At 37.6% G+C, this 72089-nt stretch overlaps 1 protein-coding gene, 2 long non-coding RNA genes and 2 other non-coding genes across 19 annotated transcripts; 2 read left to right on the top strand and 3 right to left on the bottom strand.

Annotated features, from left to right (window-relative positions):
- Positions 1–11573: 11573 nt before the first annotated feature.
- Positions 11574–11681, top strand: LOC148564661 (small nucleolar RNA R71). The gene has a single exon (XR_015884186.1). It is a non-coding gene; the product is annotated as a small nucleolar RNA R71 (small nucleolar RNA).
- Positions 11682–36583: 24902 nt separating this feature from the next.
- Positions 36584–56987, bottom strand: LOC148564659 (uncharacterized). Its single transcript, XM_088487070.1, has 4 exons — positions 56949–56987; positions 56742–56849; positions 56258–56629; positions 36584–36622 (listed from the first exon to the last, which is right to left on the bottom strand). Exons 1-4 carry the CDS (start codon positions 56985–56987, stop codon positions 36584–36586), a joined length of 558 nt encoding a protein of 185 aa, XP_088343196.1.
- LOC148564660 (small nucleolar RNA R71) lies at positions 41450–41557 on the bottom strand. Its single transcript, XR_015884329.1, has one exon. It is a non-coding gene; the product is annotated as a small nucleolar RNA R71 (small nucleolar RNA).
- A 1393-nt stretch (positions 56988–58380) lies between the features above and the next one.
- Positions 58381–61762, bottom strand: LOC110272123 (uncharacterized). The gene is made up of 3 exons (XR_002363020.2): positions 61491–61762; positions 59780–60307; positions 58381–58539 (listed from the first exon to the last, which is right to left on the bottom strand). It is a non-coding gene; the product is annotated as an uncharacterized LOC110272123 (long non-coding RNA).
- A 649-nt stretch (positions 61763–62411) lies between these two features.
- On the top strand, positions 62412–67978 carry LOC107643672 (uncharacterized). 15 transcript variants are annotated; one of them, XR_015883492.1, is made up of 12 exons: positions 62544–63021; positions 63896–63926; positions 64100–64197; positions 64481–64610; positions 64753–64815; positions 64901–65032; positions 65117–65422; positions 65948–66001; positions 66127–66198; positions 66531–66632; positions 67481–67643; positions 67736–67978. It is a non-coding gene; the product is annotated as an uncharacterized LOC107643672 (long non-coding RNA). The 15 variants fall into 15 exon arrangements; XR_002363027.2 differs by adding an exon at positions 67271–67328 and having other exon boundaries at positions 63896–64197; positions 64511–64610; XR_015883490.1 differs by having other exon boundaries at positions 62547–63021; positions 63896–63929; positions 64511–64610.
- Positions 67979–72089: the final 4111 nt, after the last annotated feature.

The raw sequence follows: 72089 nt of genomic DNA, 5'->3' as shown, positions 1-72089 counted from the left end.
TCCGCTTGCAAGTTTCTAAATCCTTTGAAAATTGATGGTTTAACAATCAAATATTCAAAACCTTTTCAAAAGAAATCAGTTAATTAACCATAAATCCAAACTTCTTTTCCAGATATAAGAATCTGAAAAGTTTCCTAATGGTATGAATGACCAACTTGTCCCAAGCATAGGTTCAATTAAGTCTATGCTGTAAGAGTTTGATTTTTTATACTTTACTAGACTATAAACATAAAAGAAGTTACCTACGCGGTATAAATGATCATCTTGTTCCAAGCATAGGTTCATTAAGTCTATGCTGAATCAGTCAGATACTTTATACAAAGCTAGACCTCAAACAAACCAACCACAGCCTTAGGCCCAAACAATTCAATCAACATCCAATCACCACAATCCAAACAATCAGTTACAAACACAAGTAATGAGGTTCAAACACAATCAAGAGCAGTTACGTCAAGTATAGCAGTTAGCAATTAAACAGAGTTGTTCACATAGGCAAACCAATTAAAATATGCACAAACAAGTATGATGCATGTCTGATCCTACTGCAGGTAATGAGCTCATTTGTCGGTTTCGACTCGCACCGACGCAATCCGACCCTCCAGGTCAGATAAGGCCTTCCCAGAACTTAATCCCAGATTAATTACCGCATACCCTCTACCAAGTACTCTCGACTTGCAGGGCTGGTATTTGCTCAAATCTCAATATACCGCAGGTATGCGAGTCAGGCCTCTACCAAGCATTCAGCTTGCAGGGCTGGTACTACTCTACCGCAGCCTGTCTGGGAAGCAACATCACAATACGGGTGTCCCCGCACAACATTCACAAACATTGCCCGAAGGCTCATAATTCACATATAACCATACTCTCCATCACTTAGCAATCATCATAAATCAAGCATTAGAACATCACAAAAAGCTCATTTTACAATTCTCTGTTTACTCTGTAAGGTCAGGTACACAGCTATATCACTTTTAACTCCTTTTCTTTTTAACTTCAACACAGGTTTCAAAATCTTGTTTTTTTTTACCTCATATACCTCTATATCTTCTCTTATACCTCTTCTTAGGTGTTTAGTAAAGGAAATTAGAGAATTCTGGACTCAAAATCTGCCTTCCTGAGGCTTTCAGGGAAAACTGTCTTTTTATCAATATTTTATTATTATTAATAAAATAATATACTAATATTTTATTATTAAAATAATAATATTTTATTTAACTTTCAAAAATTGCATTTTGACCCCCCGACTTCTTGGAAATTGCACTTTGACCCCTATAACTTTTAATATTTGCACTTTAGCCCCTCAACTTTTGATTAATTAATTTTCAACCCCAAACTTTTTAATAATTGCATTTTGACCCCAAAACTCCTTGAATACACGTTTTCATGTTCTTCCAAAAACCAAAAACATTTTTTTTTTCAAAAGTTCATCAGATTTCTGCTTGATTTTCAGCTAGTTTTTCAATCTTTTCGGAAATCGATTTGAACCCGATTTTTATCAAACCAAAGAGAAACTTTTTAGCCATCAAATACACATCAAATAAGCATCAAAAATCATGATTTTCATGGCTGGAATGTCACGTTTTCCAGCAGCACCAACAGCCACTTCAAAACCATCATAAACATGATTTTCAAGCATTAAACAACAAGTTTCCATGATCAAACCCTCACACATACACCCAAAATCAAATCTCAAGCAACAAGATCTAGTTTAACACTTCAAGAACACATCCAATCATTGATTAATTTACCAAACCTTACCTCCTTTGCAGCTGCCAAGAATTGAACCAAGAACAAGCTTCCAAAAGCACTTTTACGCCTATTTTAACATCAAAAACAACTTTAGAACCATATGAACCATGAAGGCTGAAGCTTCATGATGGTGAAAAGTAGGTTTTCCTCACCTCAAGGCAGCTAGAAATCACGTTTTCTTAGAGCCTGTGGTGATTGAACAAGAGATCTTAAGAGAAAACATGAAGAAAACATCATCAGCTTGAGTTCCCAGCATGGATGAAACTTCAAGGAGGAGGAGCAGCCATCGTGCCTTGATTTACTCCATGAAAATTGATATAGAAATGAAGAGGAGGAAGAGGTGATGATTTTGGTCGGATTAGATTTTTGATAGGGGTTTTAGTTTGAAAAAGAACGGAGAAAGAAGCTTAGGTGTTCATGGAAGTTTTCATGGAAGTTCTTCCATTTCTCTCTCAAGAATTTCGAATTCTAACTTGTTTAGAAAGTAAAAATGATAGTAATGATGATACGTGAGAGAACGTGGGGTTTGGATAAGCATTATCCTAAATTTTGGTGTAAAAATATCTCAAGAAAGGATAATTACGGAAGCTAGATGTATTAGAACACAAGTATTTCTTACTTCCTCCTTAAGAAAGCTTTGCTTGGAGAGCAAGAAAGGAAACATGTGGTGGCTAACTCTGGGAGAGCCACGTGTCACTGGGTGCTGACTCATCAGAGTTTAATAATAAAATATCATTCTGAAGATAATTACGAAAATTAGATACATCAGATTATACTACTTAAGGATAAGCATGAGCTTTACTAGTATAAATAATACTAGTAACATGATAGTCATGAGAATAAAAGATATATGATGAAGCATTAGCATTGCTAAGTTCATCTAAGAATGCCGGTATTATCCATTACCGGTAGATTTCTAGCTCAGTTATTATATTACCAAACATAGATCAACATTAACCACATTAGAGAAAATAATAATATAATATTCCAAATAAAATAATAATATATGAATATTATATTAATATAATTTTTCTCTCGAAATTCGAGACCGGCTCGTCACATAGAGACAAACTACGGAAATCAGAATTTTGAAATTCGGACCCGAAGTGGTTCAAAAACGCAACTTTTTGCGACGTGCCTGCTTAGATTAGGAGAGGTGTCTGGTGCAGTCAAGCTGCTGACTCAGCAGCTTGATGACATAGCACCTGTGTAGTGGAGGTGCTTATATGCACTAAAATTCCTAAAAATTCCATAAAAATTCCGGTTGATCCCGAAAAAGCGCCGTTTCTTCGAGGCTAAAGGCTAGGCCGTTACATTCTACCCTCCTAAAAGAAAATTTTGCCCTCAAAATTTTAATTATCTCTAAAGAGAAACAAATAGTCTTTCCTCATTTTGTCTTCTTGTTCCCATTTGTACTCTTCAATACTAGTTTGTTCCCACACCACCTTAACCAATGGTACTGTTTTCCTTTTCAGCTGTTTGTCACTTCGTTCCACAATTCTGGCTGGTAAAGTTTGATATGTTAAGTTGGCTCGTAGCTGAGCTATCTTTGGTTGTAAAATGTGGCTTTTGTAGGGATTATATTTCTTGAATTGTGTAACAGGAAAAATATCGTGAAGGTTTGACAAATAAGAAAGGAGGGCTATTTGGTATGCTACTGGATCGACTCTTTTAAGAACTTGAAAAGTACCTAAGTATCGTGGACACGATTTCTTAGTTCTAAGAGCTCTACCTATCCCAATTGTAGGTGTTACTCTTAAGAAAATATGGTCACCGTTACTAAACCCTAAGGTCCTATGCCTAATATCTGCATAGCTCTTCTGTCGACTTTGAGCAGTTTGATTCTCTTCTCGAATGTGCTTAATCCATTCAGCAGTCTCTTGTACTAATTCTGGCCCCAAAATCCTACCTTCATCCTTGTCATATCAGCATAATGGTGACTGACACTTTCTTTCATAGAAGGTTTCATACGGTGCCATTTTGATGCTTTGTTGATAACTATTATAATAAGCAAACTCAACCAACAGCAAATATTTGTCCCTGTTACCTTGTTGATCTTTCACCCAAGATTTCAACATATCTTCCAAAGTACGAATCGTTCGTTCTATCTACTCATCAGTCTATATGTGATATGTTGTACTAAAATGCAGCTTTGTCTCTCTTATTCCTAATTTTAAGCTTTCAAAGACTAAGATCATCTCTTCTTCCTTGATCATCATCAGGGATATGCCCAAACTCTTTCGACTCAAAGCATCTGCGACTACATTTTCCTTTCCAGGATGATAGCTTAACTTAAAGTCATAATATTTTAGGAATTCCATCCATCGTCTCTGCCTCATGTTAAGGTCTTTATGATCAAAGATATACTTCAAACTCTTATGATCAGAGAAAACTTTCAATTGAGCTCCATGCAAATAGTGTCTCCAGATCTTGAGTGCAAAAACCACTGCCACTAATTCTAGATTATGTGTCGGATAATTCTTTTCATGAGGTCTCAGCTGTCTCAAAGCATATGCCACTATATTCCTATGCTGCATCAGTACACATCCAAATCTCTTAAAAGAATCATTATACTACACCTCAAAAGGTTCCTGTGGGTCTGGTAACACCAAAACTGATGCCGTCGTCAACTTTTCCTTTAAAGTTTCAAAACTTTCTTCGCACTCTTTTGTCCATTCAAACGGAACTTCCTTCCTTGTGAGGTAAGTCAAGGGTAAAGTTATCTGTGAAAAACCTTCAATAAACCACAAATAATATCCTGCTACCCCAAGAAACTATGAACTTTTTTAACTGTTGTAGGTTGTTTCCATTGTATCATTGCATCATTCTTTGAAGGATCTACCATTATACTGTCTTGTGTGATCACATGTCCCATGAATGCCACTTTTGCTGAACAAAGTTCACACTTTAACAGTTTCATATACAGCTTCTATCCTCTTAGTATCTAGTTTGAAAGGCAGTCTTAACCATCCGAGTCCTTCACTCAAATTTGATGGTAACTCGACCGCAAAGAAATCTTAGAGAATACTGTCGCACCTCTCAGCTGGTCCATTAGATCATCTATCCTCAGTAGTGAATACTTATTCTTGATTGTAATCTTGTTCAGTTGCAGATAATCTACACACAATCTCGTCCCACTATCTTTCTTCTATACCAGTAACACTGGAGCTCCCCATAGTGATACACTCAGACGAATAAAATTCATTCTCAATAACTCATCTAACTGTTTCTTCCACTCTGCCAGTTCCAATGATGATATCCAATACAATGCTATAAAAATTGGTCTGGTTCCAAGCACCAAGTCAATACTGAATTCTATCTCTCTCTGGGGTGGAAGTTCAGGTATATCATCAGGGAAAACATCAGAAAACTCCTTTACCACTCAAATTTGCTCCAAAGCTTGTTCATCACTCTTTGAGCTAGCAGATAATAGAAGATAACCCTCTAATCCACTACTACCAAAGGTAACTCTTAGGGAATTCGAATAGAACATACAAGACTCAACTCACTCAATATGCATGCCAAATGTTTGGGAATATAGCATTTCGTTTAGAACAATCAAGGAAAACATGATGATTAGACAACCAATCTAGACCTAAGATAATATCTATACCACATAAAGGCAAGTCGACCAGGTCATGTATGAAAGTCCTAACCTCAATAACAAAAGGTACCTGTTGACACACTCGTCTAGTCAAGGCATTATGAAATATAGTTGTATGGACAATCAGATCATAATTTAACACAGTAGAATCTAATCCCTACTCATGCGCAACAGTCACAGAAATAAAAGAATGTGACGCACCAGAGTCATACAATACAGTTAAGAGTCGAGATTTGACATAACACTGACCTTGGATTAGGGAGTCTGATTTCATTGCATCATCAGCAATCATGGCAAACACACGTCCCTGCTGTCGCGGCCTATCTATTCCTTGTATTAGCTTCTTCGGACAGTCCTTAGCCATATGTCCAGGTTGACCATAAGAAAATAGATAATGCCTGCAAGTTGACAAGGTCTACCTCCATGCTCCTTTCCACACTGCCTACACACTGGTCGCACCTGTGCTTGCTGAGATTGCTTACCCATATCCTATCTCATTCTTCCTCTATTACCACTATTACGCTTTCCCAAACGATCAACTACTGAAGTAGTATCAGTCGCCGTTTCACGCACAGCCTCATCCATAACGTGAATCGCAGTAAATAGGTTATCATCGTTTCATATGGAATTTTAGCGGTAGTCTCTCCCCAAGCGCTGCGTCTCTGTGAACTCATCCTAATCTTGTTCACACCAAACAATCGATACCAAGGTGATCAATCTCAATACCTCAAGTTAGGCGTGAACATTCTCAGAATGAAGGCACAAAGACAATTGGTGCACGAAATTGTAATCTCCAGGCTCGAACAAATCCTGGTAATGGCTCCAAAGCTTGGTGCTCTGATCTTAATTCATAATTGTCACAACTTCGATACAACTAACCAGCAAGTGCACTGGGTCGTCCAAGTAATACCTTACGTGAGTAAGGGTCGAATCCCACGGAGATTGTTGGTATGAAGCAAGCTATGGTCACCTTGTAAATCTCAGTCAGGCAGATATAAAGTGATAATGGTGTTTTCGAATATTATATAATAAAATAGGGATAGAGGTACTTATGTAAATCATTGGTGAGAATTTCAGATAAGCGAATGGAGATGCTTTTCGTTCCTCTGAACCTCTGCTTTCCTGCTATCTTCATCCAATCTGTCTTACTCCTTTCCATGGCTGGCTGTATGCAAGGGCATCACCGTTGTCAGTGGCTACATCCCCTCCTCTCAGTGAATAATATGCTCACGCACCCTGTCACGGCACGGCTATTCATCTGTCGGTTCTCGATCATGCTGGAATAGGATTCACCCTCCTTTTGCGTCTGTCACTAACGCCCAGCACTCGCGAGTTTGAAGCTCGTCACAGTCATTCAATCATTGAATCCTACTCGGAATACCACAGACAAGGTTTAGACTTTCCGGATTCTCTTGAATGCCGCCATCATTCTAGCTTACGCCACGAAGATTCTGGTTAGGAGATCTAAGAGATACTCATTCTAGCTTATTTCATGTAGAACAGAAGTGTTTGTCAGGCACGTGTTCATAAGGGAGAAGGATGATGAGCGTCACACATAATCATCACCTTCATCACGTTCTTGGGTGCGAATGGATATCTTAGAAGCGAAATAAGAAGAATTGAATAGAAAACAGTAGTACTTGCATTAATCTTTGAAGAACAGCAGAGCTCCACACCTTAATCTATGGAGTGTAGAAACTCTACCGTTGAAAATACATAAGTGAAGGTCCAGGCATGGCCGAGATGGCCAGCCCCCTAAAACGTGATCAAAGGATCATAAGGTAATCCAAAGATGCCTAATACAATAGTAATAGGTCCTATTTATAATAAACTAGCTACTAGGGTTTACATGAGTAAGTAATTGATGCATAAATCCACTTCCGGGGCCCACTTGGTGTGTGTTTGGGCTGAGCTTAAGTGTAGCACGTGCAGAGGCCATTTGTGGAGTTGAACGCCAGTTTTTGTGCCAGTTTGGGCGTTCAACTCTGGTTTTGGATCCTTTTCTGGCGCTGGACGCCAGATTTGGGCAGAGAGCTGGCATTGAACGCCGGTTTACGTCGTCCATTCTTTGCCATAGTATGGATTATTATATATTGCTGGAAAGCCCTGGATGTCTACTTTCCAACGCAATTGGAAGCGCGCCATTTCGAGTTCTGTAGCTCCAGAAAATCCACTTTGAGTGCAGGGAGGTCAGAATCCAACAGCATCAGCAGTCCTTCTTCAACCTCTGAATCTGATTTTTGCTCAAGTCCCTCAATTTCAGCCAGAAAATACCTGAAATCACAGAAAAACACACAAACTCATAGTAAAGTCCAGAAATGTGAATTTAACATAAAATCTATTAAAAACATCCCTAAAAGTAACTAGATTCTACTAAAAATATACTAAAAACAATGCCAAAAAGCGTATAAATTATCCGCTCATCACAACACCAAACTTAAATTGTTGCTTGTCCCCAAGCAACTGAAAATCAAAATAGGATAGAAAAGAATAGAATATACTATAAATTCCAAACTATCAATGAAACATAGCTCCAATCAAATGAGCGGGACTTATAGCTTTTTGCCTCTTGAATAGTTTTGGCATCTCACTTTATCCATTGAGGTTCAGAATGATTGGCATCTATAGGAACTCAGAGTTCAGATAGTGTTATTGATTCTCCTAGTTCAGTATGATGATTCTTGAACACAGCTATTTTATGAGTCTTGGCCGTGGCCCTAAGCACTTTGTTTTCCAGTATTACCACCGGATACATAAATGCCACAGACACATAATTGGGTGAACCTTTTCAGATTGTGACTCAGCTTTGCTAAAGTCCCCAATTAGAGGTGTCCAGGGTTCTTAAGCACACTCTTCTTTCTTTTTTTTTTTTGCTTTGGACCTTGACTTTAACCGCTCAGTCTCAAGTTTTCACTTGACACCTACACGCCACAAGCACATGGTTAGGGACAGCTTGGTTTAGCCGCTTAGACCAGGATTTTATTCCTTTAGGCCCTCCTATCCACTGATGCTCAAAGCCTTGGGATCCTTTTTATTGCCCTTGCCTTTTGGTTTTAAGGGTTATTGGCTTTTTGCTCTTGCCTCTTGGTTTTAAGAGCTTTTGGCTTTTACTGCTTGCTTTTTCTTTCTATATTTTTTTTTTCGCCTATTTTTTTTTTCTGCAAGCTTTGTTTTTTTGCTGCTTTTTCTTGCTTCAAGAATCATTTTTATGATTTTTCAGATTATCAAATAACATGTCTCCTAGTCATCATTCTTTCAAGAGCCAACATATTTAACATTCTTAAACAACAACTTCAAAAGACATATGCACTGTTCAAGCATACATTCAGAAAACAAGAAGCATTGTCACCACATCAATATAATTAAGCTAAGTTCAAGGATAAATTCGAAACTCATGTACTTCTTGCTCTTTTGAGTTAAAACAGTTTTTTATTTTAAGAGAGGTGATGGATTCATAGGACATTCATAACTTTAAGACATAGTTACTAACTGCTAATGATCATGTAATGAAGACACAAACATAGATAAGCACCATAACATAGAAAACGAAAAACAGAGAAAGTAAGAACAAGGAATGAGTCCACCTTAGTGATGTCCTTGAGCTCTTCTATGTCTCTTCCTTGCCTTTGCTGCTCCTCCTTCATTGCTTTTAGATCTTCTCTGATTTCATGAAGGATGATGGAGTGCTCTTGATGTTCCACCCTTAGTTGCTTCCAATAATTGTGTGGAAGAAAATGTATCCCCTGAGGTGTCTCAGGGATCTCTTGATTTGCAGTCAAATGTTCTACCACTGAGCTATAGACCCTTGATGGAAGCTTTTGTCTTCCCTTTTCTCTTTCTAGAGGCCTCTCTGGCCTTAGGTGCCATCAATGGTTATGGAAAAAACAAAAAAAAGCTATGCTTTTACCACACCAAACTTAGAATGTTGCTCGCCCTCGAGCAAAAGAAGAAAGAATAGAAGAAGAAGAAGAAGATATGGAGGAGATGGAGGGATGTGTGTATGGATGTGAATGGTGGATGAAAAACAGAAAGGATGGTCATGAATGGAGAGATAGAGGGTGAGGTGGGTGGGGATCCTGTGGGATTCACAGATCCTGAGATGATCCTGTGGGGTCCACAGATCTTGAGGTGTCAAGGCATTTACATCCCTGCACCACTTTAGGCATGCAAAATGCCCTTGCACACAACTCTGGGCGTTCAGCGCCAGGTTGGTGCCCATTTTGGGCGTTCAACGCCCCTTTGATGCCATTTCTGGCATTGAACGCCAGAACCATGCTTGTTCTGGGCGTTCAGCGCCAGAACTATGCTCTGTTCTGGCGTTTGAACGCCAGACAGACGCTCCTCCAGGGTGTGATTTTTCTTCTGCTGTTTTTTATTCCGTTTTTGATTTTTTTGTTTATTTTGTGACTCCACATGATCATGAACCTAAGAAAACATGAAAAACAATAAAAATAAGAATTAGATAAACATTGGGTTGCCTCCCAACAAGCGCTTCTTTAATGTCAATAGCTTGACAGTGGGCTCTCATGGAGCCTCACAGATGTGCAGAGCTTTGTTGAGACTCTCCAACACCAAACTTAGAATTTGGATATGGGAGTTCAACACCAAACTTAGAGTTTGGTTGTGGCCTCCCAACACCAAACTTAGAGTTTGACTGTGGGGGCTCTGGTTGACTCTGCTTTGAGAGAAGCTTTTTCGGCTTCCTCTCCATGGTTGCAGAGGGAGATCCTTGAGTTTTAAACACAAAGGAGTCCTCATTCCATTGAAGGAATATGTCACCTCTGTCAACATCAATCACAGCTCTTGCTGTGGCCAGGAAAGGTCTTCCTAGGATGATGGATTCATCCTCTTCCTTTCCAGTATCCAGGACTATGAAATCAGCAGATATGTAAAGGCCCTCAACCTTTACTAATACATCTTCTACTTGTCCATAGGCCTGTTTTCTTGAGCTGTCTGCCATCTCTAATGAGATTTTAGCAGCTTGCACCCCATAGATTCCCAGTTTCTCTATTACAGAGAGGGGCATGAGGTTTATTCCTGAACCAAGGTCACACAGAGCCTTAAAGATCATGGTGCCTATGGTACAAGGTATTATGAACTTTCCAGGATCTTGTCTCTTCTGAGGCAATGCCAGTTGATCCAGATCACTTAGTTCATTGATGAATAAGGGAGGTTCAACTTCCCAAGTACCAATGCCAAATAATTTGGCATTCAGCTTCATGATTGCACCAAGAAACTTGGCAGTTTGCTCTTCAGTAACATCCTCATTCTCTTCAGAAGAGGAATACTCATCAGAGCTCATGAAGGGCATAAGGAGGTTCAATGGGATCTCTATGGTCTCTAGATGAGCCCCAGAGTCCTTTGGTTCCTCAGAGGGAAGCTCCTTATTGATCACTGGACTTCCCAGTAGGTCTTCCTCCTTGGGATTCACGTCCTCTCCTCTCCTCACAGGTTCGGCCATGGCGCTTATGTCAATGGCCTTGCACTCTCCTTTTGGGTTCTCTTCTGTATTGCTTGGGAGAGTACTAGGAGGGATTTCAGTGATCCTTTTACTCAGCTGGCCCACTTGTGCTTCCAGATTTCTAATGGAAGACCTTGTTTCATTCATGAAACTTACAGTGGCCTTAGATAGATCAGAGACTAGATTTGCTAAATTAGAAGTATTTTGTTCAGAGTTCTCTGTCTGTTGCTGAGTTGATGATGGAAAAGGCTTGCTATTGCTAAACCTGTTTCTTCCACCATTATTAAAGCCTTGTTGGGGCTTTTGATCCTTCCATGAGAAATTTGGATGATTTCTCCATGTTGAGTTATAGGTGTTTCCATAAGGTTCACCTAAGTAATTTACCTCTGCTATTGCAGGGTTCTCAGGATCATAAGCTTCTTCTTCAGGAGAAGCCTCTTGAGTACTGTTGGATGCAGCTTGCATTCCATTCAGACTCTGAGAAATCATATTGACTTGCTGAGTCAATATTTTATTCTGAGCCAATATGGCATTCAGAGTATCAACTTCAAGAACTCCCTTCTTCATAGGCGTCCCATTGCTCACAGGATTCCTTTCAGAAGTGTACATGAACTGGTTATTAGCAACCATGTCAATGAGTTCTTGAGCTTCTGCAGGTGTTTTCTTTAGGTGAATGGATCCACCTGCAGAAGTGTCCAGTGACATCTTTGATAGCTCAGATAAACCATCATAGAATATATCCAGGATGGTCCATTCTGAAAGCATGTCAGAAGGACACTTTTTGGTCAACTGTTTGTATCTTTCCCAAGCTTCATAGAGGGATTCACCTTCTTTCTGTCTGAAGGTTTGAACATCAGCTCTAAGCTTGCTCAGCTTTTGAGGAGGAAAGTACTTGGCTAAGAAAGCCGTGACCAGCTTATCCCAAGAGTTCAGGCTGTCTTTTGGTTGAGAGTCCAACCATAATCTAGCTCTGTCTCTTACAGCAAAAGGGAAAAGCATGAGCCTGTAGACTTCAGGATCTACTCCATTAGTATTAACAGTATCACATATCTACAAGAATTCAGTTAAGAACTGAAAAGGATCTTCAGATGGAAGTCCATGAAACTTGCAGTTCTGCTGCATCAGAGAAACTAATTGAGGTTTCAGCTCAAAGTTGTTTGCTCCAATGGCAAGAATGGAGATGCTTCTTCCATGTAAATTGGAATTAGGTGCAGTAAAGTCACCAAGCATCTTCCTTACATTATTATTATTTTCGGCTGCCATCTCCTTTTCCTGTTCGAAAATTTCTGAAAGGTTATCTCTGGATCGTTGTATTTTAGCTTCTCTTAATTTTCTCTTCAGAGTCCTTTCAGGTTTTGGATCTGCTTCCACAAGAATGTTCTTATCCTTGCTCCTGCTCATATGACAAAGAAGAAGGCACAGAAAAATAATAATAATAACGGAGATCCTTTATACCACAATATAGGGATCCCTTTGTAAGTGGAAGAAAAGGGGGAGATAAAGAATGTAATATAATGGAAGAAACACAACTGTAAGGAGGCTAGAGATGTGAGATGAGATGTTAGGATATGAATGAATAAATAGAATAAGATGGGAGAGAGAGAATTTTCGAAAATATTTTTGAAAAAGAGTTAGTGATTTTCGAAAATGGTTTTTGAAAAATGTTAGTAATTTTCGAAAAAATAAAAAATAAAATTAATTAGTTAATTAAAAAGAAATTTTTGAAAAAGAGGGAAGATATTTTCGAAAATTAGAGAGAGAGAGTTAGTTAGGTAGTTTTGAAAAAGTTAAGAAACAAACAAAAAGTTAGTTAGTTAGTTAAAACAAATTTTTAAAAGATAAGAGGTTAGGAAGTTAGAAAAGATATTTTGAAAAGATATGATAGAAATTAGTTTTGAAAAAGATTTGATTTTTAAAATCACAATTAATGACTTGATTCATAAGAAATCACAAGATATGATTCTAGAACTCAAAGTTTGAATCTTTCTTAACAAGCAAGTAACAAACTTCAAATTTTTGAATCAAAACATTAATTGATTATGTTATTTTCGAAAATTTGATTTAAAAATAAGAAAAAGATTTTTGAAAAATATTTTTAGAATTTTCGAAAATAACTAAGAAATTTGAAAAAGATTTGATTTTTGAAAAAGATTTTGAAAAAGATAAGATTTTCAAATTGAAAATTTGATTTGACTCATGAGAAACAACTTGATTTTAAAAATTTTTGAAAAAGTCAACTCAAATTTTCGAATTTGATGAGAGAAAAAGGGAAAGATATTTTTTTGATTTTTTGAATTTTTATGAAAACATGAAAAATATGCAATGCATGAAATTTTTAGATCAAAACAATGAATGCATGCAAGAATGCTATGAATGTCAAGATGAACACCAAGAACACTTTGAATGTCATGATGAACATCAAGAACATATTTTTGAAAAATTTTTAATGCAAAGAAAACATGCAAGACACCAAACTTAGAATTCTTTAATGCTTAGACACTAAGAATTCAAGAATGCATATGATAAACATGAAAAGACACAAAACAAAAATTCATCAAGATCAAACAAGAAGACTTACCAAGAACAACTTGAAGATCATGAAGAACACTATGAATGCATGATATTTTCGAAAAAATGCAAGATGCATATGCAAGTGACACCAAACTTATGATATGACTCAAGACTCAAACAAGAAACAGAAAATATTTTTTATTTTTATGATTTTCTAAATTTTTTGTATTTTTATTTATTTTTTTTTTCGAAAATTATTGTGAAAAATAAAAATAAAGATTTCAAAATTTTTAATGTGAATTCCAGGAATCTTGCCATGTTAGTCTTAAAGCTCCAATCAAAGGGTCAGGCATGGCTTAATAGCCAGCCAAGCTTTAGCATATAATTACATGGACTGGAGTGATTAGTTGGATGCCAATCCCAAAGTAGTTTGGGTATGGCTTTACAGCCAGATAGGCTTCAACATGCTTCATGAAACACTAGAATTCATTCTTAAAAATTCTGAAGAAAAATAATATTTTTGAAAACATTTTTTTTTTTCGAAAACAAGTGAGAAAATTTTGAAATATTTTTGAAAAATTTTTGAAAAGAAAACAAAAAGAAAATTACCTAATCTGAGCAACAAGATGAACCGTCAGTTGTCCAAACTCAAACAATCCCCGGCAACGGCGCCAAAAACTTGGTGCACGAAATTGTGATCTCCAGGCTCGAACAAATCCTGGTAATGGCTCCAAAGCTTGGTGCTCTGATCTTAATTCATAATTGTCACAACTTCGATACAACTAACCAGCAAGTGCAATGGGTCGTCCAAGTAATACCTTACGTGAGTAAGGGTCGAATCCCACGGAGATTGTTGGTATGAAGCAAGCTATGGTCACCTTGTAAATCTCAGTCAGGCAGATATAAAGTGATAATGGTGTTTTCGAATATTATATAATAAAATAGGGATAGAGGTACTTATGTAAATCATTGGTGAGAATTTCAGATAAGCGAATGGAGATGCTTTTCGTTCCTCTGAACCTCTGCTTTCCTGCTATCTTCATCCAATCTGTCTTACTCATTTCCATGGCTGGCTGTATGCAAGGGCATCACCGTTGTCAGTGGCTACATCCCCTCCTCTCAGTGAATAATATGCTCACGCACCCTGTCACAGCACGGCTATTCATCTGTCGGTTCTCGATCATGCTGGAATAGGATTCACCCTCCTTTTGCGTCTGTCACTAACGCCCAGCACTCGCGAGTTTGAAGCTCGTCACAGTCATTCAATCATTGAATCCTACTCGGAATACCACAGACAAGGTTTAGACTTTCCGGATTCTCTTGAATGCCGCCATCATTCTAGCTTACGCCACGAAGATTCTGGTTAGGAGATCTAAGAGATACTCATTCTAGCTTATTTCATGTAGAACAGAAGTGTTTGTCAGGCACGTGTTCATAAGGGAGAAGGATGATGAGCGTCACACATAATCATCACCTTCATCACGTTCTTGGGTGCGAATGGATATCTTAGAAGCGAAATAAGAAGAATTGAATAGAAAACAGTAGTACTTACATTAATCTTTGAAGAACAGCAGAGCTCCACACCTTAATCTATGGAGTGTAGAAACTCTACCGTTGAAAATACATAAGTGAAGGTCCAGGCATGGCCGAGATGGCCAGCCCCCTAAAACGTGATCAAAGGATCATAAGGTAATCCAAAGATGCCTAATACAATAGTAATAGGTCCTATTTATAATAAACTAGCTACTAGGGTTTACATGAGTAAGTAATTGATGCATAAATCCACTTCCGGGGCCCACTTGGTGTGTGTTTGGGCTGAGCTTAAGTGTAGCACGTGCAGAGGCCATTTGTGGAGTTGAACGCCAGTTTTTGTGCCAGTTTGGGCGTTCAACTCTGGTTTTGGATCCTTTTCTGGCGCTGGACGCCAGATTTGGGCAGAGAGCTGGCGTTGAACGCCAGTTTACGTCGTCTATTCTTGGCCAAAGTATGGACTATTATAAATTTCTGGAAAGCCCTGGATGTCTACTTTCCAACGCAATTGGAAGCGCGCCATTTCGAGTTCTGTAGCTCCAGAAAATCCACTTTGAGTGCAGGGAGGTCAGAATCCAACAGCATCAGCAGTCCTTCTTCAACCTCTGAATCTGATTTTTGCTCAAGTCCCTCAATTTCAACCAGAAAATACCTGAAATCACAGAAAAACACACAAACTCATAGTAAAGTCCAGAAATGTGAATTTAACATAAAATCTATTAAAAATATCCCTAAAAGTAACTAGATTCTACTAAAAATATACTAAAAACAATGCCAAAAAGCGTATAAATTATCCGCTTATCAACAATCATGCAATACATATCACATGGATATCCTATAAGCATGAGACGCACAACAGAGCATACAATGAAGCATGATCCAGTCCATTCCTCAGGCTCTAACAGGAAGGACAGCTCTGATACCAAATTGTAACGGCCCAACTTCCAGCATGTCATGATCATACTAAAAGATGAACGTTACCAACTTGTTTCCCCAACTTAAGTAATATTTAATAAATATAAGCCTGTTCGTTGTTAACACCTCACAATTTTCGAGTAATTTTTTTTTAAAAAAACAATAGTAGTTTAGAGTCGCATACATAGAGTATAACAACGAAACATGAGTACACACATTCAAGGAATTGTAGAAGGCAATACATAGAATATCACACCACAATATACATCATAATGCAGAAGCAGCTCAGTTATACTAGTAAGGAATTATAACACAGCATCCTTCAGTTAGTGACTCATATAATATATACACATATATACATAAGACGTCCCGGGGCTAGGCTAACTCTATGACATGCCTATTCCCTCTGAGCATGCTAGTACAAGTGAGGGAAACACTCTAAGGTACCGTGGTTAGAATGGACGCCTCAAAAGTCTCCTCGTCTCTGATCCAAAAGCCCCTCACAAAAAATCGTTGGGTAGGTGATGATGCCTGCTCGCTGGTTCCCCATCTGGCTCATTGCTACCAGAAGAGATATCCTCGATCTCAGGGTCACGTACTATATAATTACGTACACAAGGTGCCGCACATCGGATGTAATACTCGTAGCTGCGCACTGGGTCGTCGTGGATGTACGAATGATTAATCTCGTAGGGCAGGACTCCCGTGTCCATCTGAAGAGGTGTAAGGGGTAAGAACTGGGGAGTTCTTAGTAAGGTCGGGGTTCATAGTTAAGTCCATTTATAATGTCCGCTTGCAAGTTTCTAAATCCTTTGAAAATTGATGGTTTAACAATCAAATATTCAAAACCTTTTCAAAAGAAATCAGTTAATTAACCATAAATCCAAACTTCTTTTCCAGATATAAGAATCTGAAAAGTTTCCTAATGGTATGAATGACCAACTTGTCCCAAGCATAGGTTCAATTAAGTCTATGCTGTAAGAGTTTGATTTTTTATACTTTACTAGACTATAAACATAAAAGAAGTTACCTATGCGGTATAAATGATCATCTTGTTCCAAGCATAGGTTCATTAAGTCTATGCTGAATCAGTCAGATACTTTATACAAAGCTAGACCTCAAACAAACCAACCACAGCCTTAGGCCCAAACAATTCAATCAACATCCAATCACCACAATCCAAACAATCAGTTACAAACACAAGTAATGAGGTTCAAACACAATCAAGAGCAGTTACGTCAAGTATAGCAGTTAGCAATTAAACAGAGTTGTTCACATAGGCAAACCAATTAAAATATGCACAAACAAGTATGATGCATGTCTGATCCTACTGCAGGTAATGAGCTCATTTGTCGGTTTCGACTCGCACCCGACGCAATCCGACCCTCCAGGTCAGATAAGGCCTTCCCAGAACTTAATCCCAGATTAATTACCGCATACCCTCTACCAAGTACTCTCGACTTGCAGGGCTGGTATTTGCTCAAATCTCAATATACCGCAGGTATGCGAGTCAGGCCTCTACCAAGCATTCAGCTTGCAGGGCTGGTACTACTCTACCGCAGCCTGTCTGGGAAGCAACATCACAATACGGGTGTCCCCGCACAACATTCACAAACATTGCCCGAAGGCTCATAATTCACATATAACCATACTCTCCATCACTTAGCAATCATCATAAATCAAGCATTAGAACATCACAAAAAGCTCATTTTACAATTCTCTGTTTACTCTGTAAGGTCAGGTACACAGCTATATCACTTTTAACTCCTTTTCTTTTTAACTTAAACACAGGTTTCAAAATCTTGTTTTTTTTTTACCTCATATACCTCTATATCTTCTCTTATACCTCTTCTTAGGTGTTTAGTAAAGGAAATTAGAGAATTCTGGACTCAAAATCTGCCTTCCTGAGACTTTCAGGGAAAACTGTCTTTTTATCAATATTTTATTATTAATAATAAAATAAAATTATTATTAAAATAATATTATTAATAAAATAATATACTAATATTTTATTATTAAAATAATAATATTTTATTTAACTTTCAAAAATTGCATTTTGACCCCCCGACTTCTTGGAAATTGCACTTTGACCCCTATAACTTTTAATATTTGCACTTTAGCCCCTCAACTTTTGATTAATTAATTTTCAACCCCAAACTTTTTAATAATTGCATTTTGACCCCAAAACTCCTTGAATACACGTTTTCATGTTCTTCCAAAAACCAAAAACATTTTTTTTTTCAAAAGTTCATCAGATTTCTGCTTGATTTTCAGCTAGTTTTTCAATCTTTTCGGAAATCGATTTGAACCCGATTTTTATCAAACCAAAGAGAAACTTTTTAGCCATCAAATACACATCAAATAAGCATCAAAAATCATGATTTTCATGGCTGGAATGTCACGTTTTCCAGCAGCACCAACAGCCACTTCAAAACCATCATAAACATGATTTTCAAGCATTAAACAACAAGTTTCCATGATCAAACCCTCACACATACACCCAAAATCAAATCTCAAGCAACAAGATCTGGTTTAACACTTCAAGAACACAGCCAATCATTGATTAATTTACCAAACCTTACCTCCTTTGCAGCTGCCAAGAATTGAACCAAGAACAAGCTTCCAAAAGCACTTTTACGCCTATTTTAACATCAAAAACAACTTTAGAACCATATGAACCATGAAGGCTGAAGCTTCATGATGGTGAAAAGTAGGTTTTCCTCACCTCAAGGCAGCTAGAAATCACGTTTTCTTAGAGCCTGTGGTGATTGAACAAGAGATCTTAAGAGAAAACATGAAGAAAACATCATCAGCTTGAGTTCCCACCATGGATGAAACTTCAAGGAGGAGGAGCAGCCATCGTGCCTTGATTTACTCCATGAAAATTGATATAGAAATGAAGAGGAGGAAGAGGTGATGATTTTGGTCGGATTAGATTTTTGATAGGGGTTTTAGTTTGAAAAAGAACGGAGAAAGAAGCTTAGGTGTTCATGGAAGTTTTCATGGAAGTTCTTCCATTTCTCTCTCAAGAATTTCGAATTCTAACTTGTTTAGAATGTAAAAATGATAGTAATGATGATACGTGGGAGAACGTGGGGTTTGGATAAGCATTATCCTAAATTTTGGTGTAAAAATATCTCAAGAAAGGATAATTACGGAAGCTAGATGTATTAGAACACAAGTATTTCTTACTTCCTCCTTAAGAAAGCTTTTCTTGGAGAGCAAGAAAGGAAACATGTGGTGGCTAACTCTGGGAGAGCCACGTGTCACTGGGTGCTGACTCATCAGAGTTTAATAATAAAATATCATTCTGAAGATAATTACGAAAATTAGATACATCAGATTATACTACTTAAGGATAAGCATGAGCTTTACTAGTATAAATAATACTAGTAACATGATAGTCATGAGAATAAAAGATATATGATGAAGCACGCATTAGCATTGCTAAGTTCATCTAAGAATGCCGGTATTATCCATTACCGGTAGATTTCTAGCTCAGTTATTATATTACCAAACATAGATCAACATTAACCACATTAGAGAAAATAATAATATAATATTCCAAATAAAATAATAATATATGAATATTATATTAATATAATTTTTCTCTCGAAATTCGAGACCGGCTCGTCACATAGAGACAAACTACGGAAATCAGAATTTTGAAATTCGGACCCGAAGTGGTTCAAAAACGCAACTTTTTGCGACGTGCCTGCTTAGATTAGGAGAGGTGTCTGGTGCAGTCAAGCTGCTGACTCAGCAGCTTGATGACATAGCACCTGTGTAGTGGAGGTGCTTATATGCACTAAAATTCCTAAAAATTCCATAAAAATTCCGGTTGATCCCGAAAAAGCGCCGTTTCTTCGAGGCTAAAGGCTAGGCCGTTACATAACAAATGAGTACCGAGGCTTTGCGAGACTGAGTAGAAGATCTTGAAAGGAAAAACCAGTTTCGAAAGAGAGTGAAGTTTGAAAGAAAATGGAAGTTTTTCATACGAGAAGATGAAAAGAAGAAGAAAAAGAAGAAAGAGGGATCAAGTATATATACGGACAAATATAGGGAAAAAATAGTAACTTTACCCACTTTAAATGATGGTGCACTGACATGGGAAAATCGTCGGTTTGAAATTTTCACAAAATAATTTCGTTGAAGTATAGATCCAAACCAACAGATAACTCTCAATCAAAGTTTAATTTGTTTGTCACTTAAGTCAAACCAATAAAAACCGACAGTATTTAAACCCCGGGTCGCCTCTCAAAGAAATTGCAGGGACGTATACATGTTATTGGTTATGAGAATTTTGGAGGTTTTTAGTATGATGAACAAGAAATTAAAGCTACAACTAAGGAGCTATAAATGCTAAAAGACACTCATAGCAAGGATTAAGAGTCTAGGTTTCCTATCCTAGATCATTGACCACAGCATGATAATTACAAAGGGTTAATTCCACTTAGTTATCCTATAACATCGGAGGGTGAGTCAAGTGGACATAATTGATCCTAAATTACTAATCACACTGGATATCAATGACATCAAGGAATCTAAGTCCTCAATCTCAAGCCAAGAGTGCTAAAATCTACTCTAAAGCCAAACCAAGCATTTTATCAAACACTTGGAAGGCATAAAATGAAAGCATGGTAAAATTGCAATAATAATAAAATCTAAAACAGCCAAATGCAAGATAACAATAATAGCAACTCAATTAAACATCAATAAGCATAAGAACATCAAATTGCATTAAATATAAATCAAAACTACAAGAGTTCATAAGCATAGAAGCAGCCAAATAAAGGAAATAACAAGTGAAACTAAGAGAACAAAGATGTAATAATAAGAATTGCAAGAAAAACTAAATCAAGACAAGATCTGTAACACCCTAATATTCAAATCCTTATGTTCGAGCCATAAGTCAACGATAGTAAGGTGATACGACTCACAAGGTGGATTAAAATACATATATATCTATATGATTGAAAGGAGTTATTTAACGAGAATGCTAAAAGGGAGCAAGATAAAATCGCACCCGGAAACACTCTCATATTGAAAAAAAGAAGATAAAACATATTCGGATAGCGAATCAAGATAAGGTATAACAATAAGGAAGAAAAGAATAAAGACAAGGTACATATATGTATATAGACATGAATATAATAGCCACTAGTCACGACCTGCGAAGTTTAGGCCGACTAGGGTACAGTAATAAAATCAGTTGACAACGGTAATTTTCCTATCTCTCCCAGAATATACATCAAAGCCTCTATAGGCAAGTTTTCAAAAGAAATTAAATACATAATAAAAGATTTCAAAATAAGTTTGGAGAGATTCTAAACAAAAGTAAAATAGAGTGATGCACCACTATTTCGTGGTACATTTTGTGCGCAATTAAGAGGATTTTATCAACATTCTATCACACTTATCCATATAAAATGCATGGTTTTGTGTTTCCTTCCCAATTTTGCTTAATGGTTGAAAACATGCTTTTTAGGCCCTAAATAAGCCATATTTTTATCTCCCTTTATTATCATTCGATGCTGTGATTTGTTTGTTAAGTGATTTCAGAGCTTATAGGGGGCAAAAATGGTCTACAAGAGGGAAAGAAAGCATGCATAAGTGGAAGAAGCATAAAAATGGAGCTTTGGAGCATTGGCACCGACGCGCACGCGCAGCCGACGCGCACGCGTGGGAGCTGGATCTTGGATTGGCGTGCGAAAAGGGACGCATATGCATGGCTGGCCAGAATTCTCATCGACGCGTACGCACGCTTGACGCGTACGCGTGGATCGTAAATCTCATCGACGCATACGCGTGACGCGCGCACGTGACCTCTTTAATGAAAACGTGACTGGCAATTTCAGGGGAGCTCTAGACCCAGTTTTGAGTAGAATTCTGGTGGGAAAATACATAAAGGACCAAGGATTGAAGGGAACTAGGATCTTTTACACATTTTTTAGTGAGTTTGGGAAGTTACATTTTTTTAGAGAGAGAAACTCCAACTTCTCTCTAGGTTTTTGGCTTTCTCAATTCCAATTGCACTTGGATCCTTTGGTGAGATCTGAATTTGATTCAATTTTACATTGCTCTAGATTGTAGAACTTCTTTTTCTACTCTCAATTTAGTGTTCTTGTTGCTCTAGCATTGTAGATCTTGGATCTAGACCTTGTTAATTTGATTTCTATTAAAGCATTGAGGAATTTCATGTTCATTGTTGTTAATGGTTTGATTGTTGTTGATTTTTTGCAATAGAAAGCTTTAATTCAATTACTTTTCTCAATTTCATGATGTCTTCCATTATTCCTCACCAAATGTTTGAGAAAATGTCAACTACAGCTATGGAGTAGAATTTTACTCTTGGCTTAGGGGTTAGATAATTGGAGATACTTGAATTGTCTAGGTCATTTGTTGATTAATAATTGGAAATTGCTAATTGATTTGAATGACACTAACTCTAGTCTCTCTCTAGGATTTGACTAGGACTTGTGGACTCAAATTGATTATCTTTACTTGACTTTCTTTCATAGTTAGAGGTTAACTAAGTAGAGCAATAAGTAATTGATATCACAATTGATGGAGATAATGATGATAGGAATTCCAATTCCCAACCCTAGCCAAGGCTTTTATATTGATTGATTGTCATTCACTCTTGTTTAGTTCAATCTCTTGTGTCCCTTAGCCTACTTGATTATTTGTTCATTACTTTTGTGCAAGCTTGTTTACATTTCTCGTATTTAACTTCAAACACCAAGAGACTTCTAACCAATGATGTGCATCCTAAGGCAACTCTTAGGGAGAACGACTCGAGACTAATACTCTCGGTTATTGATTTGAATTGTGGACACACATTTTCTTTGTTTGATGCATTATAGCTTTTTGGTTTAGACTATACTCACAACGAACTTATTTGGTAAATTCTATACCGACAAAATATAGCTCATCAAAATGGCGTCGTTGTCGGGGAGTTGCATATGTGTGCCATGTTGTTGGTTAGTGTAAATATGTTAATATGTGAATACTTGCATTTTCATTGATTGATTGTTAGTTTGATTGTTAGTTAGGATTAATCTTTGTTTAGTGCATTTTCTTATCATGAGCTCTATGCCTCTTTCATTGAATGACGCGTTCACTACCGGATCCGAGCTTAGCCACTTTTGATCCCGAAATTGAGAGAACTTTATTCCATATTAGGCAAGCATGAAGAAGGTTAGCCTTTGGAGGTGGTGAAAGGGTTCCTACCAATTCACCAACCTTATCTGAGGTTGAATCGGAATCGTCATTCGAAGAAGGAACGATATACTCTTCTATCGATACTACTAATTCTTCTTCTATTGATCTAGGTGCCAAAACAATGGCCGCTCCAAGGAGAGTCACTCTTAAGCAAGCCGGTGCTCCGGATTTGTTCTTCAACCGCTTCAAGTGCGGCATCCGGAGTTAAATGCTAATTTTGAGCTCAAGACCGCCTTGATTAATCTTCTACCCAAGTTTCATGGACTTCCTGCCCAAGATCCTATTAGACACCTTAGAGACTTTCAAGGTGTATGTTCAACAACAAGGTGGGAGGGTTCCGATGAGGTTGCTATTCGGTTGTTTGCCTTCCTATTCTCTCTAGAGGAAAGAGCCAAAGAGTGGTTCTACACTTTGCCCGATGAGATTGTTTGTGATTGGAATTTGCTTAGAAGGGAGTTCTTAGATAAATTCTTTCCTCCGGAAGTGACGGACAAATTGAGGAAGGAAATTTCATGCATTGTCCAAGGTGAAATGGAAACTCTATATGAGTATTGGGAAAGGTTTTGAAGACTTCTTGACTTATGTCCTCACTATATGATTGACACTTTAGTGTTGATTAGCTATTTTTGCCAAGAAATGAAACCACAAGACAAGATCCTCTTGGTTGCCTCAAGGAATGGTTCCTTGACAAAGTATAGAACGGCAGAAGAGGCATGGCAATTAATCACCGATTTGGCCGAGTCCACCCAACACGCCAGACAAAGAAACAACCATTCAAGAGCTATAAATGAAGTTTCTACTAGCTGTGAGACCGCTGCCCTTACCAAAATCTTGGGAGAAATGACAAACATTCTCAAGCAACTCCAACTAAATCAACAACAACCTCCACCTCCTCAACCACAACAAAGTCAACAATTGGTCCCCCAAAGAGTGTGCAGAATTTGCTCTTGTTACACCCATTACACCGATGAATGCCCAAACCTCCAAGAAGATAATACATTGGCGGCTACTAATGCCTACTACAATCGTCCAAACCAGGGTTAGCATCAACAAGGAGGAAACTATAACCAAGGGGGCAATTTTAATCAAGGGTGGCCAGATAGCTCCAACCAAGGATGGAGGGACAACTCCAACCAAGGATGGAGGGACAATTATAATCAAGGAGGAAAGGACAATAGTGGGAACCAAAGATGGAACAACAACAACAACCAACAAAACCGATACCAACAAAATCCTCCATACCCAAACCAAAACCAAGGAAGAGCCTACCAAACTTACCAATCACCGTATCAAAGGCAAGCACCTCCACCCAACCAACCACAAGCCCCCCCAAATCACTTATCCTTCTCTTTCTTCCAACCAAGATGAGACACTCCGCTCCATCCTCCAAGGACAAAAGGAACTTCAAACAATACTTGCCTCAAGCCTTACTGGTCTTACTTCTACGCTCTAAGCCCTTATTTCCCGAATGGAACCCCCCTCAACCTCTACCTCCACCACTCAAGCCTCAAGCTCTAGTTCCTTACTCTCTCAACCTCTACCCAACCCCAAGGGTGGCATCAATGCCATCACCTTGAGGTCCGGAACCAAATTGCAAGAGAGGAGTGAGCCAAGTCCAATAGAGGTCACTCAAGATGAGGATGTGGTTGAGATAGAAGAGGTCGAAGAGGAGGATGAAGCCCAAGAGGTAGTTGAAGAAGTGATTGCTCAACCAAGGGGTGGAATACCTAAGGATAGGGATGTCTTGCAAGAAGCTACTCCAATTCCATTTCCCACATTGGCAAGGAAGACCAAGAAGCAAGTTGAGTTAGACCCTAAAATGGTGGAGATGTTCAAGAAAGTTGAGGTAACCATTCCTCTCTTTGATGCTATCCGCCAAGTGCCTAAATATGCAAAGTTTCAAAAGGACTTATGTATGAACAAGGAGAAAATTTGTGAATTAGAAACTATTCCATTGGGGAGCTCTATTTCCACTTTAATAGATGGTATGCCGGAGAAGTGTGGTGACCTCGGCCCTTGCTTAGTAACTTGCACCATAGATGGGGTCCAATTTGTTTATTGTATGTGCGATCTTAGCGCTTGTGTGAGTATTATGCCCTTGTCCATCTATGAGGTCTTAAAGCTTCCACCGTTAAAACGGTCGGCCGCCCACTTTGTTTTGGCGGACAAAAGCATAATTTCCGTGGTTGGTATAGCAGAGGATGTTCTAGTGAGTATAAAGGGGTTGGTCTTCCCTATTGACTTTCATATTCTCAAGATGCCCCCTAGTGTCTCCAGTAGGACTTCATCTATTTTGCTTGGGAGGCTATTCTTGAAGCCCTCCCGGTTCAAATTGGATGCGTTTTCGGGCACCTACTCGTTTGAGATTGATAAACCACTATTTTATGGTTTATCTTGTGCTCAATTGAGTAGATTTTATCAACTCTTTACCCACTTATTCATACTATTTGCATGGTTTTACAACTCCTTCCTGATTTTGTGCTATGATTGAAAACATGCTTCTTTGATCTTATATTTGCTTATTATTAATCCTCTCTTATTACCATTAGATGCCTTGATATGTGTGTTAAGTGCTTTCAGAGATTATAGGGCAGGAATGGCTTGGAGGATGAAAAAGAAGCATGCAAAAGTGGAAGGAGTACAAGAAGTTGAAGAAACTGCAAAGCTGTCAGCCTGACCTCTTCGCATTCAAACAGTCACAACTTGAGCTACAGAGATCCAAACGATGCGGTTTCAGTTGCGTTGGAAAGCTAACATCTGGGGCTTCGATTTGATATATAATTTGTCATAGTTGCCCCGATTCCAAGCGACGCAAATGCGTGACCTGGCCAACACCCAATCCGCGCGGCCGCATGGACGACGCAGCCGTGTCACCTTTCCATGACCTGAACGTAACAAAAATCGCAGGGGGCAATTTCTGGGCTGTTTTTGACCCAGTTTGCGGCCCGGAAAACACATATTAGAGGCTATAAAGTGGAGAAATCCATTCAGTCATAGAGAGAGCTCGCCAATTTTCACTTTCCATGATTTAGATTTAGTTTGAGAGAGGTTCTCTCCTCTCTCTCTTAGGATTAGGATTAGGATTTAGGACTTCTCTTAGTTTGTAAGAGTGACTCTCGATCCAGGTTTAATATTTACTTCAATGCTTTTATTCGTACCTATAAATGTTGCCAACTTGACTTATGAAACCTTTCCATGTTATGATTTGAATTAATGATTATTTGAGGTATTTCAGTTATTGATTGCTTTCTCCTTAATTTGTGTTACCATTGCTTTCTATCTAAGGATATTTTTATTCCAACAATTTTACTTTTTCCCTTTTGGTCTTGGTTAAGAAATCAGTAACTCAACATTATTAAACTCAGCATAATTGATAATCGTTATCTTGCTAATTGAACTGAACTTCAATAATCCCAACTTTTTCTTAGGAAATAAATAGGATTTGAAGGTCAAACTAATTAGTTCCTTGACTTTCCTTTACTTTAGTAAAGGTTAACTAAGTGGAATTTAGATTCAACTTTCATTATTGTTGAGAGAGATAACAAAGTTGGACTTCCAATTTCTCTTATCTTGCCAGAAGTTTACTTTAGAGTATTTATTTACTTTAAGTGCCATATACTTCACTTGTCATTTAAATCACTTACCTCTCACCTTCTAAACCCCGATTACAACCTTTATAGCCAATAATAAGAACATACTTCCTTGCAGTTCCTTGAGAAGACGACCCGAGGTTTAAATACTCGGTTATCAATTTTAAGGGGTTTGTTACTTGTGACAACCACAACTTTTTTAAGAAAGGTTGATTGCTTGGTTTAGTAACTATACTTACAACGAGAGTTTCTATAACCTCTAAACCATCAATCCTCAGTTCTTCAAAATGGCGCCGTTGCCGGGGAACTGCTAACGTGTGCCTTATTATTGGTTATTGTAAATATTTTTCTTTTGCTTGTTTCTCTATTTTTGTTCTTCCTTATCAAAGATGGGAGGAGCCACAAGGATTTGATCAACCCTTATGGCAACAACCACCTCCAATGGACTATCAACAACCACCACCATATGCCTATGAACCCTTTCCTCAACACAACTTTGAACCACCACACTCACAAGCCAACTACCGTCATTCACCTCCATATGACCCTAACCCACATCCACCATACCAACCACCCTATGAACCGAATGAGCCATACATAGATCCACCCCAACCTCCATTGGATAACAATACACTCATCTCTAACATCGTTGGTCTCACCTCTACACTCCAAAATCTTATATCCCGCATGAACCAACCCTCTACCTCCAAAATCCAACCCTCAAGCTCTGGTGCACTTCCTTTTCAACCATATAATGATCTTTTCATCCCATCACCACCCTCTATGGAAGAGCACCCACATCTATCAATCCAAGAGCAAGATGATCCCAATTATGCTATTGATATGGAACAGGAAAAAAGGAATCATCTTCGCGAATCCATACTTCATAAGGAGCTAGAGGAGGCCTTACGGGTAAAGGTAGGAGAGACTCTTGAAGATAAAGGAGTAGTTGAAAGGAGTTGTCATGGAAAGGAAATCATCGAGGATGAGTACGATTTTATCCTTAAACAACTGGACAAAGCAGCAATTATTAAAAAGGAAGAAGTGGTTGCAGACTTAAGAGATGCTGTACCTCCATTGGAAAGTCTAGTCACAGAGTCTCCTTCCATGGTGTTTGATGTTGATGTTGAAGAGAGCGTACAACCTCCAAGGCAGATCATGGTTGAAGACTTTGTAGAGGTTGATCAAAAGATGGAGATTAAAGAAGAAGAAGCACAACCTCCCATGCCCTTGGTGAGCAATGAAGAAGAGATTGAATTGGAAGAAAGCTACCAAGAGGAAGAGGTTGAAATTGAAGAAGCTTGCAAAGAGGTGGAAGTAGTCAAAGAGCACAAGGGAGTGGAGCTTGAAATCACCTTGCCAAAGTTATTGGAGACCCCTCCCCCTAAGTTGCCATCATCCGTCACAACATTCAAGTGGGTAAAATTCATATCCCTTAGCTTCTAATCCCACTTGAATATGGGCTACTGGAGACGGATGGTCAACTTAGAGCTCTTTGTAACATTAAGAGTAAGAGGAAGATGGCCAGTGATAAGAATTGTCCTGCAAGGTTCATCAGGGTTGGAAGCTTTAAGTTTAAACGCAAAGGTTGGTGTAAAGCTCAACTGAATGGGTCTAGGAAGCTGTTTGGTAGCTACAGTGCGAATTCAAATTACTTATCACCCAGTTGGAAAAATACAGATCCCAACAGAGATGGGTGTAAAAGCAAGATTTGGGATCCTGAAATCTGCTCTGACATCTATTACCCCGGGAGCCTAAGAATCTGTTTGAAGCTTCTTAAGGGCTTTACATGCTTAGTTTGGGACCCCGGTGGTTACTGGAAGTACAAACACTGGTGGGGATTCCTGGATGAATACAAGCATAAGCCACCATAACAGGGAGCTCACCAAATGTCCAACTTAAGGACTTTAACTAAAAGTGCTAGGTGGGAGACAACCTACCATGGTATAATCATTCCTTTCTCAATTTTAATTTTATTTAGTTTTGTTTATTTTTGAAATTTTATTTTATTTTATTATATTGAACCTGGAGTTTTGCATCACATTCATATTAACACTGCATTCTGCATCTTTTCAGATTAAAAAAAAAAAGCGAGCACGCGACGCGACCGCATCAGCGACGCGTCCGCGTCGCAAGGAGATGGGAGACAATATTAATATGAACAGAGAGTTTCGCAGGAGCAGCGCTGGAGGCGTGCCAATGGCACAAATCACCCCACGCGACCGCATCACCCACGCGGTCGCGTGACCTGAAATTGGCGTAAAAAGGGTGTATGGCAGAAAATTGAGCTAGAGTTGGGCTGGACTCGTGCTGGAAGCCCAAGCCCTACCACGCGAACGCGTGCCCCACGTGTCCGCGTCATTTTTAAAAAGAAAGGCCACTCACGCGATCACGTCACCCACGCGATCGCGTCACCCAGATTTTTGGCAAAAAAAGAGTTTTGAACAGAGAGTTGTGCGACCGCGAGGCTGCACTCGCGCCACTAGCACAAATCGAGTCACGCGATCGCGTGCCCCACGCGTCCGCGTCACTTGACCTTATCGCGCACCACGCGACCGCGTCACTCACGCGTCCGCGTCGCCAGCGTCGCACAACCTATCCAGATTAGTGCCAATTATCTTATTTTTCTTTCCCAATCCTAATTTCTTCTATCTTTTCTTCTTTCTTCTTTCTTTTTTACTTTATTTCTCTCCCTTCTCATTCTTCTTATCTTTTATTTTATTTTATTTATTTGCATACTTTCATTCATTGCATTTTAATTTTGTGCATATTTTTATTTTTCTAAAATTATTGGTGTTCAAATGTTCTTATTCAACTGTTATATCTTTTCTGGTATTATCTTGGTGCTTATGACTTGTTTTATTCTAATTGGGTAATATTATTTAAATCAATGCTAATTTTTATGATACTTGTACTCCTCTTGCATTGACATATACTTATATTGATATTTTCATTACCCACACTCTTCCCCATTGTTGCAAATTTTGCACCACTGGCATGCCATGGCTTCTATTGTTTTCTCACTTACATGTTGAAGCTTCCACGTAAATGAGACCCTTATCATTTGGCATTAACCCACCCATACTTCTTTTATTTTCTTATCTCTATTTCCGGGTTACTCTTCTTCCCTTTTCTCTTTCAGGATGGCCACCCGGAAGGGAACTGGAAGACGTTTACATGGGGAGACAAACAAGTCCATCAGCACAATCCTTGAAGAAAAGCATCAGTTGGAACATCCCGTCCACCTGCACATCTTAGCATGCACCGAGGACGGTGCAATCTTTAAGTGTGGGGAGGTCGATACCGACTTCCATGGGTTAGTCACTTCATATTTTAGCACCAATGTTTAATTTTCTTTGTTAAATTAGTTGTTGCATTTGCATATTTGTTTGATTTTATGCATCTAGTTACTACTTGGTTAAAGTAATTGGTGACGCTTGAGCTGTCAAATAAAACAGTGGTTGAAATTGGCAGATTCTGATTGAACTAGGATTGCTCTAAAGCTAGTCTCTCCACAGGAGTTGACTAGGACTTGAGAATCAAGCCAATCAGCCCACTTAACTTTCCTTTGTTTAGTAAAGGCTGACCAAGTGGGATTAAAATCCAATTCTCATCACAATTGATAAGGATAGGACTTCCAGTTCTTATACTTTGCCAAGAGTTTATTTTATAGTTATTTATTTATCTTATTCTTCTTGTGCAACATACTGCTCCCTTACTTTCTAAAACCCCTAATTTACAAGACTCATAACCAATAATAAGAACATACCTCCCTGCAATTCCTTGAGAAGACAACCCGAGGTTTAAATACTCGGTTATCAATTTTAAGGGGTTTGTTACTTGTGACAACCAAAACGTTTGTACGAAGGGATTTCTGTCGGTTTAGAGACTATATCTACAACGCGACTATTTTTATGAACTTCTTTACTGGCAAAAATCCTAACGTCAGAGATCGATGGAAGAGAAGTGAACTTTAATCTTGATGAAGCCATGAGACACCCACCGGAGGATCACTCTATCTTCCGGTGTGATTTGATTGATAATGTTGTGGCCGAAGTCCATCAAGATGGCTTTGATGGAAAGAGTATGAATCAAGACCCAAGTGTGGAGAGTCCCCATGTATGTGAAGAAGAGGTCTTATCACCTCCGATGATACCAGAAGACAAAGTGCCAAGTCATGAACAAAATGCGGGTTTGAAGCCACTCCCAACCCACCTAAAATATGCCTTTCTTGAGGAGAACCAAAAGTTCTCGGTAATAATTGCAAGGGAACTCACCTCCCACCAAGAAGAGAAGTTGATTCATGTCTTGAGGAGGAATAAGAAGGCCATTGGGTAGAGCTTGGAAGACTTAGTTGGAATTAGCCCCCAAGTATGTGAACACCGATTTTCTTAAAAGAAAGAGCCAAATCCGTTAGACAACCTCAAAGGCATCTAAATCCGACCATTCTAGAGGTTGTGAAGAAGGAGGTCACCCAGTTATTAGAAGCGGACATTATCTATCCGATTTCGGATAGTGAGTGGGTGAGCCCCGTCCAAATGGTTCCAAAGAACTCCGGTGTTACTATAATCAAGAATGAACATGGGGAGCTTATAGCCACAAGAGTCTAAAACTCATGGAGGGTATGTATTGACTATCGGCGCTTAAACTTGGCCACTAGGAAGGATCACTTTCCGTTGCCCTTCATCAATCAAATGCTTGATCGCCTATGTGGTAAATCTCATTACTGTTTCTTAGATGGATATTCCGGTTATTTTCAAATCCATATTGCTCCCCAAGACTAAGAAAAAACAACCTTCACATGCCCCTTCGGAACGTATGCGTATAAGAGAATGCCATTTGGCTTGTGCAACGCACCGGCTACGTTCCAAAGGTATATGATGAGTATATTTCCGGATCTTTTGGAGCAATGCATGGAGGTGTTCATGGACGATTTTAGTGTTTACGGGGACTCCTTTGATCTTTGCCTAAATAATCTTGCAAAAGTATTAGAGAGGTGTACTAAATCAAACCTTGTATTAAATTTTGAGAAATGCCATTTTATGGTTAGACAAGGTATTGTCTTAGGGCACATTGTCTCTAATGATGGGATCTCTGTTGATCCGGCAAAGGTCAATGTTATTTCTAGTTTGCCTTATCCCTCTTCTGTGAGGGAAGTCCGTGCATTTCTTGGACATGCAGGTTTATACCGGTGATTTATTAAGGACTTTAGTAAGGTGGCACTACCTCTCTCTCGATTGCTGCAAAAGGATGTGAAATTTGATTTGAGTGAAGAGTGCATGGAGGCATTTGATAAGCTCAAAATTGCTTTGACCCAAGCTCTGATAGTGCGAGGACCGGATTGGACTAGACCTTTCAAAATCACGTGTGACGCCTCAAACTATATGGTGGGAGCAGCGCTAGGTCAATGCAAGGGTAAAATTCCTTATGTCCTTGCCTACGCCTCTAAGACTTTAGATGGAGCGTAATCCAATTATACTACCACCGAGAAAGAATTGTTAGCTGTTGTCTTTGCCTTGGATAAATTCCGGGCTTATTTACTTGGCTCCAAGGTGGTAGTATACTCGGATCATGCGACATTGAAATATTTGTTAGCCAAAAAGGAATCCAAACCAAGGTTGATACGATGGGTGTTGCTATTGCAAGAATTTGACCTTGAAATCAAAGATAGGAGTGGTTCGCAAAACTTAGTGACGGATCACTTGAGTCGCCTTGAGCATACAAAGGGCGATTCTACTCCTATTAATGATACCTTCCCTCTTGAGGGCTTGTGACAACAAAAATTGTTGTGGGTAAGGAATTTCACAAAATATTTACGTTGCAAGTATAGCTCCAAACCAACAAAAAACTCTCGCATCAAATTAAATTTTGGTTATCACATATACAAACCCCAAATAAGAATTAACCGAAGTATTTGAACTCCAGGTCGTCTCACGAGGAATTACAATGAAGTGTATGATTATTTGCTATGAAGGGGCAAGGGGGTTTTGGTTGATAAAGGGGCAAGTAAGAATAAATGACAAGAAAAGTAAATTAAGCAAGTAATTAAAGAGGGCAAGTAAATAAGAGAAAGCAAGTAATAAAGAGAGAGACATTCATGGCAAGGGTTGAGAACATAGGCTTTCTATCCTAGTCATGCAATGATTAATTCATCTTATCTAGTCAACTCCAACAAACGGAAGAAGGTATCATATCATCTTCACATAGGGAGAAAGTCAAACAAGACTAATTAATCATGTCACAAATATAAACAAGAATTTATCTCATTACGTCATCTCCAACATTGGAAGAAGGTATCATATTATCTTCCATGAGAGAAAGTCTAATAAGACTAGCTAATCTCAATCCAAAGGTCCTAATCAACTCAGTAATTGGATTAGCAAAAGATTAGAGTTAATGGAAACAATACTAGCTAACAACTCTAGATCACCAACATAAGTTGGGTTTTCATGACTCAAGATTGCCTAATTACTCTTTCCAAGCCAAGAATGCTCAAGATCTACTCTAAAGCCCAACCAAGCATTGTGTCAAACATTTGGTGGGTACAAATGGAAAGCATGGTAAATGTGCAAGAATAGTAAAATCTACAAACTACAAATTGCAAGGAAACAAGATCAACAACTCAAATCAACAATAAAGAAACATCAAACATTAAATTGCATTAAAAGTAAATCAAATCCAACAAGAGCATCCATGAACATAAAAGAGAAATTAACATTACAAATCATGAGAATGAAAGAGTAGAAGCAAGAATTCATAAAGGAAACAAGATGAAAACATGAAATTGGACTTAAATCTAGAAGAGATTAACCTAACCTAATTCTAGAGAGAAGAGGGAGCTTCTCTCTCTAGAAACTAACCTACATGATGCTATACTACGAAACGATTGCTCCCCCCTTGCCCAAGCTTGAATTCTGCATGAAATAGCATTAGAAATGAATTGGGTTGGACCCAAAGTACTTCAAAAATCGTTGGGGGCGATTTTACTTTAGTCGGGCACGAGCAGCATCGGCGCGCATGCGTACATGGCGCGTGCGCACCCCTGAATGCGAAGTAACATATGGAAAATTTTATATCATTTCGAAGCCCTGGATGTTAGCTTTCCAACGCAACTAGATTCTCTTCATTTGGATCTCTGTAGCTCAAGTTATCATCGATTGAGTGTGAAGAGGTCGGACTTGACAGCTTTATGGTTCCTTCATTTCTTCATGAGTTCTCCCACTTTGCATTCTTTTTTCCTCACTTCTTCCATCTAATACTTTTCCTATGAACCTAAAATCACTCAACAAATACATCAAGGCATCGAATAGAATTAAAGTGAATTGAATTTAGCTATTTTAAGGCCTAAAAAGCATGTTTTCACATTTAAGCACAAATCAAGGGAGAATTGCAAAACCATGCTATTTCATTGAATAAATGTGGGAAAAGGTGATAAAATATCCCAAATTAAGAATAAGATAAACCACAAAATTGAGGTTTATCAGCTTGCTAGCAATATCCGAAGTTATCCTTTGGTATGCACCTATCGCCAATTACTTGGTTGCTCGTACCTTTCCTCCCGATTTCTCTCAACATCAAAAGGATAAGCTTAAAAGCGAATCCAAATATTATGTATGGGATGACCCATACTTTTGGAGATGTGGTGCCGATCAAGTAATTCGAAGGTGCATACCACAATCCGAGCAACAAGTTATCTTGGAGGCTTGCCACTCTTCCATGGTTGGTGGCCATTTTGGTCCTCAAAGAGCAACTCGGAAGGTCTTGGATTGTGGCTTTTGGTGGCCTACACTTTTCAAAGAAGCATCTTTCTTTTGTAGCTCTTGTCCGCAATACCTTAGGTTTGGAAATATCTCTAAGAAGAATGAGATGCCCCAACAAACAATGTTGTTTTGCAAAATTTTTTATATTTGAGGTATTGACTTTATGGGGCTTTTTCCAAATTCTAATGGTTTCATGTACATTTTGCTTGCTGTTGACTATGTTTCCAAGTAGGTGGAGGCAATCCCCACTAGAACCGATGATGCTAATGTAGTGCTTTCTTTTGTTTGGAATAACATTATTTGCCGCTTTGGATCACCACGAGCAATCGTGAGTGATCAAGGCTCGTATTTTTGCAACAAAATAATGACAGGGTTAATAAAGAAGTATGGCATCATCCATAAAGTGGCCACGGCATACCACCCCCAAACGAATGGCCAAGCCGAAGTATCCAATCAGGAAATCAAGCACATATTGGAAAAGATTGTGAAGACTCATAGAAAATATTGGAGTTCAAAGCTCGGCGATGCACTTTGGGCCTACCGAATGTCTTACAAGATGCCGATTGGTATAAGCCCATTCCGGTTGGTCTATGGGAAGGCTTGCCATCTCCCGGTGGAGATAGAGCATAAGGCGTATTGGGCCGTAAAGGAATGTAACACGGGATTTGGGGTTGGAGTCGAAAGGAAGTTACAGTTGGTGGAGTTTGAGAACCTTTGATAAACCACTATTTTATCGTTTATCTTGTGCTCAATTGAGTTGTCTATATCAAGTCTTTACACACTTATTCATACAATTCGTTCCCAATTTTGTTCTATGGTTGAAAACTTTCTTCCTAAACCTTTAAATTGTGTATTTTAATTCCCCTTTATACCATTCAATGCCGTGATCTGTGTGTTAAGTGTTTTCAGGCTATATAGGGCAGGAATGGCTTAGAGGATGGAGAGGAAGCTTGCATAAATAGAAGGAGCACGTCCATTAGATTGGTATGCATTATGGGTCGGATTGTAATCATAAGAAACCGGAGGAGGTTGTTGCCAAGAAGGTTGTCTATAAGCATACTGCTCCTGCCATCTTTGATTTTCGAATCCTTAATGCAAACCCTCATTGAAGTTCTCACTTCCTACAACATAGTTAGAACCAAACTCATAGCCAAAATGGTGAGAATTCATAGTGAAAAGAGAAAATAACACTACAAGAAAAAAGGCTTGTCGACACACTTTTTTCTTGCCACGCTTTTAAAGCGTGCCCAAAAGTGGTCTATGGCCATGCTTTTGCGAGGGTGGCCACTGATTTGTGATTTGGCCACACTTTTTTTGCCATGCTTAAAAAGCGTGGCCATAGAGGGAAATCGGCATGCTTTTACAAGGGTTCCCACTTATTTAAAATTTGGCCACGCTTTTTTACTGCCACACTTGAAAAGCGTGGCGATAAAGGGAAATCGGCACGCTTTTATGAGGGTGGCCAATGATTAAAAATTTGGCCACCTTTTTTTTGTCACGCTTAAAAAGTGTGGCCATAGAGGGAAACCGACACGCACTACAAGAAAATAGCTCTTTTGCCACGCTTTTAAAGCTTGGCGAAAAGCTGAAAAAAGCGTGGCGATAGCTTTTTGCCACGCTTTTTGAGCTACCACCACGCTTTTGAAAGGGTGACCTCTGAAAGGGTGGTGGTTGCTCTATCGCCACGCTTTTTTTTGCCACGCTTTTTTTACAAATTGCCACTTTTAAAAGCGTGGCTGCAAGTGGGAGTTATGGCCACGCTTTTAAAGCGTGGCAATAGAGCAGATATGGCCACGCTTTTACAAGCGTGGCAACAAGAGGAGGTATGGCCACGCTTTAAAAGCGTGGCGAAAAGATTAGATATGGCCATAAGCGTGGCAGTAGATAGAGATATGGCCATATGGCCATGCTTTTAAAGCGTGGCGAAAAAGATGGTCAGTAACCTAATTCCTTTTTAATCTTCATAAATAAAACCTTACATAAATTCATAGATAATTTTAAAATTTAGTCAATGACCAATAATCAAGTAATCCAACTTTTATAAAGTTGTCACCAAAATAAGTGTATGATCACAAAACAACATGCTCTAAATAACTCACCAAAATATGTGTGTGATCACATAACAACATGCACTAACAAAATACCAAAAATCAAAGTCATAACTACTTATGAATTCCTAATACATGAATTCGAATTTCTAATCAAAGTCTTCTTGTACTTCATCCCAAGATATAAAACTTCATGTATCATTGCGAGCTAAATTGTTTTGACCTGTGCCCTGCAAAATAAAAAACACAAATAAACAACTACAAATGAAAAATGGATGATGCAGTAAACTTCAGCCCACTAATTTTGCTAACAATCAGATTTGATATCAAACTTAATTTTTGTAACATAAAATCATTCTAACAATCATATTTAATTTTGCTACATATATCCACTAATATGCACAAAGATTCTCAAAATCTGCTTTAAATTTGATATCAAACTTATTAACAACAGCTTATTGTTCAATAAATAAATCTGATTTTAACCTTAGCATCAATGAAAATGTGATACAACATTCATGTTCCCTCAGCCAATGTTTGATATTCTATTGTTGAGCCAAGCCTAAACCTAAAAGAAACAAAACGATGGGTTCACTTATGAAAGTTGAGATAATTTATTAATGGGTCAATATCCAACCAAATTCACACGGGATATGAACACTGGGCCATTATTTTCACTAGTGAATCAGTAGGCGCGTTTTCTGAAAATTTCATATATAGCTTTAATTTCCAATGTTGTTCAAGTTAAGAAGGGAGGGAAAACTAGATGGATTTCAACCACAATCGACTTAGACAGCCACATCATAGTTCCAGAAATCAATTCATCAGAAATAAAATTTCCAGATAGATTCGTTGAAGACATATCAAACTACACAAAAACACCACTGGACATTACAAAGCCACTTTGGAAACTTCACTTGCTCAACATCAAAACCTGGCATAGACCCAACCCTGGCATACTTACCAACATTCTTCAAAAATTCTAACAAAATTAACTCTTTCTACCAGTCATAGTTATTCAAAATCATATTAGAACCTTGATGAGCGGATAATTTATACGCTTTTTGGCATTGTTTTTAGTATGTTTTTAGTAGGATCTAGTTACTTTTAGGGATGTTTTCATTAGTTTTTATGTTAAATTCACATTTCTGGACTTTACTATGAGTTTGTGTGTTTTTCTGTGATTTCAGGTATTTTCTGGCTGAAATTGAGGGACTTGAGCAAAAATCATATTCAGAGGTTGAAGAAGGACTGCTGATGTTGTTGGATTCTGACCTCCCTGCACTCAAAGTGGATTTTCTGGAGCTACAGAACTCAAAATGGCGCGCTTCCAATTGCGTTGGAAAGTAGACATCCAGGGCTTTCCAGCAATATATAATAGTCCATACTTTGGCCGAGTTTAGACGATGCAAAAGGGCGTTGAACGCCAGTTCTACACTGCAGTCTGGAGTTAAACGCCAGAAACACGTCACGAACCAGAGTTGAACGCCAGAAACACGTTACAACCTGGCGTTCAACTCCAGAAAGAGCCTCTGCACGTGTAACATTCAAGCTCAGCCCAAGCACACACCAAGTGGGCCCCGAAAGTAGATTTATGCATCAATTACTTACTTCTGTAAACCCTAGTAACTAGTTTAGTATAAATAGGACTTTTTACTATTGTATTAGACATCTTATGATCGGGGGATCATCTTTTGATCATTTTTAGATCTCTAGACCTCCATGGGAGGCTGGCCACTCGGCCATGCTTACCCTGTATTCACTTATGTATGTTTCAACGGTAGAGTTTCTGCACTCCATAGATTAAGGTGTGGAGCTCTGCTGTTCCCCATGAATTAATGCAAAGTACTACTGTTTTATATTCAATTCAACTTATTTCGTTTCTAAGATATTCATTCGCACTTCAACATGAATGTGATGAACGTGACAATCATCATCATTCCCTATGAACGCGTGCCTGACAACCACTTCCATTCTACCTTCGATTGAATGAGTATCTCTTGGATCTCTTAGTCAGAATCTTCGTGGTATAAGCTAGATTGATGGCGGCATTCATGAGAGTTCGGAAAGTCTAAACCTTGTCTGTGGTATTCCGAGTAGGACTCTGGGATTGAATGACTGTGACGAACTTCAAACTCGCGAGTGCTGGGCGTAGTGACAAACGCAAAAGGAGGGTGAATCCTATTCCAGTATGATCGAGAACCTCAGATGATTAGCCGTGCTGTGACAGAGCATTTGGACCATTTTCACAAGAGGATAGGATGCAGCCATTGACCACGGTGATACCTCCAGATGATTAGTCATGGAAAGGAGTAGGACTGATTGGATGAAGACAGCAGAAAAGCAGAAGTTCAGAGGGACGAAAGCATCTCTATACGTTTATCTGAAATTCTCACCAATGATATACATAAGTATTTCTATCTTTATTCTCTGTTTATTTATTATTATTTTCGAAAACTCAATAACCATTTGATATCCACCTGACTGAGATCTACAAGATGACCATAGCTTGCTTCATACCAACAATCTCCGTGGGATCGACCCTTACTCACGTAAGGTTTATTACTTGGACGACCCAGTGCACTTGCTAGTTAGTTGTATCGAAGTTGTGAATAAAAAAACGATTTATTAAGACGTGCGTACAGAGTTTTTGGCGCCGTTGCCTGAGATCACAATTTTGTGCACCAAGTTTTTGGTGCCGTTGCCAGGGATTGTTCGAGTTTGGACAACTGACGGTTCATCTTGTTGCTTAGATTGGGTAATTTTCTTCTTATTTTCAAAAAAAAAGTTTTCAAAAAAAAAATTTTTTTTTCAAAAATTTCTCATCTGTTTTCAAAAATTATTCTAAATTTTTTTAAGAATGAATTCTAGTGTTTCTTGAAGCATGTTGAAGCCTGACTGGCTGTAAAGCCATGTCTAAATTTATTTGGACTGGGGCTTCCAACCCAACATTATCAAGAGCAAGCCAGTTGTTGCTAATCCACCTGCTGTTGTTCCTGATCCACCTGATTTACATGCTAAAGCTTGACTGGCTATTAAGCCATGTCTAACCCTCAGATTGGAGCTTTAGACTAAGAGTGCAAGATTCCTGGAATTCATATTAAAAATTTTGGAATCCTTATTTTTCTTTTTCACATTAATTTTCGAAAAACCCAAAAAAAATCATAAAATCATAAAAATAAAAAATATCTTGTGTTTCTTGTTTGAGTCTTGAGTCACTTTCAAGTTTGGTGTCAATTGCATTTTTTTCTAAAAATACTTTGCATTTCATTCATCATGATCTTCAAGTTGTTCTTGGCCAGTCTTCTTGTTTGATCCTTATATTTTCTTGTTTTGAGTCTTTTCTTGTTTTTCATATGCATTCTTGCATTCATAGTGTCTATACATGAAAAATTTCTAAGTTTGGTGTCTTGCATGTTTTCTTTGCATTGAAAATTTTTCAAAAATATGTTCTTGATGTTCATCATAATCTTCAAAGTGTTCTTGGTGTTCATCTTGACATTCATAGCATTCTTGCATGCATTCATTGTTTTGATCCAAAACTTTCATGCATTGCATCATTTTCATGTTTTTCTCTTTCATCATTAAAAATTCAAAAATCAAAAAAAAATATCTTTCCTTTTTTCACTCATAAATTTCGAAAATTTGAGTTGACTTTTTCAAAACTTTTTAAAACTTAGTTGTTTCTTATGAGTCAAATCAAATTTTCAATTTAAAAATCTTATCTTTTTCAAAATCTTTTTCAAAAATCATATCTTTTTCACTTTTCTTATTTATTTTCAAAAATTTTTAAAATATTTTTCAAAAATCTTTTTCTTATCTTTATCTCCTAATTTTCGAAAATAACATCATCAATTAATGTTTTGATTCAAAAATTTCAAGTTTGTTACTTGCTTGCTAAGAAAGATTCAAACTTTAAGTTCTAGAATCATATCTTGTGATTTCTTGTGAATCAAGTCATTAATTGTGATTCTAAAAATCAAATCTTTTTCAAAAACTAATTTCAACCATATCTTTTCAAAAATATCTTCTTATCTTATCTTTTTCAAAAATTTTATTTTAAAATATCTTTTCTAACTTATTATCTTCTTATCTTTTCAAAAATTGATTTTCAAAATTTGTTTCAACTAACTAACTAACTTTTTGTTTGTTTCTTATCTTTTTCAAAACTACCTAACTAACTCTCTCTCTCTCTAATTTTCGAAAATATCTCCCTCTTTTTCAAAAATTCTTTTTAATTAACTAATTGTTTCAAAATTCAATTTTAATTTGTTTCTTCTTTTAATTTTCGAAAATCACTAACCATTTTTCAAAAATAATTTTCGAAAATCCTTCTCTCTCATCTCCTTCTGTTTATTTATTCATCTACTAACATCTCTCCCTCACTCACCAAAAATCCGAACCCTCTCTCTCTCTGAGTTCAGATTTTCTCTTCTTCTTTTCTTCTACTCACATAAGGGAGCCTCTATACCTAGGCAAAAAGGATCCCTATTATTATTATTTTTCTGTTCTCTCTTTTTCATATGAGCAGGAGCAAGGACAAGAACATTCTTATTGAAGCAGATCCAGAACCTGAAATGACTCTGAAGAGGAAACTAAGAGAAGCTAAATTACAACAATCCAGCAAGCACCTTTCAGAAATTTTCTAACAGGAAGAGGAGATGGCAGCCGAAAATAATAATAATACAAGGAGAATGCTTGGTGACTTTACTGCACCTAATTCTAATTTACATGGAAGAAGCATCTCCATCCCCACCATTGGAGCAAACAATTTTGAGCTGAAACCTCAATTAGTTTCTCTGATGCAACAGAACTGCAAGTTCCATGGACTTCCATCTGAAGATCCTTTTCAGTTCTTAACTGAATTCTTGCAGATCTGTGATACTATAAAGACTAATGGAGTAGATCCTGAAGTCTACAGGCTCATGCTTTTCCCTTTTACTGTGAGAGACAGAGCTAGAATATGGTTGGATTCTCAACCTAAGGATAGCCTGAACTCTTGGGATAAGCTGGTCAAGGCTTTCTTAGCCAAGTTCTTTCCTCCTCAAAAGCTGAGCAAGCTTAGAGTGGATGTTCAAACCTTCAGACAGAAAGAAGGTGAATCCCTTTATGAAGCTTGGGAGAGATACAAGCAACTGACCAAAAAGTGTCCTTCTGACATGCTTTCAGAATGGACCATCCTGGATATATTCTATGATGGTCTGTCTGAATTAGCTAAGATGTCATTGGATACTTCTGCAGGTGGATCCATTCACCTAAAGAAAATACCTGCAGAAGCTCAAGAACTCATTGACATGGTTGCTAAAAACCAGTTCATGTACACTTCTGAGAGGAATCCTGTGAGTAATGGGACGCCTCAGAAGAAGGGAGTTCTTGAAATTGATATTCTGAATGCCATATTGGCTCAGAATAAAATATTGACTCAGCAAGTCAATATGATTTCTCAGAGTCTGAATGGAATGCAAGCTGCATCCAACAGTACTCAAGAGGCATCTTCTGGAGAATAAGCTTATGATCCTGAGAACCCTGCAATAGCAGAGGTGAATTATATGGGTGAACCTTATGGAAACACCTATAACCACTCATGGAGAAATCATCCAAATCTCTCATGGAAGGATCAACAAAAGCCTCAACAAGGCTTTAATAATGGTGGAAGAAATAGGTTTAACAATAGTAAACCTTTTCCATCATCCACTCAGCAACAGACAGAGAACTCTGAACAAAATACCTCTAATTTAGCAAACTTAGTCTCTGATCTATCTAAGGCCACTGTAAGTTTCATGAATGAAACAAGGTCCTCCATTAGAAATTTGGAGACACAAGTGGGCCAGCTGAGTAAAAGGATCACTGAAATCCCTCCTAGTACTCTCCCAAGCAATACAGAAGAAAATCCAAAAGGAGAGTGCAAGGCCATTGATATAACCATCATGGCCGAATCCAAAGAGGAAGGGGAGGACGTGAATCCCAAGGAGGAAGACCTCCTGGGACGTCCAGTGATCAATAAGGAGTTTCCCTTTGAGGAACCAAAGGAATCTGAGGCTCATCTAGAGACCATAGAGAATGAAGAGTACTCCTCTTCTGAAGAGAATGAAGATGTCACTGAAGAACAAGTTGCCAAGTACCTTGGTGCAATCATGAAGCTGAATGCCAATTTATTTGGTAAAGAGACTTGGGGAGATGAACCTCCCTTGTTCACCAATGAACAAAATGCATTGGATCAACTGAGACTGCCCCAGAAGAAACAGGATCCTGGAAAGTTCCTGATACCTTGTACCATAGGCACCATGACCTTTGAGAAGGCTCTATGTGACCTGGGGTCAGGAATAAACCTCATGCCACTCTCTGTAATGGAGAAACTGGGAATCTTTGAGGTACAAGCTGCTAAAATCTCATTAGAGATGGTAGACAATTCCAAAAAATAGGCTTATGGACAAGTAGAGGACATATTAGTAAAGGTTGAAGGCCTTTACATCCCTGCTGATTTCATAATCCTAAATACTGGGAAGGATGAGGATGAATCCATCATCCTTGGAAGACCCTTCCTAGCCACAGCAAGAGCTGTGATTGATGTTAACAGAGGTGAACTAGTCCTTCAATTGAATGAGGACTCCCTTGAGTTTAAAACTCAAGGACATCCTTCTGTAAACATGAAAAAGAGGCACAGTAAGCTTCTCTCAAAACAGAGTCAACCAGAGCCCCCACAGTCAAACTCTAAGTTTGGTGTTGGGAGGCCACAACCAAATTCTAAGTTTGATGTTGGGGAGTCTCAACAATGCTCTAAACATCTGTGAGGCTCCATGAGAGCCCACTGTCAAGCTATTGACATTAAAGAAGCGCTTGTTGGGAGGCAACCCAATTTTTATTTAATTATATTTTTATTAGTTATATGTCCTTATAGGTTCATGATCATGTGGAGTCACAAAATAAATCAAAAAATTAAAAACAGAATCAAAAATAGCAGAAGAAAAATCACACCCTAGAGGAGGATCTTACTGGCGTTTAAACGCCAGTAAGGAGCATCTGGCTGGCGTTCAACGCCAGAACAGAGCATGGATCTGGCGTTGAACGCCAGAAACAAGCAGCATCCTGGCGTCCAGACGCCAGAAATGCACAGTAAAGAAGAGTTGGCGCTGAACGCCAGAAACAAGCATCTGGCTGGCGTTCAACGCCAGAAATATGCTGCATCTGGGCGTTGAACGCCCAGAACAAGCATCAGTTTGGCGTTTAAACGCCAGAATTGCATGCAAAGGCATTTTACATGCCTAATGGGTGCAGGGATGCAAATCCTTGACACCTCAGGATCTGTGGACCCCACAGGATCAACTCAGCATCTGTGGACCCCACAGGATCCCCACCTACCTCCACTCACTCTCTTCCCTATCACTACTTCACCACTCACATCCATCCACTCTTCCCCATAAACCTACCTCATAAACTCCACCTACCTTCAAAATTCAAAATCAATTTCCCATCCAAACCCACCCTATATGGCCGAAATTAACCCCCCCTCCCTATATAAAGCCCTCCATTCTTCCTCATTTTCACACAACACAGCCCTCTCTTCTCTTCTTGGCCGAATACACCTTTCCCTCCTCTCCTCCATATTTTCTTCTTCTTCTTCATCTATTCTTTCTTCTCTTGCTCGAGGGCAAGCAATATTCTAAGTTTGGTGTGGTAAAAGCATAAGCTTTTTGTTTTTCCATTACCATTGATGGCACCCAAGACCGGAGAATCCTCTAGAAAAGGGAAAGGGAAGACAAAAGCTTCCACCTCCGAGTCATGGGAGATGGAAAGATTCATCTCCAAAGCTCATCAAGACCACTTCTATGATGTTGTGGCCAAGAAGAAGGTGATCCCCGAGGTCCCTTTCAAACTCAAGAGAAATGAGTATCCAGAGATCCAACATGAGATCCATAGAAGAGGTTGGGAAGTTCTGACAAACCCCATCTAACAAGTCGGAATTCTAATGGTTCAAGAGTTCTATGCTAATGTATGGATCACAAGGAACCATGATCAAAGTAAGAACCCGAACCCAAAGAATTATCTCACCATGGTTCGGGGGAATTACTTAGATTTTAGTCCGGAAAATGTAAGGTTGGCGTTCAACTTGCCAATGATGGAAGAGAACGCACGCCCCTACACAAGGAGAGTCAACTTTGATCAAAGGTTGGACCAAGTCCTCATGGACATATGTGTGGAAGGAGCTCAATGGAAGATTGACTCAAAAGGCAAACCGGTTCAACTGAGAAGATTGGACCTTAAGCCTGTAGCTAGAGGATGGTTGGAGTTCATTCAACGCTCAATCATTCCCACTAGCAACCGGTCTGAAGTTACTATAGACCGGGCCATCATGATCCATAGCATCATGATTGGAGAAGAGGTGGAGGCATTTTGATGAGCAGATTTTTGACGGTTTAGAATTTCACAAATGAATTCTCGTTGCAAGTATAGTTTCTAAACCAACAATAATCTTTTCATACAAAAGATTGTTTGTCATAAGTAACAAACCCCTAAAATTAATAACCGAAGTATTCAAACCTCGGGTCGTTCTCCCTAGGAATTGTAATGAAGTGTTTTGTTATTGGTTGTGAGTTATTTTTGGGGTTTTAATAAGAAATATGAAAAATAAATGGCAAGAAAGTAAACTAAGGCCTAAAAAGGTCTTGGCAAGGGTTGGTGGTCAAGGATCTCTATCCTAATCACTGACCACAATATGAGAATTGGCAAGGATTAATCTCATTAAATCATCCTCTAACTAGTAGTAAAGGAAAGTCAAATGAGCTATATCAATCCTAGTCCATAAGTCCTAACTCTCCACTAATTCAATTAGTGAGAACTAGAGTCAATGGATCCCAATCATCAATTACTTGGACATTAGTAACTCAAGAGTTCCTAAGTTACCTTTCCAAGCCAAGAACATAAAACTCTACTCTAAAATCCAACCAAGCATTTCATCAAACACTTGGAAGGTATAAAAGGAAAGCATAGTAAATCAACAACAAGAACAAAATCTAACAGCAATTATTGCAAAGAATTAACAACAACAATTAAAGAAAACAAGATCTACATGAATTACCTCCTATAGAATTGAAAGAAAATGAAAGGAACAATAGTAGATCTACAACAAAACATAAGAACAACATAAAGGAAATTACAACAAAAGAATGGAAGAAGAATGAATGTAACAACAAAAAATTGAGAGGTAGAAGGAGATGAAAGCATGAATTAAAATCTAGATCTAAGATTATTGAACTAAACCTAATCCTAATTCTAGAGAGAAGTGAGAGCTTCTCTCTCTAGAAACTAACTCTCACTAATCCTAATGAGTGTGTATGATTGGAATCCCCCTTTGCTCTTCAATCCTTGGCTTTAAATAGCAGTTTAGGCGCCAAAGTTGGTTGAGATTGGCCCCACAACCCTTCAGGATTCGTTGGCCACGTTTTCATTAAAAAATCATAAACCAGCACCGACGCGTACGCGCACAGCACGCGTACGCGTCCATGGGGTGATTCGCAGGTGCGTGCAAGCGCCAGGTGCGCGCGCGCGTCCATGGGCGAGTTCAACTTCTTTGACTTTTCATGATTTCTCCACTTTGCATGCTTTCCTCTTCACTCCTTTGATCCATTCCTAGCCTTTTCAATCTGAAATCACTAACAAACACATCAAGGCATATAATGGAATCAAAGGGAGATTAAAACCATCAAATTAAGGGTCTAAAAGCATGTTTTCACATCTAAGCACAAATAGGGAGACAATCATAAAACCATGCTATTTCATTGAATAAATGTGGGTAAAAAGTGATAAAATCTCTTAAAATCAATACAAGATAAACCGTCAAAACGGGGTTTATCAACCTCCCCACACTTAAACCAAGCATGTCCTCATGCTTAAACCAAGAATGAAGTAAGGGTATGGCATTTATTTAATGGAAACTAACTAATTGCAATCTACCTATATGCAACTATCTACATGAATGCAATTGCTTGGTCAAAATAAATAAATTCCCAAGAAGCGTATATGCACAAGGGCTAAGGACTAGCAAGTCTAATCCACAATTGAATTGAGTTATTAAATATTTTTACAAACTTGCATGAAGAGATGATCATAGGTGAAAACATGTAATTGAGCATCAAACCCTCACCGGATGTATTTGCACTCTATTCGCTCAAGTGTTTAGGGTTGATTCTCTCAATTCTCTCCTAATCATGCTTTCCAAGATTTGTTTTTCATCTAACAATCAACAAATATTTCATGCATGCATACATATATCATGAGGTCTTTTCTTTGGTTGTAATGGGGCTAGGGTCAAGGTAGGATGCATATTTGGTCAAGTGGACTTGAAATTTGAATCTTTGATTAACCTAGACTTCCCACCTAACCTATGACAACCTATGCAATTTAATTTCTAACCTAACTACCCATTCTACTCACTTTTTCACATACTCATGCATCTCTTTTCATTTCACAACACTTATGCATTGATTTTATTGAGCTATACTTTGATTTGGGGCATTTTGTCCCCTTTTTATTTCTTTCTTTTTTTCTTCTTTTGTTTTTTTTTTCTTTTTCTAAATTTTTTTTCTTTTCCATATTATTTTTTTTCTTTTCTTTTTTTTTCTTTTCTTCTTTTGTTTTTTTCTCATTCTTTTCTTTTTTATACGAGAACATCAATGCATAAGGTTTTACATTTGATCAATACATGAGTATGTACCCAATTCCCAATATTTTCAATAACAATACAAAACTATCCTTTTATTCACCCAATGTCCCAAGGTTCCCACACTTGAATGATACTCACACACACTAGCCTAAGCTAATCAAAGATTCAAATTAAGGACATTTATTGTTTTTCGCTTTAAGGCTAGTAATGTGCTAAATTAAAGAATAAGGGGTTAAGCGTAGGCTCAAATTTGGCTAACAAAGGAAGATAAAAGGTAAGGCCATTTGGGTAAGTGAGCTAATGAAATGAAGGCCTCAATCATATAAATGCATGAATACACAAAATAATGGACATAAAGAATCAAACAAATCAAGGATTACAATCATAGAAAGAGAATAATGCACACAAGAAGGAAAAATAAATGGTTATAAGATGTAACCACACCATTAGGCTCAAATCTCATTTGCTTGTGTTCTTAGCTCAAAAACATGATCCACAATATATATAATTCAAGCAAGTTCTATGAAAGGTTTTCACTCAAATCAATTGAGATGCCCTATAGATAGAAATCTTGAAAAATTCTCATTATTTTGACTAAGCTTATTGTGTATACATATGAAAAAATAGAAAATGCAAGTAAAAATCCTAAAATCCTAGAATGAAATGCAAAAGTATTGGAATTATAAATTTGTCACCCAAGATCGCCGATCGGTCGGACGACCTCCCCACACTTAAAAGTTTGCACCATCCTCGGTGCACTCAAAGATGAGCAAGGGGGTACGGCGACTCTCCGGATTGCTATGTGTTCTTAGTCTTGCTTCCGTTATTGCTTGTGGTGCATTCGTCATGAAAGACAAAAATATAACACCATAAGTTGAGAAGATATAAAAGCAAGGAAGCATATATTGTTGGAATGAGGTAAGAATCACTAGGAATGAGTGAGTGAATTAGTGTGACATTAATGACAAATAGGTGTGTGAATTCTAAATTAGGCGCCTTTTAGAACACACATTAGCCTAAAAGTTATGTCACAAAAGAAGCATGCACATCATTTACCCTAGTGTGCTTGAGATGCTTTGAGTAAACTTGTAAGGTAAAACAAGTATTAGAGAAGCATGAAAGCATTCAAGTCAAACACATATGGATGCATATGATCATAAAATATAATGCATTAAGGTAAATGCACAACATCATCCATCAAGAGGTTGCCTAATTAAGGAAAAGGATTCAAATTACATGGTGGCCAAATCATGCAATTCAAGAAGAGTTACAAACTCGAAGGTAATTCTCATGACTTTGTATTTTCAAAAGGTATGCATGAAAAACTCAAAACCAAGTAGCAAAATATAACCTCAATCATAGAATCCAACAAAGATTATCTAAAAACATTCATGCTAAAATAGCATTTAGGCAAAAAGGGATATAGCAATGTATAGTAAACAAAGTCAATACTCCAACACTTATGATGAAAAGAGAGAAAATAAAATGAAAACTAAACTAAAACTAACTAATCAACTAACTAACTAACTAATTAACTAACTAACTAACTAACAACCAAACTAAAATAAATGGTTATCGATGGTGTTTGGAAGTGTTGGATGAGGGGTAGGAGAAGGGAAGAAAAAAGGAGAAGGAAAGAATTGGAAAGAGGAGAAGAAAAGAAGTGGATGGGAGAAAGGGTATCCACGCGTACGCACGCATGGCGCGCGCGCGTCGTTGGCTTATTTTAAGAGTGGCGCGTACGCGTCATGTGTGCGTGTACGCAAGTGGGGTTTGTGCCAGAGGCACAACGTTGGCGCGGCGCAGGCACAACTCTCTGGAAAATGTATGGAGGTTGGAACTTCTCAATCCACGCGTACGCACGCATGGCGCGCGCGCGTGGATGGTCGAAAATGCTGGAAGTGCGCGTACGCGCCATGTACGCGTACGCGTGGATGGGGCTCTGTTTTTCAAAATTTTTTTCTATGTTTTTGCACCAATCCAAGCATTCCAAACCTCCAAACAGCTACCAAAACACCATAAAACCTTATTTAACATACTTAAACTACCAAACATACTCAACTAACTAAACAAAACATGAAATTAAACTAATTCTACCAATATATACAAAAGAGAAAATAAAAGGATTTTACCATGGTGGGGTGTCTCCCACCTAGCACTTTTGTTTATTGTCCTTAAGTTGGACTTATGGGGAGCTCCTCATCAAGGTGGCTTGTGCTTGAATCCATCCTTGAACATCCACCAATGCTTGGACTTCCATTGTGCTTCATCATTCAAAGTTAATAACTTCAAGCTTTGATGGAGTTCTTCACAAACCGTAGGCTCCCAAAGTTGGTTTTCCTTGTGCGATCCGGGATCCCACACTTTGTTTTCACACCCGTCCTTGAGTTGATCATGGTGATTTCCTCCGGGTGGCAAGAGAGATGAATTCTCATGAAGGCACCAAACTATCCTCCTAGACTCATCTAGGTGAGCACTACTCCAACCTTTATATCTCATGTTTGATGCATCAACCATAATGAGCCTTGATTTGCAACGCCAACCACGAAACATCTTTCTTTTACGCTTCATCCCACAAAGCATCCTAAGTTGGCCATCCGTTTCAAGTAAACCATATTCAAGTGGGATAATAAAGCTAATAGAAATGAGTTTCAACCACTCAAATGAAGGTGTAGATGGCAACCTAGGCAAAGGTGATTCCAAAGGTCTTGATAAAACGTATTCAATTCCCATCCTCCTTTTTCTAAGGACTTCCACCTCTTCACAAGATCTCTTACTTTCAATCCTTTGTTCAACAATTTTATCTAAACCTTTTCCCTTACTCAAATCACAAATGGGAGGACGAGAGAGATTTACCTCCATATTGCTATCAAATCCAATGGGGGAAAGTTCTTCATGTTCAAAGGATTCTTCACCACTAAGACTTGATGCTTGATCTCCATCACCAAGGGAACTCAATGCTTGCTCTATCCCATCCAATTCTTCATAAGGAATATGCCTTGGAAGGTGTGCACTTTCCTCGCTAGCATCAATTTCAATCATCTTGGAGGGGTTTTCTTCAACTCTATGTTCCCATGGAGGCTCCGCATCTCCTAAGTCTTCTACCACTTCTTCCTTGTCTTCAACAATTAAAGCTTCCTCCAATTGTTCCAATACAAAGCAACTTCCCTCATTTTCCACCGGAGTTTCCAATCTCTCCTTCATGCTATGTTCTTCATTTGATTCTCCACATGTAGCCATGGGAGTTCCTTGAGTGTTCAAGCATTGGGAGGCTAATCGATTTGTTACCGCATCCAAGGCGGTCATGAAATTTTGCACATCCCTCTTCATCTCTTCTTGCCCTTGAACAAGAACACCAAGGGTTTCATCCATTAGAGATTGGGGTGGGTGGAAGGGTTCATCATTTTGGGAAAAGGGTTCATAATAGGAAGGTGGTTCTTCTTGGTAGAATTGTGGTAGTTCTATGTTTTCCATTCTTTCCACTTGTTGCACAACACACTCCATGGTTGCTTGAAATTGATCCAATGCTTCCTTGAGATGATCCCTTGACTCTTGTTCCTCTTGGATAATATGATTAGGATCATGTGGCTCTTGGATTGAAGGACATGAGTATTCTTCCATGGGAGGTTGTGGTGGAAAGTAGTATTCATCTTGTGGTTAAAAATTTTCATATATTGGAGGTGGTTCATCTTGGTAATAATGTGGAGGAGGTGGCTCTTGAAAATATTGATGTTGGAATGGTGGTGGCTCTATATGTGGTTCATATGGCTCATATGGTTGTTGGTAGGATGGGTATGTATTAGGGTCATATGAAGGTGGTTGGTAAGAAGGGGCTTGTGAGTATGGTTGAAATTTATGTTGAGGGTATGGTTCATAGGCATATGATGGTGGTTCTTGAAAGTCACAAGGTGATTCACCATAGCCATTGGATTGGTATGCATCATAGAATGGCTCTTCTTCATAGTGCATTGGTGGAGGTTGTTGCCATGAAGATTGATCATATGCATATGGCTCCTTCCACCTTTGGTCATCCCATTCTTGATACACATCTTCATTATAGTCCTCATTTTCTACAACATGTTGATAACCAAACTCATAGCCAAGGTGAGAATTCATGATAGCAAGAAGAAAATGAAAACAAAATCAAATAAGAAGCAAGAAAATGATAACAAAATGATAAGAAAATGATAACAAAATGTTGATAGCAAGAGCTAACAAAAGCAAACATATTCACACTATTCACATATATACAATAACCAATAACATAACACCATTGCAATTCCCCGGCAACGGCGCCATTTTGATGAGCAGATTTTTGACGATTTAGAATTTCACAAATGAATTCTCGTTGCAAGTATAGTTTCTAAACCAACAATAATCTTTTCATACAAAAGATTGTTTGTCATAAGTAACAAACCCCTAAAATTAATAACCGAAGTATTCAAACCTCGGGTCGTTCTCCCTAGGAATTGTAATGAAGTGTTTTGTTATTGGTTGTGAGTTATTTTTGGGGTTTTAATAAGAAACGTGAAAAATAAATGGCAAGAAAGTAAACTAAGGCCTAAAAAGGTCTTGGCAAGGGTTGGTGGTCAAGGATCTCTATCCTAATCACTGACCACAATATGAGAATTGGCAAGGATTAATCTCATTAAATCATCCTCTAACTAGTAGTAAAGGAAAGTCAAATGAGCTATATCAATCCTAGTCCATAAGTCCTAACTCTCCACTAATTCAATTAGTGAGAACTAGAGTCAATGGATCCCAATCATCAATTACTTGGACATTAGTAACTCAAGAGTTCCTAAGTTACCTTTCCAAGCCAAGAACATAAAACTCTACTCTAAAATCCAACCAAGCATTTCATCAAACACTTGGAAGGCATAAAAGGAAAGCATAGTAAATCAACAACAAGAACAAAATCTAACAGCAATTATTGCAAAGAATTAACAACAACAATTAAAGGAAACAAGATCTACATGAATTACCTCCTATAGAATTGAAAGAAAATGGAAGGAACAATAGTAGATCTACAACAAAACATAAGAACAACATAAAGGAAATTACAACAAAAGAATGGAAGAAGAATGAATGTAACAACAAAAAATTGAGAGGTAGAAGGAGATGAAAGCATGAATTAAAATCTAGATCTAAGATTATTGAACTAAACCTAATCCTAATTCTAGAGAGAAGTGAGAGCTTCTCTCTCTAGAAACTAACTCTCACTAATCCTAATGAGTGTGTATGATTGGAATCCCCCTTTGCTCTTCAATCCTTGGCTTTAAATAGCAGTTTAGGCGCCAAAGTTGGTTGAGATTGGCCCCACAACCCTTCAGAATTCGTTGGCCACGTTTTCATTAAAAAATCATAAACCAGCACCGACGCGTACGCGCACAGCACGCGTACGCGTCCATGGGGTGATTCGCAGGTGCGTGCAAGCGCCAGGTGCGCGCGCGCGTCCATGGGCGAGTTCAACTTCTTTGACTTTTCATGATTTCTCCACTTTGCATGCTTTTCTCTTCACTCCTTTGATCCATTCCTAACCTTTTCAATCTGAAATCACTAACAAACACATCAAGGCATCTAATGGAATCAAAGGGAGATTAAAACCATCAAATTAAGGGTCTAAAAGCATGTTTTCACATCTAAGAACAAATAGGGAGACAATCACAAAACCATGCTATTTCATTGAATAAATATGGGTAAAAGGTGATAAAATCTCTTAAAATCAATACAAGATAAACCATCAAAACGGGGTTTATCAGAGGTTCATGAGATTATACCTCAAGAACTCTACAAGGTGGCTAACAAGTCCTCCACTATGGCAAGGTTAGCTTTTCCTCACCTCATTTGCCATCTATGCAATTCGGCTGGAATTGACATAGAAGGAGACATTCCCATTGAGGAAGAGAAGCCCATCACTAAGAAAAGGATGGAGCAAACAAGAGAGCCCATTCATGGAGCTCAAGAGACGCATAAAGCTCATCACCATGAGATTCCGGAGATGCCTAAAATGCATTTTCCTCCACAAAACTATTGGAAGCAAATCAACACCTCCCTAGGAGAATTAAGTTCCAACATGGGACAATTAAGGGTGGAACATCAAGAGCACTCCATCATCCTTCATGAAATTAGAGAAGATCAAAAAGCAATGAGGGAGGAGCAACAAAGACAAGGAAGAGACATAAAAGAGCTCAAAGAAATCATTGGTTCCTCAAGAAGGAAACGCCACCATCACTAAGGTGGATTCATTCCTTGTTCTTACATTCTTTGTTTTTCGTTTTTTTTATGTTAAGTGCTTATCCATGTTTGTGTCTTATTACATGATCATTAGTATTTAGTAACTATGTCTTAAAGTTATGAATGTCCTATGAATCCATCACCTCTCTTAAATAAAAAAATGTTTTAATTCAAAAGAACAAGAAGTACATGAGTTTCGAATTTATCCTTGAACTTAGTTTAATTATATTGATGTGGTGACCATACTTTTTGTTTTCTGAATGAATGCTTGAACAGTGCATATGTCTTTTGAAGTTGTTGTTTAAGAATGTTAAATATGTTGGCTCTTGAAAGAATGATGACGAGGAGACATGTTATTTGATAATCTGAAAAATCATAAAAATGATTCTTGAAGCAAGAAAAAGCAGCAAAGAACAAAGCTTGCAGAAAAAAAAAATAGCGAAAAAAATACAAAGAAAAAGAAAAAGCAAGCAGAAAAAGCCAAAGCTCTTAAAACCAAAAGGCAAGAGCAAAAAGCCAATAGCCCTTAAAACCAAAAGGCAAGGGCAAATAAAAAGGATCCCAAGGCTTTGAGCATCAGTAGATAGGAGGGCCTAAAGGAATAAAATCCTGGCCTAAGCGGCTAAAACAAGTTGTCCCTAACCATGTGCTTGTGGCGTGAAGGTGTCAAGTAAAAACTTGAGACTGAGCGGTTAAAGTCAAGGTCCAAAGCAAAAGAAGAGTGTGCTTAAGAACCCTGGACACCTCTAATTGGGGACTTTAGCAAAGCTGAGTCACAATCTGAAAAGGTTCACCCAATTATGTGTTTGTGGCATTTATGTATCCGGTGGTAATACTGGAAAACAAAGTGCTTAGGACCACGGCCAAGACTCATAAAGTAGCTGTGTTCAAGAATCAAAATACTGAACTAGGAGAATCAATAACACTATCTGAACTCTGAGTTCCGAATAGATGCCAATCATTCTGAACCTCAATGGATAAAGTGAGATGCCAAAACTATTCAAGAGGCAAAAAGCTACAAGTCCCGCTCATCTGATTGGAGCTATGTTTCATTGATAGTTTGGAATTTAGAGTATATTCTCTTCTTTTTATCCTATTTGATTTTTAGTTGCTTGAGGACAAGCAACAATTTAAGTTTGGTGTTGTGATGAGCGGATAATTTATACGCTTTTTGGCATTGTTTTTAGTATGTTTTTAGTAGGATCTAGTTACTTTTAGGGATGTTTTCATTAGTTTTTATGTTAAATTCACATTTCTGGACTTTACTATGAGTTTGTGTATTTTTCTATGATTTCAGGAATTTTCTGGCTGAAATTGAGGGACTTGAGCAAAAATCAGATTCAGAGGTTGAAGAAGGAATGCTGATGCTGTTGGATTCTGACCTCCCTGCACTCAAAGTGTATTTTCTGGAGCTACAGAACTCAAAATGGCGCGCTTCCAATTGCGTTGGAAAGTAGACATCCAAGGCTTTCCAGCAATATATAATAGTCCATACTTTGGCCGAGTTTAGATGATGCAAAAGGGCGTTGAACGCCAGTTCTATGTTGCAGTCTGGAGTTAAACGCCAGAAACACGTCACGAACCAGAGTTGAACGCCAGAAACACGTTACAACCTGGCGTTCAACTCCAGAAAGAGCCTCTTCACGTGTAACATTCAAGCTCAGCCCAAGCACACACCAAGTGGGCCCCGGAAGTGGATTTATGCATCAATTACTTACTTCTGTAAACCCTAGTAACTAGTTTAGTATAAATAGGACTTTTTACTATTGTATTAGACATCTTATGATCGGGGGATCATCTTTTGATCATTTTTAGATCTCTAGACCTCCATGGGAGGCTGGCCACTCGGCCATGCTTACCCTGTATTCACTTATGTATGTTTCAACGGTAGAGTTTCTGCACTCCATAGATTAAGGTGTGGAGCTCTGCTGTTCCCCATGAATTAATGCAAAGTACTACTGTTTTATATTCAATTCAACTTATTTCATTTCTAAGATATTCATTCGCACTTCAACATGAATGTGATGAACGTGACAATCATCATCATTCCCTATGAACGCGTGCCTGACAACCACTTCCGTTCTACCTTCGATTGAATGAATATCTCTTGGATCTCTTAGTCAGAATCTTCGTGGTATAAGCTAGATTGATGGCGGCATTCATGAGAGTCCGGAAAGTCTAAACCTTGTCTGTGGTATTCCGAGTAGGACTCTGGAATTGAATGACTGTGACGAACTTCAAACTCGCGAGTGCTGGGCGTAGTGACAGACCCAAAAGGAGGGTGAATCCTATTCCAGTATGATCGAGAACCTCAGATGATTAGCCGTGCTGTGACAGAGCATTTGGACCATTTTCACAAGAGGATAGGATGCAACCATTGACCACGGTGATGCCTCCAGATGATTAGCCATGGAAAGGAGTAGGACTGATTGGATGAAGACAGCAGAAAAGCAGAAGTTCAGAGGGACGAAAGCATCTCTATACGTTTATCTGAAATTCTCACCAATGATATACATAAGTATTTCTATCTTTATTCTCTGTTTATTTATTATTATTTTCAAAAACTCCATAACCATTTGATATCCGCCTGACTGAGATCTACAAGATGACCATAGCTTGCTTCATACCAACAATCTCTGTGGGATCGACCCTTACTCACGTAAGGTTTATTACTTGGACGACCCAGTGCACTTGCTGGTTAGTTGTATCGAAGTTGTGAATAAAAAAACGATTTATTAAGACGTGCGTACAGAGTTTTTGGCACCGTTGCCTGAGATCACAATTTCGTGCACCAAACCTTCCAAGTTTGAATTCAGCAACAACAAACAAAATTGAAGACCTTGGTTATATTCCAACATTTTTATTAATAAAAATATTATAATTTTAGCTAAGAATAGGACAGTGACCATTGTTTTTTTTTTCTTTTTATTAGTATCTCTATGACAATAAAATGGAAAAGATTACTTACATCATCTTTGTGTGGAATGTGAGTTGATTCAGAGGAGCGGGGAGTATTTCTTGCTCTACTACTTGAGGTATCCAAAGGAGAATCTTGAGCAACTTGAACTAAGGATGCTACCTCTTCATCGCTCATTCCAAGGTTGAGTTGGTGCACCAATACCTTTAATAAACCACATACACCATCCATTTTCTTCTCTAATGATGAGACCTTAGCGTTATATTCAACTTTTATATGGCGAATCTCCTCATCCTTTTTAAGAGAGCTTCTTGTAATCGAAGCCCCATAACAACGAACTCGACCTGGTTGGTCCTTTCCTAACACTCCTACAAATGCATCCTCTTTATTTTCTCCTGCTTCTAAGGGGTTCTGAAGTTCAATCTATCAAAAAGCAACAACCAATAAAATACAAAGTCACATTAACTCAATTTAGATAGAAATCACATCAGAATTTATATTGTACATATCCAAAATACAAATACAAACAACTCACAATTGTGGCTTGTGTTTTAACATCAATTTCTTTTCTTTTTTTACTTGTGCGAGTTGCTATGAAAACTTCAGCCCTTGATGGTTTTTCACTGTTCTCTTTAGAGTCGCGCTAGAGTACATAGAGAAAAGTTTACATGAAGCATACTAGCTAGGCAACTACACCATGAATATATATAAAAGAGAAATCACAAAGAATAAGTTATATTACCAGCTGCTTACGTAGTATTCCAAAATTTGTGGATCCCATTCAATGAGGACATGTTTGTGTTGACCTATTTTCAGTATTCTTAGCAAAGATAGCCTAAATATAAACATGAAGAAGAGAGATTATTATTCTTACAAGATATCATGTCAAATTTCTTCAAAACACCTAAGTTTAGGAACATGAAGAATCAATGATAGTATGCTTGATGGTATAGGAAGAAATAAAAGGCAATATTACCTTGATGGCCGGAAGACTCCAATACCGAATTAGTATGCGAAATTGAACCTCGAGAATCTCTAATGGTCGGTTCTTTATCATTTCTTTCTTTGTGTTGTACTTCACGAAATGCTCTTTTTTAATTCTCTCTTATATTTTTTTTATTTTCTCTACTGCTACTAAAATCCACTCATCTTGCTGTGCTATTTATACTCCTGTACTCCAAAGTCCTAACCCATAATTTTGTTTTCAATTTTCATAAACTTTAATACAATTTAAATAATTGTGGTAACACCAATTGAAAAACATGAATAAACTTATATTTCTTTTATACAAAAAGTGGTTGCTAGTTAATGCAAAGTATAAAGAGGGTTGATGTGAATGTGAAGAAATAAAAAAGGGAAAATGGAAGCAAGTGTTGGGAGTTGCTGATTGCTGATGGGGAAATGCATTAGGACCCCCTTCCCTTCAATTTTAATTAATGCCTACAAGCTACAATGCCACTGCATTTTTCAAGCAATAAGTACACTAACTACACTAAATTGTTCAAAAACACAAACTACACTAACTTTATATAATCATTTAACTTGAATGGCAATAGAAGTAGATCAAATAAGGCTTATTTTGAATAAGTAAAAAGCAAATTCAAATTTAAATAAGGCTTATTTTAACTGATATGACCCATTTCATAGCATTCCCAATTTTAAAATATTATATTTCTAAATTTGTTTTTTCTTAGACAAAAAAGTGAAGGGATAACTATTTTTATCTAAAGCTTTTTTTTCTATATAAAAGAATTATACAACAAAACTTACTTAAGTTGGTCAAGTAATTAATTTATTGTCTATTTAAGTAAGTGTTAAAAATTTGAGTTCCTTCTTTTATATATATATATATATATATATATATATATATATATTAATCTATTGGCTAACAACAAATTTTAAAAAGAAATTTGTGACGAATTAGTTCTTACCCTTATAAATTGAAAAATGCTATGAAAAATAAAAAAATTGTATATAACAATTTTTAAAAAAAAAAATAGGATGGCATTATAAATATAAATATAAATAAATGATATAAAGGGAAAAGAAAGAAGAATAGTGGAATGTGGATGTATGTGGTCCAATTTATATGGCGTGCAAATGAAAAAAAAGAAGAAAAGAAGAAAAGAAAAAAGAATAATGAAAGTTTTATGTTCAGTGTGGATGAAGCTACTACTACTATGGTAGAGAAGACTAATGGCAGAGAAGACTGAGTAGGGAATGACAGAGACGAAGGCACCAGCAGGGACGAAGGAGCAAAGTCGAAATAGCGGAACCTCTTCAAACTTGTTATTCTTCTCTCTCAATAGCTTCAGTGTTGTTAGTGGTTGTTACTGCAAGACACAAAGCATAATAACATTACTTTGTTAATTAGTTTCTAGCATAATTTTCTATTTTCGATCAAATAATACATCAAAAAATTCATGTAAACGATAAGCAAAAATACACGTAGGAATCAGATACGGTAAAATAATTGAAATTACCAATTTTGAATAATATAGACACTTATCATAAAAACCTAGCTATAACAAAGGAAAAAAAATCACTACCAAAATCAATTTGCAGGTGAACCTTGATAATGAAATTTAAATGAGAGCAAGCAAATGAGAGTTTATAGTCAAACCGAAACTCAATCAAGGATTGTTCAATGCTTAAAAATAACATATAAGATAAAACAAGCAAAGAGATTAAAGAATTGACCAAGACTTGTAAGGAGACTCTTGTGGAAATTTTCAAAACCCTTTAGCAAATAAGATTCTTTTTGACACAAAAATCCGTTAAATAGAATCTTGTTGCACCAAACAAAATAATATCATTTAATAAAACAAAGTTAGGAAAAATCCAGCAGCATTTCAGCAGTAAATTGGCTATTTCCCAAACTCAATCAATCAAATCAAATTTCATATGAATGCTTTAACAATTAAATTCATCAACATCATATATGCATGCATAGGAAGTGAGCAGAAGAGGAAATACAAATTGAGAAATCAGCAGCAGCCAATGATTAAGGATGTAATGAGCATGAATGCATAATAAGCACAAAGAATCACATCGAGGAAACGAGTTACTAACACATAGCACGAAGCAGCAACACTTATTAAATAGTAGCAGTAAGTATCATGTTTCCCAGGTTCAAGCAAGCAGCAAACAGAATTCATATGACTTAACCAGTTCCACAAACTAAAATCATTGCAGTTCATATAATATGGACCAAGCAACAAGCAGAGCAGCACTCAGCAACAACAAACCAAGAAAAATTAATGAAACAGTAACACTTTCACAGCATCTATTTTGGACAATGAAAAAAAATACAATAAACACCAATCACAATTCCAGAATTCAACACCAAAACAGCACAATAAACAAGTTCATCCAGGACAAAATTCAGAGGAAAGACAAATTCATTCTGAACAGCAGCAGTAAACAAAACAAAACCTACATCCACTAACCAGTCCAGATTCTCTAACCATCTAATTCAACTAAACTAAATTAGTTGAACTAAACAAGCTAAATAGAATGAGCTAAAGCAGATTAATCAAACAGAAATAAAATCAAATGAGATGAAAGGGGAACCTGGGAAGCAGAGAATTGGAACAGGGGAAGGGAAGGGAAAGATTGATGATGATGAGTGAATGGCCGGAGCAACACGGTGACGGCCTAGTGGTGGTGCTGGGGTAGCGACAGTGGCGGAGGGTGGGTGCACAGTAAAATAGGGTCTAGTAGTGGCTCTGGGCTCGCGGAGAAAGGGGTGGTAGTTGCGGCGGTGTAATGATTTTGGTAGTGATTTTATGACGACGACGTTGGCACGTAATGGAGACGACGGCACAGAAGAAGAAAAAGAGGCAGTAAGTAAAGGCAAAGAACTACAGTGCAGCACCCTTTTGCATACAAGAGCTTAATGTCTCAAGAGCTTCTAATGGACTGTCATAGTCTAACATTCTCCGTCAACAAATAAGGGGAATCAGTATACACCACTACTGGACAAGGGGAATCAATATCATTGTCACAGTCTTGTTATGAATAGCGTTGTACGTGGCCGTTGAAGTTGGTCTCATGGAAGCTGTTAACAGAATCTTGGACAAGTGCCCCGAGAGTGCCATGCTGAACAAGAATAAAGGTAATTAATTAGTTCAAATAAACGACATCATATCAAGTATTGATAAGTAAGACGATTGTATGATTATCTTAAAATTCATTCACGAAGTCACACTCCAACAATAGAAACGACATCATATCAAGTCAGTAACTTAAAACCTCTTCAGGGGAAAGCTAATAATAAAGAAGGCCATTAGTGTTGAAAATGTGGAACTTATTGATATAATCAAGTTTCAAATTTTCCATCTGAAACTCTTCAGGCAATGAAAGAGATGGAATTCAAAATTTCCAGAAGCTTGAACTCATAAACAAACCGTCCTTTATTATCTGAATATCCTGAGTCCAGTTAAAAATAAGCAGTGCCCTGAATATACTCATTGATTTAAGTCCAACTTTTGCTTTTCAATCTAGAACAGATCAAATAATATAATTGGTACTTAAACAAACTCCTAAAAAATTTAATAGAAGGCATCAACCAAAAGAGCACAAGAGAATACATAAGATTATTCTACAGCTAATCATAGTTGCTAGTCCGAAATTTAGTACAGAAAATAGAAAAATGCTCAAAAATTGACTCACATTCTAGCTTATTAATACATTTTCTGCAAGTTAAACTTACATAGCTATTTAAAGAAACAAGATAAACAACTCTTTGTAAAGAAACACATTCTTGATGATTTCCTGCCATAAAGTATAGCAATTTTGAGAAAAATAGAAAGTATACAAAATAAAAATTCTAAAATAAAGTGAATTGATAACACTGGACATCGGGCAACCATCATTGTAAAGATCAAAATGCAAATCAGAAGACATACCTTTACAGATTCATATATATCTTCAAACAACAAGCTAAGATCACACTAACTCGGTTTTGATATCTTTCAATACAATATTTATTAGGTTTCGAGAACCTTAGCTAATCTATTTATTAGCTAATGAAGCTACCGAATTCATATATAGAAAAAAATTTCTTAGGGCAAGAAAAAAAGTAGGTTACAGTTTAGGGATTGTAAAATAATATAACAGCTAAAATATCAAAATTTAAAATGCAAGTTTCAAAATCTAAATATCTTCTCACAAATTTCCCAAATTTTCAAATGCATGAACCAATTTCAAATGCACGAACTAATTTCATATCCGAAAAGCAATGCCTGTGCGAATTGAAACATGAAAGAAAGAGTAGAAGAACCTGAAACAATGCAACGAAAGCAACGATTCCTTCAACAAGGGCAAGACCGACATTGACACCGAGCAAGAGACGCGGAAAACAGTTGCCGCCTCTGAGCTCCGACATCTTCCCACAATGTCCCTTGTCGTATTCGCTTTTGGAAGGAATCGGTTAAAAAAGGTGGCGCTGACGCTGACGGTAAGGATGCTGGTAACGGCGACGAGGAGATGAGGCGGAGAGGGAGCGAAGGCTAACGGCACAGCGAGGGTGGTGCTGGTGACGGCGGGTATGTGAGCTTTTCCAGGGTAGCTCGATTAAGGTTGGGGACCGGGTTGAAAGAGCGTCAATTGGGTTGGGGACCGGGTTGGGGGCTGGGTCTTAGGGTTTTTTTTTTTTAAAAAGCTTTTGGCCACGCTTTGTAAGCGTGGCCATAATGAAACCTTGTCGCCACGCTTTTAAAACGTCCCTGTTTCTCTCTATGGCCACGCTTTTGAAGCGTGGCAGGAAAAAAATGTGGTACCAGGATATGGCCACGTTTTGTAAGCGTGGCCATAATGAAACCCTGTCGCCACGCTTTTAAAACATCCCTGTTTCTCTCTATGGCCACGCTTTTGAAGCGTGGCAGAAAAAAACGTGGCCGTTTCTCTAATCAATTGCCACCCTTCCAAAAGCGTGGCCGTTGACCCTTTTCGCCACGTTTTTGAAGCGTGGCAAGAAAAAACGTGGCCAAATCTCTATTCAATCGCCACCCTCACAAAAACGTGGCCATTGACCACTTTTGGCCACGCTTTTAAAACGTGGCAAACAAAAAGCATGGCCATAGACTTTTTTTCTTGTAGTGATGCTTGAAAAGCGTGGCTATACCGTGTTTATTTTGGCACCGTAAAAAAACGTGCCGATAGAATTTCCTCCCCTAAAATTTGGTTTCCATCTATTTTTTCCCACACTTAACCTTTTTTTCTAAGTTATCAAATTTAACCCTAAAAATGATAACAACAACACACTAACTTTACACTTTTAACCCTAAAATTCACTTTCAACCCTAAAATTCACTTTCAAACCCTAAAAGGCGCCGTCAGCTTCATCCATATTCGTCGCTCAGCTTCATCTTCTCGAACCCAGCCAGCTTCATCTTCTCGAACCATCTTCATCACTGCCCTTCATCACACCCAGCCTTCATCACCATCATCGCCTTCATCGTCACCTTCATCGTTCATTACGGTGGTCTTCCTCGAGCTTGTCATCGCCGTCGCCGTCACCGTCAGTGTTCGTTGTCTTCCTCGATGCTGCTTTGAAAAGGTTTTGAGTGGCTTTTCCTTGAAAGGTTCAGAAAACCCTAACCTCCATCACGCCGCCATCTATCTCACTGTCGCCACCCTTCGCGCTCAAGATCGCAACCAGGTTCGTTGTTAGCCAGCTCGCCAGTCCTCTTGTTGTTTTGCTTGTCATCCCTCTCGTCATTCTGGTCGTCGTGCTACTCGCCTCTCTCTCTCTCTCTCTCACGGTTCTGCTCGCTTCTCTGTCACAGTTCTGCTCGCCGTGCTGCTCGAAGGTTAGTGCTCTGTTGTGCTCCATCTTCGTTTTTTTTAAATGCTCCATTTAGAAAATTGGATGATTAATGGAATATTTTCTGCCATTAACTTTTTATTAAATTGATTAGTGATTAGCTCTTGCTGTGCTGCTATTTTAATTTGTGAAATAGATGATTATTGAATGTTTTCTTCTGTTTTATTGATTAGTGATGAGCTCTTGCTATGCTGCTGTTTTAATTTGTAATCAAGAAAATTGGATGATTATTGAATAATGTTTTCTATTGTTTTATTGAATTGATTAGTGGTTAGCTCTTGCTTTTTATTGCATGATTTCTACTATTTTAACTAATGTGCAATATTAGAAAATAGCAAAATAGCGACTCTGTTTCTACTCTTAGACGAAGCACAAGATATTATTCCACAACTCGAACCCAAAACACGCCTTAGGCTTGGGGTATTAATCTCGATCTCTTTTTTTTTTAATTATGGAAAGATGTGTAAAATACTATATAATGTTTCTTCTACTGAGTCAGTTCCTATGTTCAGGTAATTTTCCTTCTTTTTCTTTTTTTTCTTTTTTTTTAATTTAGCTTCTTCAGTTAAGTTAAGTTCTGTTCTGTTCTGTTCTGTTTTGACATTTGTTGCTTAAGTTTGAAGATATTGTTTGTTTGTTTCTTGATCCTCACTTCTGTTTCCCTTCTTTTTTTGGTTTAATATATTCAGTTGCTTTCCTTTGTATACTTTATCCTTTGAATATATTCTCTGCTCTCTCTTTAACTGAATGGTTCTATTTTAAGTTTCTTAAAACCACAAATTGCTTTGTTCTTCTTTGTTATTTTGTGTTCTTTCTAATTGGAATTTAGTTAACTAACTAAGCATACTTGTTCCTTTTAGGCTTCTTCTTGTGAGGATCAAAATCCGCAAGGTGGTTAGTGTTGTTGTTAGTTGCAGCTTCAACTGGTTTGGCCTCAGTCATTTTGACTAATTATTGCTTGCTATAGAGAAGAAGGAACGAAGAAAGAAATATGGATGAGATGTGTGTGTGTGTTAATGGTACATGTGTATGATTAATAATTAAAGTGGCATGTAATGATGCAGGTTTGTGAGGATGCTCTAGCTTGCTTATATAGACATCACCCCCTTGGACCATGGACTTATGGACTTACACACATTACTCATTTACTTTCTCTCTCTATGTACAGCCTCACAATCTTCTCTCTCTTTCGTCAACATCATTTTCACTCTGCCTAAGGGGTGTTTTGGGTTGGAGTTGCGGTGGAATAATATCTTGTGCTTCGTCTAAGAGTGGAATCAGAGATTCTGTAGCTTTATTTATTCCTTTTTATACTATTTTATACTATTTCAATATTTTTTTAATTTACCTTTCATAAATCACTTGTCACAGTAAATTATATATATTGTAGGGACTTATAGGTTTAATTCTATTTGAATTAACTGCCATCTTCATTTTTGTTACAGCTTCTAATGATGTTTCATTAACAAGTTCAGGTCAATGCGACTCTCATGGGGTTTCTAGCCGAGATAATTCAAGCGAAAGCAAATTGAGGGATCTCCTCGACAGCTCAGAATACGTGCTTAGCTCGAAAAGGTTAAATGGATGGCTATCGGGATAAAAAGTTCAAACTATTGTTTAGTTTGTTTTCTAATTGGTGTTTATTGTATGAAATATTTACGTGATTGATCTTTACTTGGTTCTTCAAATTGTTGCCGCATTCATTCCAAAAATCAAGGTTGGTAGATCTATCATTGTAGATACCTTGTGAGATTTTAGTGAAGCTGACAAAATAGACACGGTACTCTTACTTCTACAATGATGATATAATGTTGTGCTTAAAATTTGATTGAATTATCATCATTGATCATATATTGTTTTACTAGACATCCGAAAATGTTGAGGAGACTTTTTAGGAAACAATTAAACAGCCACAGAGCATGACTACTGAAATAAAGGAAGATGATGCACCTTGCAGTGAAGTCAAAGAAGAAAACAACACAACTACTACTCATGTGGTAATTATTGCTGCAATCTGAAAAATTTGTTCCCTCATTATTAACTTAAGTTCTCATATAACAATTATGATCAATGGATATCAGGTTCTTGCTGATACGGAAAGAAGTGAAGATGATTGCAAAGGAGAGAGCTCATGCTTAGGGATTTCATCATCTGGAGATGGGTCTGCTGAAGTAGGAAAAGATGCTTGCACTCCCAAACCAACATTGCAAAAAAGATTGACAACCACGACCTCCAAGAAGCAAGAGACAGCTAAAATGATAGGCACCAGTAAAAAACCACAGTTATAGTCATCATCCATGAAAACCAACACTGCTGGGACTCCCCATTTGGCCCAAGAGAATCAAGCTATTAAAAGGCAAAAATTGGAAGGAGGAAAGAGTAAACAGGTAAATTTTGCCGTTTTTCTTCCACATTTTCCCTGTTTAAATTTTTTTTTGTCTTATCTTGACTGTATCCTTTTTTCTTTCTTCTTCAAAACTATCCAGATTCTGAATGTCAAGCATCAGAATTTTCCTCATAAGTCTAAATTGGGTTTATACAGCTATACACTTGTTTTGCTTCATATTTTGCTTTTGTAAAAGCTAAAAAAGAAGGAAAAATGAATTACTTGTTCACACTTCCCAGTCTGTGCCGGAGAGTTAGTTGATCTCGATCAAAGGAATGGCTTTAATGGTATAAATAGGTTTGAGTAGCGAAAAAGGTTTCGGAGGAAAAAGCGTCTTTTCTGCTAATTAGATTCACACATCCGCAAAAAGCATCAAACTTTCTTTTACCCTTTTGCTTTCTCCCTTCAATTATTTGTTCCATCAATTCCTCTTTTGCCTATTTAACAGCTTCTCCTTTTTTCTCTCTTGTTTTTCCCTCTCTTGTTTTTGAAAATGTGATTTTGTGGGTCGCTTGAAATGGGGAAGAAATCCTCCGCTTCACTCAAGAAGAAACGTTCCAAGCACTCCTCTAAGTCTAAGGTTGGTACCGGTCAGTGTATTATGCATTTTGACATGTAGTTCATGTGTGCCTCAATTAATTCTGTAGCATTTTTATGGCATTTTAGATGCTTTTGTACATTCTTGCTGACTAGAACATATTTCAGGAAGCCATGAGTCAGCAAATTGATGAAGTTGTGTTTGGGAGTGCACTTTCCCTTTCATCCGAATTTGAATTGGTATGCTTGTGATAATTACTTGGCCATTGTTAGAATTTTAAGGTTATCCAGGTGATAGGAGCCATGTATGAGGTGTCTTGTGTTGTACTACACAGTCTGCATTAGTGCATTATTAACATAAAGAGGAGTATTGGATCAATGGTTTGAAAATCATCTCCCTGTTCTGATATAGACCTTCTTTTCCATTTTTTCTCCCATTTTTATCTATTCTCTATAACTTAAAACTTTAAACAGCTTCACTTATATTTATGCCACAATATTTTGTTGGTTTCAAGTTATTTTCTTAATATATGAAGCTAGACATTGGTACTAATTAACATTTGGTAACTCAGCCAAAAGGTAGAGCAATTCAGGTTGAGGACAATATGATTGAATGCAAACCATCAATGGATGTAAAGCGCCCACGCAATTAGGATTCTGATGTCATTATACAGGTGAACTTTAAAGGAACTTTTATCTCCTTTTGAATTCTTATTATTCTTGAGACTTGCACATCTTTTAAGCATTTTTCTCATTCTTGAGGCTGTATAGAATCTCATTATTATCCCCTATTATCAATTGATTACAAGAGATAATTAAGGAGAGAAGCTAATTAAGTTACTATATATGCTCTCTTGATGATCTGGTACTTGAGTTATGTGTCATGATTATGTGTATTTTTACCATGCAACTTGTACGTATCACCTACAGAAGATTTATCTTCAAGCTGCTATTTTGATATGAAATGCTAAGAAGTTCTTCTAGATATTGAACTCCCAATTAAAACTAATAGTCATCGTATTAGAAGCTTATGTGTTATAGATTATTTTAAGAAAACTTTATGTTAATTTAAAATCATTTGCTATACTTGAAAATTGACGTATTATATTTGTTCAAATATACAAAAACAAAATATTTTTTAATTACATGCTTATTGATGTCTGATTGCAGTGAAATTTGATATAGATGATCTTTAATATATGTTATTATGATTCATTAGTGAATTGATAAAAAAATATATGTCCTATAAAAATTTATGAGCTATATAAATTTACTTAAACTAGTACCAATGTCATTCATTGATCATATACAGATGAGATTAATCAAATACAGTCAATTTATTGCTATGGGAGAAATGAAATCAGAGCAAGGTGAAGACATTTATATTTTATAAGTTAAAAATTTTATGAACGAAATTGAACTTTTACCAAATTGTTAACTTTGTGAAATTAAAAATATGGATCATGATTATGAAATTGTTGTTTTTCTTCCCCTCTGGATTTTCATGAGATACTTGTGTCAGGTTTAATGTTGCTATGTATGTGCTCATGCATACAAAGAAAGTGGGACTACTTTGGAAGCAGAGTTTACAGGAACTTTGCCAAAAGAACGCATGTAGAAGTGTTAAGGCATTATTTGGAGAACAAATTCTGGTCACTACGTTGTTTGGTTCACACTATCACAATGTTGGTTTGCTATTTGCAATGTTTCATACTTTAAATGTTCAAAAAATATAGAAGTAATAAGAGTCTAACACTCTGCTTATGATATTTTCCAGGGGCTAATGGCTTTGGTCAACTAGGTGATAGAACCGAGGAGCGAAGGAAATATCTAAAGAAAATGAAGCCATTAGAGTCAATTTGTAAAATCTGTGTCTTGTATAATTCTTAATTCTCTTCTTAGAAATTCATTTTTGTTAATGTTTGTAAATTTCATGTATGCAAGCGTTGCATGTACATAGATGACATTGTTGTAGGCTTTTACCCAGTATTGAATGTAGGAACATAAATTTGAGTGTTCACATGTAGGCTTTTACCAGATTTTTTTTTTTTAAAATTTGATTTAGCTATAACCACGCTTTAAAAGCGTGGCAATAGGTTCATATCTAGGCACATGACTTAAAAAGCGTGGCTACATCTCGTTATTGGCACGCTTTAAAAGCGTGGCCATATGTTTCGCTATTGGTACGCTTTAAAAGCGTAGTCATTTCTCTCTCTATTGGCACGCTTTGAAAGCGTATTCGTATCATGCTGTTGGCACGCTTTGAAAGCGTAGCCATATCTGGCGCGAGATATGGCTACGCTTAAGCGTTGCGATCTTTAAAAGCATGGCAATAGGTCACCAAAAGTGTGGCGATAGAGCAATTGGCATGCTCGCGGATGTGACCCTTTCAAAAGCGTACCAATAGCTCAAAAAGCGTGGCGAGAAGCTATCGGTACGTTTTTAAGCACTTTTTGGCACACTTTAAAAGTATGGCAGAAAGCTTATTTTCTTGTAGTGTAAGGACAAAAGCTAATAAAAAATAAAGAAAAACAAACTCCTAGAACTAGCAAAAAGCAAACAAACAATCAAAAATAAGTTATTCACAATATTCACACATAAACAATAACCAATAACAAGCACACATTGCAACTTCCCGACAATGGCACCAAAAACTTGATGTCAGCTAATCGTCGGTCTAGAATTTTTCAAAAGAATTTCGTTGCAAGCATAGTTGATGCATGTACATCATTAGTAGTTTTCCTTGTTAATTTCAGTTATATTTTAATAGTCTTTGATTTTTTTAGCTATAAACTCATAGATTAAAAAAGAATGTGTTTAATGCTTTGGATAATGTGTTTTAGGAGATTTTTGAAGATGGACTAAGCAAAACAAGACCAAAAAGAACAAAAAGCCTAAAGACACACTTTCAATCAGAGAGGACACTTTGGAAAAGAATACATTATGAAGGGACACACTTTGGAAAGCCAAGGAATGAAGAAAGAGCCCCTGGAAGCTTTGTCGTGCAATGTAAGAGAAGTGGTGTGCAATGGCAGTCGTTCGTACGCATCACTTCATGTGAATGCACAGATGTTACAATCAGAGACAAGCCTGCACACACATAATGTATGTATACGCATGATGTGATGAATCGAGAAGACCGTGCGTACGCATCACTTCACGCGTACGCACGACTGTGCTATCTACACAAGTATGCGTACAGACCTCCTCCTGCATACCCATAAACGTAGTTTGGCGTCTAGTGCAAAATTCGAATACCACAAACTAACTGGCAAGTGCATCGGATCGTACCAAGTAATACCTCAGGTGAGTGAGGGTCGATCCCACGAGGATTGATGGATCAAGCAACAATGGTTGAGTGATTTACTTAGTCAAACAAGCAAAAAGGAGTGTTTTGAGTTCAAATTTCACTAAACAGTAATAAGAGAAATTAAGAAAGAAAACAGTAAACTAATTATGAAAATTATATGAGAAAATAGTTAAGGTTTTGGAGATGTTCATATTTCAGAATTAACAATTCTTATTAACCACTTTGATTATGTAAAGATTCAATTCATAGCAAACTTTAAGTGATTAGATTCCAATTCCTTGGTAATTTAATCCTCCTCTAACTCAATCAACCGCCAATTTCTTGGTCAGTTAATCTAATTAGAGGATTTAGGTTCAAATCCTAGTTTACAAGCCACATAAAACCCTAATAATCCAAAGATGATATGATTATATGTCACGTATCACATTAAGTTCAGATAGTTAGAGAATTATGAGAATTCAGTTTTAACCTGTTATTCAGGTGAGATAACTTTTCCAAAATTCAACAAGAATTCAAGTTAGAGAAGAGTTATTTTCCAATATACTCTAATCTGTAAGATGAAGAACGAAACTAATTCTTGAAGGTAAATCAATGTATAAAATAGAATTAGAAAATAATAGTCATTAATCCATCCAAATAAATAGAACTCCTAACCCTAATAATGGTGCTTTAGTTGCTCATGGTGTGAAAATCCTAGCAGAGAAAAGTGTAAAGTCCAAAAGAGGAGAAGAAGAAGAATAGGTAAGAATATTTTCTCCTTTTATATCTAATCCTAATTAATGTAAAATATATTTTCTAAAACCTAAAAATATCTTTTCTTAATTCAAAACTAAATTAAAAACCAAATTAAATTCTAAAGTGGTGCAGACTCATGTGAAAGCCTTTCTCTTCAGCATACTGGTGCCAAACTTGAGATTAGTGGCATCTGGTACCATGCATGCATCAAGTACGCATGCATTCCCAAGCTCCTGGGGCCAAACTTCAGGTTGTGGCATTTGGCGCTAGCATGGCAATGGCGAGTGTTAAGTATTTGTGTTCTGCCGCCAAACTTCAGGTTGGTGGCGTTTGGCGCCGTGTTGGCAGAAGAAAAAGTATAGACTATTATATATCGTTGGAAAGATCTAGAAGTTGAATTTCTAATGCCGCTAAGACTGCATCAATTGGACCTCTATATCTCAAGTTATGCTCGTTGGAGTGTGAGGAGGTCAGGATTGATAGCATCCACTTTCTTCCTTTTCTTCTACACGAATTCTGTCAAACTCGTCTGAATGCTACCTGTAATAAATCAATTTGTAAAACAACTCAATGTCGCATGCATGGTGGCTTAAAACACATAAATCTTGATTTAATTCAACAATTTCACATGCAAATTCACTAAAAAAAAGATCAGAAAGATGCTCACGCATCAGCATCCCATGCCAAGTCCTGGCACCCCACGCCTGTGACCAGCACTTTCACAAAGTTCACAAAATTTTTTAAGTTCCTTGTGGCATCCCATGCCACTTCCTTAGTGTACCACGCCTTCACTTTATGCTTTCATAATTTGGACCAAGTTGATTGAAGAACCATGGCGTCCCACTCCATAGTTATCGCGTGCCACGCCTGTGACAACACTTCTATAATTTGGGCCACAAATTATTGAAGAACTGGTGGCGTCCCACGTCTAAGATCTTAACGTCCTATGCCAAGGTGCTTTTGGCCTGATAATGTTTCCTTAGCGTCCCACTCTAAAGCCATGTGTCGTGCCACGCCCTTTGTTATACAATTGGGCTTTTGGAAATGTCATCAATGTCCCACGTGAGGCTGGCAAGGTCTTGGCATCCCACACCATTGTGCCTAGTGTGCAACAATTACACATGCATGCACGAGGATTGAGTTTTTAGCACTCAAGGGAATCTTTGGGTGTCCCACGCTATTTCATCATGAATTTTCACTTTTGCATGCTTTTTCTTCACTTTTTCAATATATTCTTGCCTTGGTAAGCCTGAAATCACTCGACAAACACATCAAGGCATTGAATGGAATTAAAGTGAATTAAATTTAGCAAATTAAGGGTCTAAAAAGCATGCTTTCACTCTTAAGCATAGTTTAGGAGAAATTCACAAAACCATGCTAATTCAATGAATAAATATAGGAAAAGTTAATAAAATCCACTCAATTCAACACAAGATAAACCATAAAATTGTAGTTTATCAATCTCTCCAAACTTAAACAAAGCTTGTCCTCATGCTAAACATCAAGAAAGATACAAGAAAGGGGTATCAACATTTATTCAATGCAAACTATCTATATACAATCTATATACATGCATGCAACTATTCTAACTAATATGATCTAGTTATCTACATGTATCTACTTAGTCAAAATAAGTCAATTTTCGAGAATACATGTATAAACAACCAATGGCTAAAAGCATTAACAACCAAGTCAATTTCACAATTGAATTGAGTCATATAAAAGAATTTACAAACTTGCAAGATAAGAAATAATCATAGGTGAAAACATATAATTGGGCAATCGAACCCCTCACCGGATGTGTATACACTCTAATCGCTCAAGTGTATAGGGTTGTTCACTCAATTCTCATCTAATCATACTTTCTAAGGTTTGTTCTTCATCTAACAATCAACAATTATTCAATGTATGTATGCAAGTATCATGAGGACTTCTCAAGGTTGTAATGGGGCTAAAGGTAAAAGTAAGGATGTATATGGCTAAGTGAGCTAGAATTTGAATCTTTGATTAATCTAAGCTCTTACCAAACATATATAACAACCTATACAATTCTAATATCAAGCCTAGCTACCCATTATCTCACTTT

This window comes from Arachis ipaensis, chromosome B5, assembly GCF_059453495.1.
Source record: "Arachis ipaensis isolate K30076 ecotype BB chromosome B5, ASM5945349v1, whole genome shotgun sequence".
Classification (NCBI taxonomy): Eukaryota; Viridiplantae; Streptophyta; class Magnoliopsida; order Fabales; family Fabaceae; genus Arachis; species Arachis ipaensis.
This window is presented reverse-complemented; position numbering and strand designations above follow the sequence as displayed.

Excerpts from the sequence above, each read along its gene's own strand:
- LOC148564659 (XM_088487070.1), bottom strand. The coding sequence starts at position 56,987 with ATGGGATCCACAAATTTTGGAATACTACGTAAGCAGCTG. Across the intron at positions 56,850-56,948 it reads GAATACTACGTAAGCAGCTG|CGCGACTCTAAAGAGAACAG; the intron begins GTAATATAACTT and ends TATGTACTCTAG. Across the intron at positions 56,630-56,741 it reads TTAAAACACAAGCCACAATT|ATTGAACTTCAGAACCCCTT; the intron begins GTGAGTTGTTTG and ends GCTTTTTGATAG.